Source organism: Python bivittatus, unplaced genomic scaffold (genome assembly GCF_059951505.1).
Source record: "Python bivittatus isolate LINGU-HERP-01145 unplaced genomic scaffold, Pbiv_v1 ctg000020_np1212, whole genome shotgun sequence".
Taxonomy (NCBI): Eukaryota; Metazoa; Chordata; class Lepidosauria; order Squamata; family Pythonidae; genus Python; species Python bivittatus.
The window spans coordinates 19,461,826-19,533,914 of record NW_028277030.1 but is presented as its reverse complement, the minus strand read 5'-3'; positions in this window follow the sequence as shown (position 1 = coordinate 19,533,914).

Below are 72,089 nucleotides of genomic sequence, written 5' to 3'. Positions count from 1 at the left end.
AGTAATGATTAGAAAAAAAGAAAAGAAATGTGTTCAGTACTGAAATCTGGAGAGCCCATTAATACAATCCAACCTTATTGTGAAGGTATAATGAAGGCAGGGCAAGATGACATAGTTTGAACAAAAAAGCCCCCAAAACCCTAAGCTTAATTATTCAGCTTTATTTAAACATTGGTGGAAATACATTGCTTATCCCAATGTAATTATAAAAACAATAACAGACACCGTTAAAAAAATGTAGTATAAGCAATGTTAAGATAATCTGGCCTATAAATATGGGAGGTTATGCCACCAGAAAACCAATGCAACACCCACCAGATGCTAAACATCAGGATTTAGGCATGATTCTTTCTCAACTGAGGTCACATTTTGCCTTTGAGTGGCATGCTGGTGACTACATTCCCAAAGTGGGTGGAGCTAGGGCAAAAAAATCATTGTGACTTAATATAAATTAAATTAATTACTAGTAATATGAATATCCCTCCTCCCCCCAGTTTAATAATTTCCTCCTTCTGTTAGATTAGCAACTACAAAGTGGAGGTCACTTTTTGAGGGTCTGTGGGAGCCAAATCCAAAGCTTTCAACTAGTGCAACCCTGCTGTGTATGCTCATACCAGAATGTGAGGAAGTACAATCAGAAAATGCAAAGTAGGGTACAGGAAGAATCAGGCATGGGCACCAGAGGTCCAAAAATGCTCCCTTTGCCCATGTTCTCATGACAACACCCACATATGATCACATGTGGAGATAAGCAGTCAACTCACAGCTGTGGGATGTATGGGGACATCCATACAGAACAAGGATGTCTGTAAACCAACATGGGCAACCATGTCCTCCCCATTAATTTATTCCTTCTGGCATAGAGTTGAGATGTTAGGAGTAGAGTTTCAATCCCCCTATGGAGGAAACAGAAAATCCCCCCACAATCTCATGGGGCTGTCAGAGGCAAAACGTTGGAGTTCTCTGGACTTACACTCATACTGCAAGACCCACAGAGTAGCTTTTTAAACACAGCAGCAAGCAGCAGACCACCAACTGGGCATTTGTTTTTCTCAACCCAATTGCAGATACCGTACCATGAAATCTAGCTGAGCCAATAACAAGAAATTCTACCTTGGCCAACCACATCTTTGTCTTAGACTTTTCCCTAAACCTGGCAACTCTACAAATGAAATTTAATATACACCCTGGCATCCATTGCATTAATTTCCCCTGAAAGGGTTACCCTTTGTGCTGGCCTTGAGCCCATTAAGTATCTAGCCACAGCTCATAATTTGTAGCTAGTGCATAAAAGCGGGGAAAGAGGGATCTTTCTCTATTACACTTTACAATTCCCCCCCTCAACACACACACACCCAAAGCCTGTGTATTTCTTAAAATCTAGAAGAGGAGGATTCATGTGAATTGTCACCAAAGCAGGGCTCTTGTGTTCTCCTGGAACCCTCTCCGTGGAAAAAAACGTGTTCATGTTTCTTGGAGAGTTTCAATGTTGAACAGGCACGAAAGCTGGCTGGGTGACTTTGGGCCAGTCACTCTCTCTCAGTCCAACTCACCTCACAGGGTTGTTGTTGTGGGGAAATAGGAGAAGAAAAGAGTATTAGGTATGTTCACTGCCTTGAGTTATTTATAAAAAAAATAATAAAGGTGTGATAAAAAAATCTAAGAAAAAAATGGAGTGTACAAGGCTACAGGAACTTCCTGGAACACATGAGTTATCAGTTCCTTTGAAGAATAGATAGAAACATCTTAGGTAATGCTTTTTGCCATGGCACAAGCCTGTCTTTTAGTCTTCACATAAAGCAATATGGGGTGGATCATGTGGGATAATGGCCTGTGGAAAAGATACTAGAATAAAAAAAGATAAATCAGTGGATGGATACAAGGAGGTGAGCAAACTGGGTATTCTTTTATTGCTTGAATTTTAAATCAATATGCATCCAGGGTCTGATAATGCCCACAGATTGAGTCTAGTGATGAACTTGTTGATATTTCTAAATAACAACAACAACAACTTGATAGGTGGATAAAAATGCCAAATCCAGTCTAAACATCTGGCTGACTGTGCGACCAACCATAATAATAATAATGCATTAAACTTGTATGCCACCCAACTTTCAATGACTCTGGGCATCTCATAACAATCAAACAAGAAATTAAAATCCAATCAACAGACAATAAAAGATAAAGATAAAAGTTGGCAAGTGTGATGGAGCAAGGGGTCTTCCTCTCTCTCAGCAAAGGCCTGGGTGAAGAGCCAGTTCTTCACAGCTCTTCTAAATAAGAGCAGTGGGGGGAGCTCTCTGGATCTTCGGGGACAGAGGGATCCTTAGGTGTTTTCAACCTAAGACAAATCTTCAAAGCACTTATTAGTATTGTTATCCATCAGGTTTCTCCTGGTTTATCTTTGCATTGTTTTATTCACATCAAATCTACCTTCGAATCCCAGGAACAACTTCTCTCTACCTTCATTTTCTTTTGCAAACAAATCTGAGCCACATAAAAATTTGATCATAAAATGGTATCCATTATTGTGTAGTTACCCAATGACCTAAATGGTAAATCTCATCTGTTGCCCAGGCATATTTATAGCTATCTCTTTGTGAGGATTGGCTTTAAGGCTGTTAATATAAGGTGAGCAGAGGCTACAAAGACAACCAGGGACCTTACTATATATCTTCCTTATGGTGACACCTGAATGTATGTAAGAGTCATAATATAAACTGCTCTCTCCTATCCAAGCCATTGTTGTATACAGCTGGGAAACAGGATGATAATGCTCTAAAGTCTACCATACCAATTATTCATGAGAACGACCTTGACCAAGGCATGTACTTGAAAAGCTCAATCTCATCAACAATAAAATTTATTTGACAATTTTACCTGTCTCAGAGGGATTATTTAATGTCTTTTCAAAGCTTTCAACTTTCAAAACAAATTCAAAATCCCAAATATAATTGCAAATACATACTAATAAAGGTGTTAAATAGGGAAGAGTTGTTTTTTACAATTAGCCATTAACTTATACAAGTGGGACATAAAACAGAAATATTGTCTCTGTGCATTACCAACACCTTATCAAAGAGACATAGATCTAACCATAAATAATCACTGGTGTAGAGTGCAAGATGACAAGACTATACTGCCTTTATTTACTTATCCCTAGACTTTTCCTTTTGTTCTCATCAAGCTGGCCTTCACATGACTTTTTCTGTAAAACAAGAAATTAAAAGGGGGAAATCAGGGGTTACCTTAGGAACAAAATAATATATTTTCTCAGTAAAGTTACCATAATATTGCAAGATACAAGTACCTTTGCAAGTCTTTCAGATTTTACAGTAAATTATTTTTGAGGCAGGCTGGAACATTGTCCTCCCTTCCTTCCTTCCTTCCTTCCTTCCTTCCTTCCTTCCTTCCTTCCTTCCTTCCTTCCTTCCTTCCTTCCTTCCTTCCTTCCTTCCTTCCTTCCTTCCTTCCTTCTCAATGCATTTTTTTTCTTCTTGGGCAATGCACTGAGTGGCCTCAGCATGACAACAGAAATCACCCTTCTTTGCCCAACATGTTGTGGGGAACACCCTAACTGTTACAATCCTGATATCTCCTCCTACCTATTTACCCCCCAACACAGGGTAAATACAACTAAATACACACACACAAACAACTATGACAGCATCATGCAATGAATTCTAGGCAAGGCTGAACTTGTAGACCTTTCCCAGTGGTGCTTATCAACGGAAGGGTCACAAAAGCACCCCTAAAGAAAAATTAAAAGGTACAATCCTTTCTCGCTATTGTTAATTGGTAGAAAGTGTTTATAATAAATTTAAACATGTGATTACAGGTATCTGTGTAAGGAGAAAGCTCTGACTTGAGGCAAGATCGAGGGACTTTCTCTCTCGTTGGACCCACATGTCCATGATTTTTTGACAACTTTTGTGTCACTCCCCTTTATGACAGGTGCCTGCCCTAAGCTGAACTCTGCTATATAGGCCTTTCTGCACCAAGAATATTGTGCTTGTCTATTTCATATATATATTCATGTCCAGACATTTGCCATTGGGACATGTATCTGTCAAATCACTAAGTAACTAATCTTTTTTTTCTCTTTTGCTTTGCTTCTCTGTTTCCTTTTCATAAAGAAGGCAAAACATAAAAACAAATCAGTTATACATTGATACCCTTCAGGATACTGAAGAGTATATGTGCCTCTGCAGTTCACACATGGACTGGTATAGTGCTGCTGTATTACAGGGAACAAAAATTATATAAATCTGGGTGGTAGTGAGGAGTTATTTTTGATGATTCCTATATAGCCAATTCATCTATGGGCATTCCACACCACTACCATTTTCTCTCCCCAAATCTTCCTAAATAGAAAGTTGAGCATTCCCTCCAGCTGACTAATAAAAGGCCACAAAAATAGCAATCAGCCAGTGTCTCACCACCCACAACCATGCTGTGTTCAGGGTGATTTATGAGACCGCTTAGCTGTTGCTTAGAGGGGTAGCTGAAAAGCCAGAGAGACACTTTCTAGCTGCCTGATTTTAAACAAAGTAAATCTTCTGGGCTCCCAAACTCAGATTATCATCTGGGATTGAGCAGGCATAGGTCTGATGCAGAAGTAGCACCAGAATCGCATACTGGACGGCTGAGGATAAATAGTATAAGAAAGACCAGCATGACTTGTGCCCACAGTTTCATTGCAATTGCCCTTCCATACAAAGAGATTTAGCTTAAGTCAGCCTCAGTTCCAGATAAGATGCACTATAGACAGAGAGTTCGTTAGAATATCCTAGCTGGGAATTGTTATTACACAGACCCACTGTCCTCAGGCAGGATTAAAGAGGTCATTCCCCTGCTCCCACAGACACACCTTCAGATTACATCTCTAGTGTCCTGACTAAACTCTGTTTGGATTAGTTATTATTTTGTCCTACATAAATTCGAGCTACCATTATAATTATGAAGAATATCAAATGTGAAAAACCAACCAAGTTCTGCCCACCAAAGAGACAAGTGTGTTGGCATTTTTTTTTTCCTGTGTATTTTCCCCAGCAATGTCTCCTACAGGCTTATTTTTTAAATTCCTACCAAGAATCAGAACTAGGTAGCATGATGGTAGAGCCATGATTTTTCATTGTTTAAAGAAATAGGAATTTGCATCATAGCAAAACAAAGCAATCCCCTCCCTTTTCTTGGAACAAGCCATGACTTGGGTGATTCCAAATCTTTGAAGCTCTTGTAACATTTTTTCAAGGTAGGACTATCCATTCCGGATAGTTCCATCATTCTTCAGCTTCAGCTTCCTTTGAATGTGAGAAACAGCTCAGGTGCCTTTGGGAAGAGAAAAAAGCAAGGACCGAGTGAGATGGGGATGGTTAACTTCTGACTTCCAGCCAGTTGTTCACTCAAATGTGCTCCCCCTCCTAGTCCCTGTTCTGTCTGAGAGGTTAACCTGATATATAGGTCTGATCTTTGATCTCCTGGGGAGAAATGCAGCAAAGAGAATTTATTTTGAACAGACAAACCAATCTGAATGGAAAGGATAAATAGTCCTATTTGTATTCCTGTCAGCCCTCATTCAGTTAATTCCTTCCACCAAGAAACTTGAGAGGAACCGGCACTTCTATTCCTTGGCTAATCTGAAGATTCCCCCCCCCCCCAGCATTTAAAAAGATATTGTATCTTATGTTTATATTTTATCTTATTTTTGTAAACTGCAGCCAAATTCGTAGCGCTATGAGAACTCACTATATACAGTGGTACCTCGGTTCACGAACTTAATTCGTTCTGCGACTCTGGTTGCGAACCGAATTGGTCGTGAACCGAATCAAATTTTCCCATAAGGTTCAATGTAAATACGGTTAATCCGTTCTGACCCCTCCGAATTTGGTCGCGACCCGATTTTTGATCGCGTCCCGAATCAAATTTCCCCATAAGGTTCAATGTAATTACGGTTAATCCGTTCTGAACCATATGTTTGTTTTTTTAAAAACCCGCAAAAATATGACACAAAGTACAGTACGAAGAGAGAGAACGCTAACCTTGCTTGACGCGACTTCTGGCGTGGAGGATAGGAAGGTGGGTGGGGAGGTGGTTATTGCTTGGAGGGAGAGTCCCCCTCCCTACAGGAAGCCGCGACCACGTGTCATGGGAGGGAAAATGGCCGCGGATCCTGTTCATCACCCGATCCGGCGTTCACGAATGGAGGCAAAATTTTGCGAACGGAGCTGTTCGTGAACCGAATTGTTCATGAACAGAAGCGTTCGTGAACTGAGGTACCACTGTAGTTTCTTCATATAGTTTAAGATGGTCCCTAGTGGGGTTGAAACAAGCATAACATGCATGAAGAACATGGTTTTTTTGAGTCTTAAGTCACTTGAATCTTCCTGGCCTACTGAGAATCCACTGATAACTCCTTGATTCAAATGATCAAACCTGTTTCAGTGGAGTAACTGTATAAATGTCTGTCTTCCTTATCTAGGTTAATAGATTGGAATGCAGCCCCTAAAATTATGATTATGCAGTTTCACTTTTCACCTGACAGCACCGTCCATAAATCACACTGATATCTCTAATTCACAATGATTAGCCCATTAATATTGTTAATCAAGCAAACAAAATGTACCAACCTTGTTTGCATATCCTTGATTTTGCCACTTAATATCATTCTTTTACACAGGTTTATTGCTGTGTGTTATTGTCATTTTATTTTATTTTTTATTTTATTTTATTGAAAAATAAAATTATGAGAACAGAAGCCAAGCCATTGCAAATGCAGACATGACAGAGCTATTTTTGTTAAATGTCCATGTGACCAGTTCCATCACAAAAGGGCCTTGACGGCATATACTTGGTACAATGAACAGCGTCCCTGAATTTAATTTTAAAGCTTGAACATCTTCCAAAAGTACTGCATTTTTTCTAATGCCCACCATATTTGGAAAACTCTCCAAATATGGTGTCCACAGGATCCAATGCTTTCATCAAAATTACAAAAGCAGAATCAAATCATCAGGATACAAATTCTACTCCTTTTGTATGCACATATGCCATCATAATGCAGATACAAAAGAATCAGAGTTTGCACTGCAACATGTAATATTGCTTTCATCACCATCACTACCCAAGTGAATGCCTCTAGGTCAGTGTTGTCCAAACTTGGCCACTTTAAGATGAGTGGACTTCAACTCCCAGAATTCCTCAGCCAGCACTGACCATGCTGGCTGGGGAATTCTGGGAGTTGAAGTCCACTCATCTTAAAGTGGCCAAGTTTGGGCAACACTGCTCTAGGTGTACTTCTAGTAGCAAAATTGCAGGTTGGAAAGGCACAATTCCTCACCTTGTGAGGTAATACTTTGTGAGAGAAACATGGCCCTCTGCTGGTGGGATACATTTTCCCAGCATAGGATTTAGCACTGCAATATATTCAAACTTTTTATTTTCCAGGATTTTTCCACTTGTTTGCCAAGAAAGGCATATTTTGGAGCCAAGCCACTGAAATGTCACTATATCAATCTGGGAACTGAGACATGTAATGAAGCTCCCAGTTTGAAGTGGAATTCCCTGTCCCCTTCAGTTAACACTGAGAGACCTTCACCAGTGAAGTCCCCAAACTGCACCATTTTAGGGTATAACAGGAGGCAAAGTTTTCATAACATGGGAGATATTGGAGGAGACATGGCATTTTTACAGGACAATGCTTACGAGGAATTGTCCTCCCCTTATCCCCCCCTCACCACTTGCAGATATGACCTTTTTCTCAGCTTTAATGCCAGTGCCATTTATAGGACAAAATTTCCATTTAGGGGAGATGGAACAACCAGGTAGACATCCTGTTGAAAGTGGACTGATTTGCAAATCTAATCACTACTGCTCACAGGGATAATCTGCAAGGGATCCCAAGCACATTTGTAAGACCATCAGAAGTAGGAAGCCTGTGGGTACTTGTCCCTGGGTGAGGGGGTGACTCAGCCAACCTTCTGAATAACTTATGCTGGGCAAAAGAGTATGTAAATCTCAACCTTTGGGCCTGCCAGGCAGAAGAAAAGAAGCTTCATTTTGAAAACAACTCTCCATCTCAATCTGAAGCAACTCAAGTGCAGCTAGCTCTGAACTTTCCCCATCCAGTCAAGTCCCCCCCCCCCCCCCCGAGAGAATTCTCATTCTGAGATCTTCCCTCCATTTCCAGCTGGAGTCTCTCAAAAGGGAGCTGGAGCAGCTGGGTGGCCTGCTCTGAGTTTTTCCCTTTCTGGAAGAGGAATTTGTTTCTTCAAGGAACCTCCTTCAGCCAGTAAGAATTAACAGACTGAACTTAACACTGACCTCTAAATGGCCAGAGGGCTGTTGGAGTCTTCCAGTGAGATGGACTTACTGTTACAGCTCCAACGAAAAGGTCACTGGGCCTTTTATGTTGCCTTTTTAGAGCTCAGATAAACAGCCTTTCTGAGTTTCTAGAGCAGCCTGAGCTGAGAACTAGCCAGCTTCACCCAGATCAGACACAGAAGCAATATTCCAAAGCTTACACTCAGAACTGATCTGGGTCCTCCGCTTCAGAAGGATTGTGGCTTCAGAAAGTCAAGGAACATGCTGAGTTTACCTTACCAAGCTGTTATTGAGAGAGACCCTCTTCCTTCTTTCCCTTCTTTCTCCAAATATCTGCAGGTACTGACTCCCATCAGCTGCCAGGAAATAGGAGTGTACGATGGAAAAGTACGATGCGTTTCTCCTCTCTCCCTCCCTTTTCTCTGAGGTGGATGTGATGGGCATTTTTGACATCCAAATTTGTGCCCAGACGCTCTCACTCTCTGCTGGATGATCCCTTTTTAACGAAGAAAGCACATTAAAATGTCCTCACTAGCATTTGTTACAATAGCATGTGGTAGATAAACTTTAGGACTGATGTGCAAGAGACCTTTCAAGAAAACATCTCTAGGTTACTTGTTTTCTGGTGTACAGTTGAAAACATTGGAATTAAGACTGCTGCAAGGTATGGAAGGAGAATTTGCATGATAGCTCAGCGTCCCACCCCCTCTGCATGTTTACATATAGCACAGTGATCCATCATCAGGCTGACAAGCTGACACAGCCAATAAACCTGACAGATCAGGCACATCCTAATGCTCATCAATTGAGCATTATTGGGACTGACCTTGAAGAACTGGGGTCAAGGCAAGAAGGGTTGACCTAAAAGAAATGTGCAATATGAAGGTAGGAGAGTTCCTTGTCTTTCTGCAACTGTGCCCCTTGCATGAGATTTATGTAAGCGTTAAAGCAAGATGGGACCCGTTTCAGCACTGCAGACAATAGTAGATGAAAAGTAATGCATAATTCAGCTCTTGTGAGAGAGCAAACAGTAAGAGACATTTACATTTTAGGTGTTCAGGCCCATTAGCTTGTCCCAGTATATAGGATTTTTGTGCTGAAAGGAAATTTTTTACCCTGCTTTCAAGCCAAGTAGCCAGAGATTGATTCAAGAGGAAACCCTACTGAGGGTCAATGCAGTGTCGAGCTACTGAATTATTATTCCTCCTTCTTCACACGCTGAGTTTCAGAGTGAGAGAGATTCCGCAGTGCCTGCTCCTGCAATATTAAGGAAGTTCTAGGGGTTTTTTAGGCTTAAAAAAAGGTTTTACTCATTCATTTTCCACAATCACAGAATAACTGACGTACTACTGGCTACTGATTTTAAAAAGCCAGAGTACAGAAAAATTAAATACAATGTTCTATGAAGTAGAAATGCAAAAAGCAGAATAAAGAAGGTTCAGGAATAGGAAAATGCCAATTCAAGGTGCAGATAAAAAAATCATGGCTTGATTGCTCCCCTATGTTGAGAATGTGAAACTAGCTTTCAATATGCAAGGAATTCTGATGAAAATATATGTTCCTTCTCTTGCGTCCTAAGAGATCTGTACTATATGCTTCCCCCCCCCCCCCCAAGCATTTGGGGGGAAAGCTCAGAAAATAGTGCCCACAGAGACTTATTATTTTAGTTTTCTGGCATAAAGGTGGGGAAAACACAGTGTAGGCTAAACTCACATGTGAATGTATTATATAAGCTGGATACACTAAATAAAAAATATGCTGTACTCATCTTACCCTTGAAGCCCCTGTCTGATTTTAACATAATAGATGTTGATTTTAATAAATATAATAAACCCTTGTTTTATCTAGATAATCCCTAAGCAATGAAGAACAAAAGATGCAGTGTTTGCAGATAGGTCTATAATTTTAATTTTTCAAATGAGATAGAGCCAGCATGCTGTAGTAGGTAAGAATAATAAATGTGGGTCAAAGAGATCTGGATAGTAATCTTTTCTCCTTTTAAATATGAATAAATCTATTTGTCAGCCTCCCATACTAACAGATTGTGCTGAACATGAAATGGGATAATTCCATGCATGACCACCTCAGATCTTTCAAAGATAGATGAGATATAAATATGACAAATATGACATAAACAATTTCAAATGTTCCTCACATCTAGTTGTTGAGAAAGAAATTATTACTGCCTTGTAGAATTGTTCTAAAATAACAAAGCTTTTTTATCCTCCTGCCTAAAAAAGATGAGGAAGGACAGTACAATACAAATATCAATCACATTCTTTGCACCTGCTTTGTTGCATTCCTGGGATTTCCAGTGAAAAAGATTTTAGTCCATGAGGACAGGAAAAATCCTGCTCAAGCATTTGGAGAACAACTGATAACAGCTGGAATAGAAGGTTGGAGGGATTACTGGCTTAATGCTGTAGAAAGCAACTGCATGTATTAATATGTCAATACGAATGGAAAAATAAGCATCTTTTATACATTGAGGTCTGCAAAGGCAGAAGTGCAACATATTTTTTAGGCCAATATGTTAAGCAAAATCTTTTAACCAGAGAAAGCAGTGTATACAGTTTTCATAGATTCTTTTTGACATAAGGCAGAGGTAGGCCTTTATTCCCCAAGGGCTATATTGTACAAATATATGCAGCATACTCTAGATGTTTCCATACTAAAAATAGTGATTGAGTAGCTTTTGCCTTTTAGGATCAAGTATCAATAGTAAAGGAACCAGCAGTCAAGAAATACATCACCGTCTTCATAGATACAGAAAGATCATGGAATCTGAATATCTTTTCGAGGGGCTTTATTGCTCCTCTACCACATGGTAATTCATGTGGTACAGTAGCAATAAAGCCCCTCGAAAAGATATTCAGATTCCATGATCTTTCTGTATCTATGAAGATTAGAATTGTGCAGAGGATGGTTTTCCCTGTGACATTCTAGGAATATGAAAATTGGACTTTGAAGAAGCAAGATAAAAAGAGTACTGATGCATCTGAACATTGGTGTTGGAAGAGAGTCTTGAGAATACCATGGATAGCCAGGAAAACAAACCAATGGGTCATAGAACAAAGCAGTTCAGAGTTCTCACTCAAGGTACAAATGACTAGGCCCAAACGATCATCCTTCAAACACATTATGAGAAGACCTCCTTTGAAAAGTTCATAATGCTGAGAAAAATGGAAGGAAGGAGAAGAACAGGACAATCAGCAGCAAGGTGGGTGGACCCAATTATAGCAGTGACGACTGTGCCACTGAGAGATCTAAAACACCAAGCTGAGGACAGATCATCCTAGAGAAAGTCTATGTGGTTGCTAAGAATTGACACTGACTTGTTGTTGTTTAGTCGTTAAGTCATGTCCGACTCTTCGTGACCCCATGAACCATATTGCGCCAGGCCTTCCTGTCTTTCACTGCCTCCCTGAGTTTGCTCAGTTTCATGCTCATTGCTTCAGTGATGCTATCTAACCATCTCATCCTCTGCCGTCCTCTTCTCCTTTTGCTTTCAATCTTTCCTAGCATCAGGGTCTTCTCCAAAGAGATCTCTCTTCGCATTAGGTGACCAAAGTATCTGAGCTTGAGCTTCATTATCGATCCTTCCAATGAGCAATCAGGGTTGATTTCCTTTAAGACTGACTGGTTTGACCTCCTAGCAGTCCAGGGGACTCTCAAGAGTCTTCTCCAGCACCACAGTTCAAAGGCATCAATTCTTCGGCGCTCAGCCTTCTTTATGGTCCAGCTCTCACAGTCATACATTACTACTGGAAAAACCATAGCTTTGACTATGCGGATCTTTGTTGGCAAGGTGACGTCTCTGCTTTTTAATATGCTATCTAGGCTTGCCATAGCTTTCCTCCCAAGGAGCAAGCGTCTTTTAATTTCATGGCTGCAGTCTCCGTCTGCGGTGATCTTGGAGCCCAAATAAATGAAGTCTGTTACTGCTTCCATTTCTACCCCTTCTATTTGCCAGGAATTGATGGGTCCAGATGCCATGATCTTAGTTTTTTTTAATGTTGAGTTTCAAGCCAGCTTTCGCACTCTCCTCTTTCACCCTCATCAAGAGGCTCTTTAGTTTTTCTTCACTTTCTGCCATTAGGGTGGTATCATCTGCATATCTGAGGTTGTTGATGATTCTCCCTGCAATCTTAATTCCGGCTTGTGATTCTTCCAGCCTGGCATTTCTCATGATGTACTCTGCATATAGGTTAAATAAGCAGGGTGACAGTATACAGCCTTGTCGTACACCTTTCCCTATTTTGAACCAATCGGTTGTTCCATGACCGGTTCTAACTGTTGCTTCTTGGCCCGCATACAGATTTCTCAGGAGACAGGTAAGGTGGTCCGGTACTCCCATCTCTTTAAGAATTTGCCACAGTTTGTTGTGATCCACACAATCAAAGGCTTTTGCATAGTCAATGAAGCAGAAGTAGATATTTTTCTGGAACTCTCGTGCTTTCTCCATGATCCAGCGAATGTTGGCGATTTGATCTCTAGTTCCTCTGCCTCTTTGAAACCCAGCTTGTACATCCGGTAGTTCTCGGTTCATGTATTGCTGAAGCACAGCTTGTAGGATTTTGAGCATAACCTTGCTAGCATGTGAATTGAGTGCAATTGTGTGGTAGTCTGAGCATTCTTTGGCATTGCCCTTCTTTGGAATTGGAATGTATACTGTTTCCAATCCCGTGGCCACTGTTGTGTTTTCCAAACTTGCTGGCATATTGAGTGCAGCACTTTAACACCATCGTCTTTTAGTATTTTAAATAACTCAGCTGGAATACTGTCATCTCCACTAGCTTTGTTGTTAGCAATGCTTCCTAAGGCTCACTTGACTTCACTCTCTAGGATGTCTGGCTCAAGGTCAGTGATCACACCAGCATGGACATCAGGGACATTAAGATCTTTCTTGTATAGTTCTTCTGTGTATTCTTGCCACCTCTTCTTAATCTCTTCTGCTTCTGTTAGGTCCCTGCCTTTTTTGTCCTTTATCATGCCCATCTTTGCACTAAACGTTCCTTTCATATCTCCAATTTTCTTGTAGAGATCTCTAGTCTTCCCCATTCTATTGTTTCCTCAATTTCTTTGCATTGTTCATTTAAGAAGGCCTTCTTATCTCTCCTTGCTATTCTCTGAAATCTGCATTCAGTTGCTTATATCTTTCCCTTTCACCCTTGCTTTTCGCATTCCTTCTTTCCACAGCTATTTGTAAAGCCTCATCAGACAGCCATTTTGCTTTCTTGCATTTCTTTTTCCTTGGGATGGTTTTAGTTGCTGCCTCCTGTACAATGTTACGGACCTCCGTCCATAGTTCTTCAGGCACTCTGTCTACCAAATCTAATCCTCTAAATCTATTCATCACCTTCACTGTGTACTCACAAGGAATATGATCTAAGTCATACCTGAGTGGTCTAGTGGTTTTCCCTACATTCTTCAATTTAAGCCTAAATTTTGCAGTAAGAAGCTCATGATCTGAGCCACAGTCAGCTCCTGGTCTTGTTTTTGCTGTCTGTATAGAGCTTCTCCATCTTTGGCTGCAAAGTATATAATCAATCTGGTTTCGGTATTGACCATCTGGTGATGTCCATGTGTAGAGTCGTCTCTTGTGTTGTTGGAAAAGAGTGTTTGCTATGACTAGCTTGTTCTCTTGACAGAACTCTATTAGCCTTTGCCCTGCTTCATTTTGTACTCCAAGGCCAAACTTGCCTGTTATTCCGATTACTCCTTGACTTCCTACTTTAGCATTCCAATCCCCTATGATGAAAAGGACATCTTTTTTTGGTGCTAGTTCTAGAAGGTGTTGTAGGTCTTCATAGAAGCGGTCACCTTCAGCTTCTTCGGCATCAGTAGTTGGGGCATAGACTTGGATGACTGTAATATTGAATGGTTTGCCTTGGATACGCACTGAGATCATTCTGTCGTTTTTGAGGTTGTACCCCATTACTGCCTTTCCCACTCTCTTATTCACTATGAGTGCAACTCCATTTCTTCTAAGGGTTTCTTGCCCACAGTAGTAGATATAATGGTCACCCGAATTAAATTCACCCATTCCCGTCCATTTCAGTTCGCTGATTCCCAAGATGTCGACGTTTAATCTTGTCATCTCATGTTTGACCACATCCAGCTTGCCTTGGTTCATAGATCTTACATTCCAGGTACCTATACAATATTGTTCTTTACAGCATCGGACCTTCTTTCACTTCCAGATACATCCTCAGCTGAACGTCCTTTCGGCTTTGGCCCAGCCGCTTCAGTCTTTCTGGAGCTACTTGGAATTGCCCTCCGCTCTTCCCCAGTAGCATATTGGACACCTTCCGACCTGAGGGGCTCATCTTCCGGCATCATATCTTTTAGCCTTTTAACATTGTCCATGGGGTTTTCTTGGCAAGGATGCTGGAGTGGGTTGCCATTTCCTTCTCCAGTGGACCACATTTTGTCAGAACTCTCTGTCATGACCTGTCCGTCTTGGGTGGCCCTGCACGGTATAGCTCATGGCTTCACTGAGTTACGCAAGCCCCTTCGCCACGACAAGGCAGTGATCCATGAAGGGGACACTGACTTAATGGCCCTTAATAATAAAATGCTATAATAATTTCTATCACTTTTAAATCTTATCCATTTATATTTCTTGTTCTTTTTCTGCTAACGTAATTCCTTTTAGTTAGACTTTAATTTTAACCTTTATCTTTAGAATGGCATATTCAGTCCTGCCTTGCTTAAGCTCTCAAAACAAAGATATATGAACGTTACATTATGTCATATCTTTACACACAAGGTTTTTCATGACTTGCATCTGCCTCTGGGGGCAAGGATAGGTTACCAGACGTCTGAGAAAAGGAGGACATGTCCTCTTTTTTGTCCTTATATCCTCTGTCTGGCAGGCATAGCCTTAAAATCAAATGTTGTCTGGCTTTTTGAGTGTCTTTTTTATTATTATGATTTTGGACTGTCTTCATAACAGAAGTCATTCAAAGTTTCGTGTATTGGGACATTGTAAAATGTCAGCTTCTTTGTTTCCCTTGTCTGTCGACTGACTCAACAGCCTAGATTTATGTTATTTAATTTATTTCCTGATTCCAGCAAATGGCTTCAGTCCAGCCTCTTCAAATCTATGATCACTCTAGTCTGTCAATCACATGACTCATCATATGTTTCTATGGTGAATTTTGAAAAGTGTGTCGGTATCAATTCTATATTATCACTAGCATATATTCTTGAAAATAAAGATTTGTTGAAAAATATTGCATTTGAAAAGTTAATCTTTCTGATACTGGAAAAGTAATTTCATATACATGCAGGCCTAAGTACATTTTTTTTTTTTTTTGGCAGTTTTTCACTGTAATTTTTGTCACAGATGCTTACTGTGCCCTCCTTTTCCTCTGTTAGTCCTCCTCTCCAATTGTTTGTGACCTCCTTTGCCTGTTCAGATATTTGGTAACCCTAGGTGGGGGAAATTTATCTATTTTTACACAGTGTATATTCTGTGCTTACTGTATATTGACTATCATGACCAGTTTTCTCCTATTGGGATTCTTCAGACATACATAGCCACAGATATTCCTGTGCGGTTCAAATCCTCTCCCAGGAATTGAACCCTTGGACCATTGCACTGTTTAGATGACTCTATACAGTGTATTAGCTTTAAGAGATCTCCAGGTCCTATCACTTGGTGGTAGGACTATATAGGGTCTATATTTAGAATGGTATATGTAGTCCATCTTCCCGTAAGCTCTCAGAACAGAGAGATACCAATGTTACATTATGTCATATCCTCATGTAGAAAGTTTTACATGACTTCTATCCCCCATCTTGAGGGGCGGGGGGATTTTTCTGTTTTTTTACAGTGTATATCCTGTGTGCTGTTTTTATTTGTAGAGTCCTTGGTGCTGTCTGAGCTTGGTTGTTTGCTTGCAGACATTTCATTACCCAACTAGGTAGCATCATGATGACAGGTAATGAAACGTCTGCAACCAATCAAGCTCAGAGAGCACCAAGGACTCCACAGTTCAACCCGGAGCAACATATATTCTCTTCTATTGGAATTTTAACCTTGAAACTTTCCCTGGGCTTAACATTTTTCTCTACCTGAACTCTAAGTTTTTCTCTTCATTTCTCCTATTCTCACTCCTCCTTGATTATCTAACTCTGGTTAACATTTCATGACTGTTTTATTGCTTCACAACTCAACTCAGACTTTTATTGCTTTTACTATCTCTCTCTCTCTGCCTCTTGCTCCTCCCTCACTCCTTCCCCAGAGTTACTTGTCTTGCTTCCTCCAACATCTTCCATCAAGCATGTGGATCTGAGGTTGATTGCTAAATACTGTAGGATAGCAGTCACTCTTGTGTTGACATGCCGTCCCTCTCTGTCTCTCTCTCTCTCTCTCTCTCTCCGCCTTCACCCTTGTCCTAGCAGCTTCTATGGGAAGTCTCCTCCATGTGAATGCAACAATCAGTCTTTTGCCACATTCTTGTCAAAGCTTCTTGTGGATTTCACACTACTACTTTCTGGCTCCTCCTGTCTCTGGGCCTGGCAATTGTCACACTCTTAGTGGACTCTGCAAAACGAAGGCTGAGGAACCTGAGCATGAGGTCATATTCTGTAAAGAAGAGCAGTGGAAGGAGTAAGGGAAAGGGGGGTTCTTAGAAGCACTGCCTTGTAATAATCCTGGATCTCTCTAATACCTCCTATGTTATGAGGGCATTTCTTCCTATATAAACCAGAAATAGTGCAATATTAGGACATCAGGGATTAAAGGTTATCAGACTCTAAAGGGGGCAGGGGTGTCTGATCAAATCTGGAACTTCATTACAGAAGGGTGTACTTGACCCTTCAGCAGAAAACCAGAAACTGAATTCTAAAGAGAGAGAGAGAGAGATAGGGAGGGAGGGAGAGAGAAAGAGAGAGATCAGGGCCTCAACAAATATTTCATTTAATTTCATTTACATGATTATTCTCTATCATATTTTTAATAGTCTCCTGACACATGAAAAATAACCTATTCGTAAGTCGTTGTCCCCCTTCATGGATCACTGCCTTGTCGTGGTGAAGGGGCTTGCGTAACTCAGTGAAGCCATGAGCTATACCGTGCAGGGCCACCCAAGACGGACAGGTCATGACAGAGAGTTCTGACAAAATGTGGTCCACTGGAGAAGGAAATGGCAACCCACTCCAGCATCCTTGCCAAGAAAACCCCATGGACAATGTTAAAAGGCTAAAAGATATGATGCCGGAAGATGAGCCCCTCAGGTCGGAAGGTGTCCAATATGCTACTGGGGAAGAGCGGAGGGCATTTCCAAGTAGCTCCAGAAAGAGTGAAGCGGCTGGGCCAAAGCCGAAAGGACGTTCAGCTGTGGATGTATCTGGAAGCGAAAAGAAGGTCCGATGCTGTAAAGAACAATATTGTATAGGTACCTGGAATGTAAGATCTATGAACCAAGGCAAGCTGGATGTGGTCAAACATGAGATGACAAGATTGAACGTCGACATCTTGGGAATCAGCGAACTGAAATGGACGGGAATGGGTGAATTTAATTCGGGTGACCATTATATCTACTACTGTGGGCAAGAAACCCTTAGAAGAAATGGAGTTGCACTCATAGTGAATAAGAGAGTGGGAAAGGCAGTAATGGGGTACAACCTCAAAAACGACAGAATGATCTCAGTGCGTATCCAAGGCAAACCATTCAATATTACAGTCATCCAAGTCTATGCCCCAACCACTGATGCTGAAGAAGCTGAAGGTGACCGCTTCTATGAAGACCTACAACACCTTCTAGAACTAGCACCAAAAAGATGTCCTTTTCATCATAGGGGATTGGAATGCTAAAGTAGGAAGTCAAGGAGTAATCGGAATAACAGGCAAATTTGGCCTTGGAGTACAAAATGAAGCAGGGCAAAGGCTAATAGAGTTCTGTCAAGAGAACAAGCTAGTCATAGCAAACACTCTTTTCCAACAACACAAGAGACGACTCTACACATGGACATCACCAGATGGTCAATACCGAAACCAGATTGATTATATACTTTGCAGCCAAAGATGGAGAAGCTCTATACAGACAGCAAAAACAAGACCAGGAGCTGACTGTGGCTCAGATCATGAGCTTCTTACTGCAAAATTTAGGCTTAAATTGAAGAATGTAGGGAAAACCACTAGACCACTCAGGTATGACTTAGATCATATTCCTTCTGAGTACACAGTGAAGGTGATGAATAGATTTAGAGGATTAGATTTGGTAGACAGAGTGCCTGAAGAACTATGGACGGAGGTCCGTAACATTGTACAGGAGGTAGCAACTAAAACCATCCCAAAGAAAAAGAAATGCAAGAAAGCAAAATGGCTGTCTGATGAGGCTTTACAAATAGCTGTGGAAAGAAGGAATGCGAAAAGCAAGGGTGAAAGGGAAAGATATAAGCAATTGAATGCAGATTTCCAGAGAATAGCCAGGAGAGATAAGAAGGCCTTCTTAAATGAACAATGCAAAGAAATTGAGGAAAACAATAGAATGGGGAAGACTAGAGATCTCTACAAGAAAATTGGAGATATGAAAGGAACGTTTAGTGCAAAGATGGGCATGATAAAGGACAGAAAAGGCAGGGACCTAACAGAAGCAGAAGAGATTAAGAAGAGGTGGCAAGAATACACAGAAGAACTATACAAGAAAGATCTTAATGTCCCTGATGTCCACGCTGGTGTGATCACTGACCTTGAGCCAGACATCCTAGAGAGTGAAGTCAAGTGGGCCTTAGGAAGCATTGCTAACAACAAAGCTAGTGGAGATGACAGTATTCCAGCTGAGTTATTTAAAATACTAAAAGATGATGGTGTTAAAGTGCTGCACTCAATATGCCAGCAAGTTTGGAAAACGCAACAGTGGCCACGGGATTGGAAAAGGTCAGTTTACGTTCCAATTCCAAAGAAGGGCAACGCCAAAGAATGCTCAAACTATCGCACAATTGCACTCATTTCACATGCTAGCAAGGTTATGCTCAAAATCCTACAAGCTAGGCTTCAGCAATACATGAACCGAGAACTACCGGATGTACAAGCTGGGTTTCAAAGAGGCAGAGGAACTAGAGATCAAATCGCCAACATTCACTGGATCATGGAGAAAGCACGAGAGTTCCAGAAAAATATCTACTTCTGCTTCATTGACTATGCAAAAGCCTTTGATTGTGTGGATCACAACAAACTGTGGCAAATTCTTAAAGAGATGGGAATACCAGACCACCTTACCTGTCTCCTGAGAAATCTGTATGCGGGCCAAGAAGCAACAGTTAGAACCAGTCATGGAACAACCGATTGGTTCAAAATAGGGAAAGGTGTACGACAAGGCTGTATACTGTCACCCTGCTTATTTAACCTATATGCAGAGTACATCATGAGAAATGCCAGGCTGGAAGAATCACAAGCCGGAATTAAGATTGCAGGGAGAATCATCAACAACCTCAGATATGCGGACGATACCACCCTAATGGCAGAAAGTTGAGAAGAACTAAAGAGCCTCTTGATGAGGGTGAAAGAGGAGAGTGCGAAAGCTGGCTTGAAACTCAACATTAAAAAAACTAAGATCATGGCATCTGGACCCATCAATTCCTGGCAAATAGAAGGGGTAGAAATGGAAGCAGTAACAGACTTCATTTATTTGGGCTCCAAGATCACCGCAGACGGAGACTGCAGCCATGAAATTAAAAGACGCTTGCTCCTTGGGAGGAAAGCTATGGCAAGCCTAGATAGCATATTAAAAAGCAGAGACGTCACCTTGCCGACAAAGATCCGCATAGTCAAAGCTATGGTTTTTCCAGTAGTAATGTATGGCTGTGAGAGCTGGACCATAAAAAAGGCCGAGCGCCGAAGAATTGATGCCTTTGAACTGTGGTGCTGGAGAAGACTCTTGAGAGTCCCCTGGACTGCTAGGAGGTCAAACCAGTCAATCTTAAAGGAAATCAACCCTGATTGCTCATTGGAAGGATCAATAATGAAGCTCAAGCTCAGATATTTTGGCCACCTAATGCGAAGAGAGATCTCTTTGGAGAAGACCCTGATGCTGGGAAAGATTGAAGGCAAAAGGAGAAGAGGACGGCAGAGGATGAGATGGTTAGATAGCATCACTGAAGCAATGAGCATGAAACTGAGCAAACTCAGGGAGGCAGTGAAGGACAGGAAGGCCTGGCGCAATATGGTTCATGGGGTCACGAAGAGTCGGACACGACTTAACGACTAAACAACAACAACAAAAGTCGTTGTCATCATTATCATCAGGATGATGCAGGTAATTTTAAGGCCTCTGATTCTGTATCTATGGTGTAAAGGTAAAAGACTGCTCTGTGTCCTCACTATCCATCTGCTCCACTCTGCTCCCTCATTCCTAGGTGTTGTTGCATCAAGCAAGAGAAAGTCCTTAGTGAATAGATCTCTCTTGATAATCTTAAAATTCCCCCCCAGGAAGCTTTTGGGAGAAGAGAGAGTAGTACAAATTATAATTGGTTAAAATATAAGGAATTACTAAAATATGAAGAAAACAAATTTACCTTGAAAACAAGGGAAGAATTAGAGAAAAATGGATATCAGTGTCAGTGATTTCAATATATACAATTAAAAGAACAATTTAAAATAGACCAAAAAAACTTTAGATTTGCAAAGGAGCAATCCTGGTGGGATATCCAAATAGAGGGTACCAACGAACATCTAATTACAAAATTATATACATTTTTATTACAAATTAAAATGGAAGATATCAAATTTAATAATTGTATGGCAAAATGGGAAGAAAATTTTGGATATAATATTCCATATGAAAATTGGACTAAAATGTGGACAAAAAGTTTAAAGTTTACACTAAGTTACAATTTGAAGGAAAACTTTTTTAAAATGATGTATCGCTGGAATATCACTCCAGATATTCTTTCTAAAATGTATAAAAATGTCTCAAACCATTGTTGGAAATGCGGGGAAAAAAAGGATACTCTTTATCATATCTGGTGGACTTGGGTAAAAGCTGAAAAGTATTGGTCAGAAATACACAATATTATTCAAAAAATTTTGGGAGTAAACATAGTAAAAACACCAGAAATGTATTTACTGGGACTTATAGATGAAGAATTGGGAAGGACCCACGGAAAGCTTCTATTATATTGGATTACGGCAGCTCGCATAATTTATGCTACACATTGGAAAGAAGAGATCATCCCAACAATTGAAGAATGGTTATTGAAGGTTTTGGACTTAGCGCAAATGGCAAAGTTAACGGACCAATTAAAAGATAAAGATGTGGATAAATTTATGGAAGAATGGTTCCCTTTCTTGAGTTACACAGAAGAATCACAAAAGATAAAAATAACTGATACTTAAAGCAATAGTAATATAGAAGTGGAATAAGTGTATAAATTAGTATAATGAGACAAGAAAATAGTAAATTAATAGTAATAGATTCACTGTGAAGAGATTTGGAAATCACTGTATGTATTGTTTTATGTGTAATTTTGTAATTAATGTTAGTATATGTTATGTGTTTTATGTATATAAGTTTATTTATAATTATATGTTTATTTGTTTGTTTTCTTTTTAATAATAAAGTTTGGGGGAAAAAAAACTAAAAAAAGATCATCTTAAAACTCATGAAGCTGCCTCTACTCACATTCAAAGCTACTGTTCTTTAGGAATTACTACCTAGCCACAATAAGGTGGAGAAATCAGTGTGTGGGAAAGTCAAGCCAGATGTTGTTAGGGAATGGACTTCAACCTGAAGACCTATTGCTGTACACCAGGGAAGGGGTGGGCATCCTTTCCACAGCCAGGGGCTCCACTTTTAATTTTTTTATATATAATTTTTAATTAAAATTTTACATAGGTAAAAGCTAATTAATAGAGAACTAAAATATATACAAAAAGAAAGAAAGAAAGAAAGAAAGAAAGAAAGAAAGAAAGAAAGAAAGAAAGAAAGAAAGAAAGAAAGAAAGAAAGAGAAAAGAAAAAGGAAAAGGAAAAGGAAAATATATAAAAGGTGACTTCCTCCCCCCCCAAACAAGTATAAACTTTTACAGTAACTTAAGACCTCTATTATTACAAAAAAACCCCTCTTCTTCCCATATATCATCCCTTAATAATAGACTCTCTCTATATATATAATCATCAATCTTACACAGCAACAATAAGAGTACCAGTAATAATAATCCATATATTTTAAACTTAAACAAATAAATCCATTATGCATTTTAAGTATAACTTTTTCTAATAAGTAAAACATAAAAGATTTATCCCCATAGGCATAAAAATACCAACAATAGAAACATATATAACTTAGACTAAATCAAATAGGTCTCTTTTACCTTCAAACCTGTAACTTTCTCTAACAAATAGAACATAGAAAGTTTATCCTCATATGAAAAAATCTTTAAATCCTCATCATACAAACCTGGTCATAATAAAATATTCCAATAATAACAACCCAGAATCACAACTTATACAATTTAACCCTGATCAAATAAGGCCACTTTCTTTTTTTTTAATATAATTTTATTAGAAGTTTTAAAAACAAGAGTAAAAATTAATACAAACTAGAGTAAGAAGGGGAAAAAAGAAAAAGGAAGAAATAAAAGAGAAGGCTGAAGTGCAAAAAAAGAAAAGAAAAAATGTAGAAGAAATATGTAAAAGAAAAAAGGTATAACATGACTTCTGATCTTCTTTGTAGCAGTTATAAGTACAATTGTAGATTTACTTCTTTCTCTAAAGTTACATTATGACTCTCTTCTTTCTATAAACTATCCTATCATCAAAACCATAGAACATACGTTCATTTTTTTTCTGTTTTGCACAAAAAGTCCATAAGGGGTTTCCAGGCAGCAATAAACATAGATATTGTCTTTTCACTAATCAAACAGGTCAATTTGTTCATCTCCGCAAGTTCTATCATCTTCACCAACCATTCTTCCATTGTAGGTATTGCCAAATCTTTCTGTCTTTGTGCATACAATAATCTCACTGTGGTTATCATATATAAAAACAAAGTTCCATGACTTTTTTTCAAACTGTTTATCCATCAGTCCCAAGAGGAAAAGTTCTGGTTTCAGTTGTATATTAATCTTTAAAATCCTCTGAATCAGTTTATGCTTTTGAACCCAAAATCTTCTAACTTTTTTGCACATCCACCAAGCATGATAAAATAACCGTTCTTGTTGTTCACATTTCCAACACAGATTTGAAGTACCTTTATACATTCTAGAAGATTTTTCTGATGTCATATACCAACGGTACATCGTTTTATAAAAGTTGTCTTTAAGATTATAACATAACGTAAATTTCAGTCCTTTCAACCACATAGTTTCCCATTGTTTCACCTGTATGTTCTAACAAAAATGTTTAGCTCACTCTATCATACATTCTTTCACTTGTTCTTTTGTTTCAAATTTCAATAAAAGTTTATACTTTTTAGCAATCACATGTTGATCATTTTTTTTTTAATATTTTTTTATTTTTACAACAAACACAAAACATACATGGACAAACAAAACCATAAAAAGGCATAAAAAAAAGAGCATCTTCCATTTTATAGCGTGTGTCAACCAGTTACCAACTCGTTGGTGCCCCTTTCATAATCTTAAATTCTCATATCATCTATTCAAAATATACTTGTATACTTATCAATTAACAATTATTAATCATTCATGGCTAATCTATAAAATCATTTATTACAAGAAATTTTAACTTTCAATAGGATTAGTAATACATTTTCAATCTATCGATTATATGTGTATATATATAATAATTAATATCAAATTTCTATTATAAAGTTTCCTAATCCATTACATTACTATATTTTCTCATCCAATCATTAATAAAAACAAGTTACTTATCTTCTTACTCTAATTTCAAATCTCAGTTTAACTCATCTCTGCACATTTCATAATTTTCAATAACTTCCTCCTGCATAAGTAATTTTTAATTTTTCCAATTCTTAAAAGTTACAGTTCTAACCAGTATCAGTTACAATATCAGTTACAGTTCTAACCAGGTTACAGTTCTAACCAGATTCTTCACTACATATTTCAACAAAAAAATCTCTAGTTTAAAATCTATATGTTACTATATTCAACCATATGTAAATGTCTAATCTCTTAAAACATTTAGAATCAAATACAATTTTTAACTATATATCTCAGATTTATACTTTATTCCAGCGCTTGCATAATTTTGAGTTCACCCTTTTCATTCAATATCCCAAAATATCTAGCTGTTTGTTCCTTTTTCTATATTATTGGATAAGAGAAAGCAATAATAAATATCCTTTCAAACATTCTGCTTTTTGAAGCTTCTGTCGGTTCCATCATTGTTGTATTCCCCTCGTTTTTTCTTTAAACATCTGAAGTAGTTTCTTTCAATATTGTTTTACTTCTTCTTTTTGTGCATTCTTTTAGTACGATTTTCCATTATAATCTTGTATAATCTTTTTCTCACCCTCAGTGCCAAGAACAAGTCTGTCCCTCTTCATTTATCAGTTGATTAACCCTTTTAATTCTCAGTTTATAAGCCTCACAATAATTCTGTTTAATGTTTCTGATTTCTTGTACTATTTCTTCCTTTTCCATTGATCCCGTTTTATGTTTAATTAAGTCCATTTTAGCTTTAGTATCTTTTTTTCTTTTTTTTTTTTTTGCGGGAATTTCTGCAGCTCTTCTTCCAGTTTTTTATAGTCATCCTCAATAGTTTAAAGATCTTTTTATGCATTGTGTTTCTCGTATAGTTTATTGTCTTGATAAACCTTCGTTGAGTCAAAGGATTCTTTATCTTTGTTCTTGCCAAAAATAAAAAAAAAATAAAAACAAGAGGAGAAAAAAAAAGAAGAGGAGGTAAAAGACTAAGTCTCTTTAAAAAAAATCCAACTGAGGGGGGAATGGAAAGCAAAGCAGAGCTTCTAGCAGAAAGAAGAGCTACTGCCACTAATCAGGGCTCTTGTGACTAGCTCAAACTTTCCATCTTGATATTTTCAAAATCGCTTTCAACTCCACTTTCTTATTTATAGTTACGGATGGCACCTGTATAAACATGCACATCCCACTATCTTTTTAGAAAGCACAGGGTCCTTGAGCATGCGTCACAATAGAAGAAAAAAAGCACTATGTTGAGCCTCTAGATGGTAGTGTAACTTTCTTTCATTTACTTTCTCTTAACTCCACTTTCCCCATTTCAAAATCAAAAAGTATAAATTTCTTACAACAATAAAGAAATCTTAGTCAAAAAAAAAGGCTTAAGATAAAGAGTTATTGAGTATTAAAAAGAAAAAGCCAATCCAGTTAAAAATATATATTTTTTTAAGAAAAAAACATCTTGCCAATTCCACTAAAAAGGGAAAGTTGAAAAGAAAAAAAATTTTCCCCCCTTTTTTTATAAGGCTCGATCTCGCCGCTTAATCCACTTTTCTTCACTTTTAAAAATCTCTTTAAGTTACTTAAGGTGTTCTCTAAGAATAGTTAAATAGTAAAAGTCCATCTCACCCAGTTGACACCCTTCTCTTCCTTCTTCCTTTGGAGCTGCCCCGGCTTTCGCAGCCATTTTGGCTGGCTCTCCTCCGCCGGCTTCAAGAGCTTCTCCCCGGATCAATCTGGGACTTGCGGCGTCCCTGAGATCCGCGGGACGTGCCCTTTGCGATCGCCATCTCTACGGGACGGCTTAGGTCCATCGGGACCGTCCGGGGGAGGAGATATCGGCTGCCATCCTGGGAGCCCAGGATCGCCCGCCGTATCGCCGCGACGCCAGCTCCGCCCTCTCACATGTTGATCATTTGTATACAGTTCCATTTCAAAGTCAGTCTTACAATATTCAACACCATAAATTATTTTGTCTACTTTAAATCTTTCTGATAACTGTAAATAGAAAACCACTGATAATTATGTCCCTCTGCCATTAGTTGTTCTCTTGATTTTATTTTGTATTCCCCTTGACAGATTTCTAGTATCTTACAGTATGTTAATCATTTGTGTTTGACTATTATTTCTCATTTATAAAGTGCTTCTTGTGCTGAGAGCCACAAAGGTGTTTTCAGGCACAACCTTGATTTTATCTATTCCATAGTCTCAATATGGCATGTCTAACATAGTGATTTTTAAAATCTACATTAACATTGACTTTATCGTACCACAAATATCCATGCCACCCAAATCTCCCGTCATGTTCTTCTAACTCTAAAAGTCTTCTATTTTTCAGCAACACCCACTCTTTCATCTAAACCAAACAGCAAACTGCAAAATACAATTTCAAATCAGGTAAACCCAATCCTCCTCTTTCCTTTGCATCTTATAACACCTTACATTTAACTCATGTTTTTTTCCCCTGCCACACAAATGTAGATATATCCTTCTGCCACTGTTTAAATGGTACATCAGTTGTCAAAACAGGTATTGTCTGAAACAAAAACAACATTCTAGCCTAAACATTAATTTTTATCACAGAAATTCTCCCCAACAATGACAGTTGTAATTTCTCCCATCTTAACATGTCTTTTTTAACTTAATTCCAAAGTAACATAATTATTTTGAAATAACATACAATTCATATTTGTCATGATGATACCCAGATATCTTACTTTTTTCTCAAACTTAAAACCCATTTTCTTCATCAATTCTGTTTGATCCTCTGTTTTCATGTTTTTGTTAACATTGTCTTCTGTTTATTAATCTTAAAACCTGGTAATGTGCCAAATTATTTTAATTTTCCCATTAATGTTTCAATTCCCTTTAAAGGATCTTCCAAAACCAACACCAAGTCATCTGCAATTACTCTTAACCTATATGTTTCTTTTTAATCTTTACTCCCACAATTTTCTCATCTTGTCTTATATCTCTATTCAGTATTTCAAGAACTAAAATAAACAAGAGAGGAGACAGTAGGCATCCTTTCGGTATTTAACAAGGTTTTCTTAGATCTCCATTAACAATTATTTGGGCTTTTTGTGACGTATAAATCAATCTTACCCATGCATGACCACTTTCTAATGAAAGGATCAGATTTTCTGAATCTGGTGCAAGTTTTAACTGATGGGGTATGTGATATGTATCTGTGGGAATTTATGGAAGTGGGCAGCTATAATGAATTTAAAATAATAATAATAATAGCAGTAGTAGTAATATGGCAAGATTGATCGTGCTTAGTTATCTTTAAATAGAACAGCATTAACTAGGCTTTGTCTCTCTTTTTGTATCAAAAGAATTCATAATGAAAACCAAATCACATGCATACACACATACACATGCGCACACACAAAGACCTTTCAAGACCGCTCTGCTGCTCTGCTTAACAATGAGGATGAATCTCGTATGTCACTGAAAACCAACTGCTGTTTCTGCCAAGGTATTTGGGAGAGATTTCCTTGTGTTCTGAAGAATGCCAGGGCTTTGTCTAACTTAGCACAAAATGATACATGAAATAGGATGGCTTCCCTGTCAGTTACCGGAACATGGCCATAATTTATAAGGAGCCTGTATTTTTGATACCAAAGTTCGACTTGGTGCATATCAAAAATAATATTGATGTTCTGACGTCTCATTCCCGTAAAAGACCTGTGGGGTTGACAATTTTCAGCATGAATATTTCAAAAGCTGTGCTTATTAACGTCATTCAGTGGGGAAAGACTGGAGGATATCAGAGCTCTCAGCTGGGGTGAGAAGGAAGATGGAGACTTCAAAGCAGACTATTTCTTTTCCCCTCCGTTTTTATAATGATATAATATTAGCAAATAAACTCTCTCTCCTTTCAAAATTTGGAATATGGAGATGACAAAGTATAGCTGAACAGACATATAATTCAGACTGAATTCTTAAGAATAACTCAGAGAGCCCTTATACCATAAATACCTGTTAGTTAGGGCCAACTAGTAGCCTTGGACGAGGATGTTTTGCTCCCACTACTTTGGAAGTGTCACTCAACCATTTCCATGGATCATGGCTAAATATGTAATTCTGCATTTAACTGAGTATATGTCATTTCAATCACAATATAAGCCAACCAGTTAGTTAGGGCCAACTAGTAGCCTTGGACGAGGATGTTTTGCTTCCACTACTTTGGAAGTGTCACTCAGCCATTTCCATGGATCATGGCTAAATATGTAATTCTGCATTTAACTGAGTATATGTCATTTCAGTCACAATATAAGCCATCTTGTACATTTTTAGATCATAATTGCTTTATGGTTTAGATCTAAGATAACATTTTTCTGTTGTGTGCCATCATTTTTTCTTTTTTCTTTTAAATAATTTTTATTAAGAGTTTTTACTTAGATAAAAGACAAATACAGAAATGTATAAAGAAGAGAGAAAAAAGAAAAGAAAAAACAAATGCAGATACAATTAAAGAAAGAAAAAAAGAAAAAGATAATTAAAGAAATGTCTTCCTCCCTTCTTTACAGCAGTTACAAATTCACCCTTCTTTCTTCCTTAACATTACAATAATCCCTTCAGCCCCTTATTCAATCTTCTTCAATCATCAAATTCAGAAATCACCATTTCACTTTTTTCCATTTTCAGCAAAAAGTCTATAAAAGGTTTCCAGTCTTTTATAAAAGTACTTATTGTTTTGTCCATGACCAACTGATCAGTTTTGACATCTCTGCCAATTCTGCCATTTTCACAATCCATTCCTCCATTGTGGGTATTTCAATATATCTCCATCTTTGTGCATATAATAATCTTGCTGCAGTTATCAAATCAGATCCACCTCATTTTCAAACATAATCTTTCTTTTACCAGCTTCTCCGCAGAAGAAATCTGGTGCCCTTCTACCCAGTTTTCAGAGAGTTACCCTGCTGACAGACAGGTACAGTTTATACAGTTTATTATTATTGATTAGCCATTAGGCCATATCAGAATACAGAATATAAAACTGTAGACTTTAATAAGACCATTTATTAAAAATAGGACAAGAGAAACAAATTAAAATAAAAAAAGAAAGAAAAAAGATGCAAATCATATTTCTGTATCACCCCTACAATTTACCCCAATCAGATCCACATATGCAGATCTCAACTGTACTGTTTTGTTCAGATAAAGGGCCATGTTGTATGTAATTTCTGAATTCTGACCACACATAAAATATGTTGTTTTAATATAAGGATCCCAATCTGTCACTTGTCTAATGTGTGGTCCAAAATACTGATCCCTGTCTTTTTTATACAATTGACATTCACATAATACAGTATATGTGTTATATCTTCTAGCTCTGGAGCTCTGCAGTTGTGCCATCATTTTTTTCCAAAAAAATTATTATCTTTAAAAGAATAAATAACATCAACAATATAAAATCAGGAAGTTGGGTGAGAAATGTCTCCATGGCATACAACTTTTTCATTCCATTATATGTATTATTTCAAAACTTTATGCAATTGATAAATGAAGTGTTACATGAATATTAGTACAAGGGTGTTTTGGTGTATTTGGATGATATTCTGATATATACTGAAAATTGAGATGAGTATGTAAAGTTGGTGAGTGCTTAAGAAACTTTTGGATCCACAATTGTATGCCAAACTTTCAAAATGTGAGTTTCACCAGGAACAAACTGATTTCCTAGGATACTGAATTTCAGTCAAGGGGTGGAGATAAACCCAAGCAAAGTTCATGATGGAGTGGGCTGGGAAGCACCAAAAACAAGGCGCCAATTGCAAAGTTTCTTGGGGTTTGCTAACTTTTACCACCAATTCATTCCTAATTTTGCTCAAGTTGCTCTGCCTCTCACTGACTTGTTAAAAACTAAAGGAAAAGATAAAATCAAAGCTCAAAAGCCAGGGGCACCCTTGGATTGGGCAGAAGAATGCCATGAGGTATTTGAGCACTTAAAAAGACTGTTCACTACGGAACCCACCCTAAAACATCCGGACCCAGATAAACCATTTGTAATCCAAGCAGACACATCTGATGTGGCAATTGGGGCAGTGCTGTTACAAAAAACTGACAATGGGGTGTTACATCCTTGTGCCTATATCTCCCGGAACTTTACTGAAATGGAGAGAAGATGGTTAGTGTGGGAGAAGGAAGCCTTCGCTGTAATGAAGCATGGGCATTCATGAACTGGAGACACCTCTTAGAGGGAGCTGAGTCGCCTTTTGAAGTTTGGACTGATCATAAAAATCTAGAGGCAAACTCATTTCATAGCGTGCGCGGCAATCCCATCAGCGACCCAATTAGTGAAAATGTTTATTCAACATATATACCGCCTGCACAGTGTCCCCAATTGAATAATCAGTGACTGCGGAATTCAGTTTACCTCAAAATTCTGGTGAAATTTCATGAAACTCATCAGAGCCAAAGAGGGTCTAAGTTTGAGTTATCATACCCAGACAGATGGGGCAGCTAAATGGCAGAATGCTGGTTTAGAACAATATTTAAGATGTTTTGTGAATCATCAACAAGATAATTGGTTGATCTGTTGCCTTTTGCTGAAGTAGCCTACAATAATGCTGTGCACGATAGTACTGGATTTACCCCTTTTAAAATAGCCATGGGTCAAGACTTCGTACCAATTTCTGAACTTCCATGTGAAAAGACTGGCGTCTTGTCGGCAGACAAATGGGTTAAGCAGATGAAAGACTTGTGAACTTATTACAAGTTTCAAGAGATTTTTCTTTGTTGGGATTTGAACATCATAGTTCTGACACTACACTTCAGTGCATCCTATGAATGTTACAATAATTAAGTTTAAAAAAAACTTTAAAAGGAGCCAAATTATATTTCCAGATTTTTAAAAAAATATTCCTTGTGGGATATCAGTTATTTCTTCTTTTATTAAGAAGTTAAAATTTGTTTCATTAAGAAATTAAGTTTTTCCATTTACTGTATGTGCCTGTGTATAAGCCCATCCGCAAATAAGCCGACCCGCATTTTTCATGATATTTGGCTTAAAATTTCAAGGATCTGCTATCTGCAGATGGGCTTATACACAAGTATATACAGGATATATGGTACTTTTTAAAAGTATTACTATATAGACTCACGGATAAGCCTATCCACAGATATGCCAAACCCAATTTTTGGGGTTAATTTTGGCATCTAAAATTCTTGGCTTATCTGTGAGAATATACGCTACACAAATCCATTAATCCATATCAGTTCCAATCAGATCCAGCAACTATCTGAAAAGCTGTACCCATAAAATATTCCATTAAAAGGCTTGCATTTTACATTTTAATTTAATGGTCATTGAATAATAACAGTTGAGGTGCCCTATTCATTTCTGGTATAATGTGTTTTACTTCCTTAAAGACTAGTTCCCTCAAAATTCTACCACAGGCCTGCTATATATGCTACTATCCTCCCCTTAATCCATATATCTCCTCCATAGCTGGAAGTTATTATGTTTATGCATGAGATCCAGACTGGTATAGCACTTATGGGTCATCTTTAAGAAAATCTTTTCAATATGTGCTGAAATAAATTTATAACACAACTTTTGCTATATTTATTCCTGTTCTGTATATCTACTTCAGTCCCCAAATCATTCTCCCATTTTTTTCAAAGCATTTTTATTTCCCATGTTTATTTCCAGTAGGAGTTTATATATTTGGGAGAGATGTCCTTTTTACTGCTTCGTATTTTCAAATTGGAGTAAACCTTCAAATTATGTGTAAGTTCAGTATTTTCTTTTTTCTTCTACCCACAATATTTGGATATTCTACTCATCAAACTGAGAAAACAAAACAGCTGGTAGCAGAGCCTTTAGGCTTTCTTTTGTAAGTAGTAATTTGTTGATATAAACATCTTCTGGATGAAATAATCCTACTGTCTTCCATTTCTCTTGTACATCTGAACCTATATGAACCCCAAATGTGAGTGAGAAACAAGTGGTAAGAGATGGAAGGTTTAAGAGATTAAATATTGTCTTTTCTTGTTTCATATTTTGAACATAGTGCTAGTAAAATAATTGTTTTAAAATCACCTCCAATATCTAGGATAACATTTTCAAAAAAGGCAGTGTGCAATCTGATTCATTTTAATATTTGCACTTAAATTGTATGTATTTATTTTTACTTAATAAGTGTATTCATTCATTCATTCAATTTGTATGGATGCCCATTTCAACAAGTGACCCTGGGTGGTGAACACAATTAAAATAAAGTAAAAACAAGTGCAACAATACAAAAACTAAAATACCTAGCAGCTGAGAAAAGATCATATCCCATAATCACTAATACAACCAAGACAAGGGTCCCTGCACACACTCGGGGCCCTGGGTGTAGAGCCAGGTCTTTAGGGCCTTACAAAAGGCCATCATGGTTGGGGCCATCCTGATCTCGGGGCGGAGAAAGTTCCATAGGGCAGCTGCTATGGCAGTAAAGGCAAGTTCAAGTCTCGTAGATGATATGCTTCATAGTACTGCTCCAAGTTTGATATCTCCCACTCCTCCTCTTGCAGTATGGGTAGAAGGAGAGAGTTTTTTATTTGTTAGTGTTTTTCGGATCCTCAGCATGGTAGTACATGAAAAATATGAGTAACATCATATTTATCATACCTGTTCTAAAAAAAGGCAAGATATTGAGGTAGTAAAATAAACAAATAAATACTTAAATAAATAAAGTCTAAGTTTATCCATCAAGCTATCTTTTTAAGGATTTGCAGAACCTTAAAACAATTAATTAATAATCAATCTGAAACAGACTTTTAAGAATCTTTGTAATCTGAATGTTCAAATGTTAAGATTGCTTATGAAAAAAAAAGAACATTCCTAGTAATTTTAAAGATTTCCTGACTATGAATGGGAAATTGAAAACACGTACATTCAGATTTGACAAAATGTATTTTAAACCTGCTACTTTTTCAGTTCAAATTCCAATAATTTGTCTTTTAAAGATTGTGCTTTAAAAAAGATTGTGTTTCAGTGAATTAGGTAGCAGAAGCATCATATCATCAGCATACAATTTCTGTAGCATCTTTTACCCTTGAAAGCATATCCCTTCAATTAACTCATTCAATCTGAGAGACCGCACTGAAGGCACTAAAGCTGGAACTAATAAAAATGATAAAAGGCAACCCTGCCTGATATCTCTTCAGAAGGGGATGGGATCTAGATTCAACTTAATGATCTAATCATAGTTGAAAGGAAGAATATATATCATCAACGATGTGCATACATTTTGGGGTAATTTGACATTCCTTTAACTTTTTTTTCCAGATAAATCCAATAAGGAATCAAAATCCTTATAAATACCTAGAGTACACATAACTGACAGAGTTCCAGTTTCTTTATTAGGGAGAATCCTTAATCAGTTGGATCTGAAATGTACCTTCCTGGTATAAGCCAGTTTAATCAATATGCAAAATTTCTACAATTACTTGCTTTATTTTAAGAACTAAAATTCAGCTAAAAAGTATAAAGTCAACATTTAATAAAGAAATCATGTGATATGAATCTACTAATTCATGTTTTATATGGTTGAGGAATAGTGAATCATAAAGATTCTCTCCAAGTCTTGGGACACTTGTTTCTTACCATTACGGCACTATGTAGTCTGAAGCAAAGATGGAAACAAAAATTATTTACATTGTTTGTACAATTTTGCTGAACTTGTTCCTGGAAATGTTATTTCTTTTTAAGTTTTTAAGAGCCTCATCCAGTTCTTCCAGATTGATAGGCCTATCAAGCATTGGTCTAGCCTCTTTTTTAAGTGAGATAAGATGAGCTTTGGCGAGGTAGTAATTTGTTTTGGGAGTGTCTAGGTGTCTACCAAGGAACAATTTAATACCGTATTGAACTTTGCAAATATTTTATTACCATCACAGGTCTCTGATTTAATTGCCAGGACCACATTTTTTAGTTTTTTGATCTTTAGTTTATATGCCAATAATCCAGAGGTTTTCTTATTAAACTCATAATACTTTTGTTAGCATGTGGCATAAAGGTACTAATGTATCTATTTCCATCAATTCAAATTCTTCTTTTTTTTTTAATTCCTACTTTCTAAAGAGAGTTTTTGGCACTCACAGTTTTCAATGTATTATGTAAGTAATTGATTTCACCTTCTATATTTGAAAGCTTTCCCTTTTCTGTATCTAATTACTGTATAGTTAATTGTTTAATGCATACCCTGTGCTATCGTGTATGCTAAAAGTAGTGAAAAGAGGCCTCTTAACAAGATATTTTTTGCAAGGAACCCAGAAAACTCTGACAAACACAGAAAGGTTCTTAGGAGTTATGGGAGGGGAGGGGAGGGGAGGGGAGGGGAGGGGAGGGGAGGGGAGGAAGGAAGGAAGGAAGGAAGGAAGGAAGGAAGGAAGGAAGGAAGGAAGGAAGGAAGGAAGGAAGGAAGGAAGGAACTGTTGCAGCCTGCCTCAAAAATCATTTACTGTAAAATCAGAAGGACATGCAAAGGTACTGGTATCTTGCAATATTTGCAACTTTACTGAGAAAATATATTATTTTGATCCTAAGATAATCCCTTAGGAATATTCTTGGGGCAGAAAGGCCTATGTAGCAGAGTTCAGGCCAGGCCAGGCACCTGTCATAAAGGGGAGTCACCACTGACACAAAAGTTGTCAAAAATCATGGACATCTTGGGTCCAGCGAGAAAGAAAGTGCCTCGATCTTGCCTCAAGTCAGAGCTTTCTCCTTACACAGATACCTGTAATCACATGTTTAAATTTATAATATAAACACTTTCCACCAATTAATGATAGCAAGAAAGGATTGTACCTTTTTAATTTTTTTTAGGGGTGCTTTTGTGACGCTTCCGTTGATAAGCACTGCTGGGAAAGGTCTACAAGTTCAGCCTTGCCTGGAATTCATTGCATGATGCTATCATAGTTCTTTGTGTTTGTGTATTTAGTTGTATTTACCCTATGTTGGGGGGTAAATAGGTAGGAGGAGATATCAGGATTGCAGCAGTTAGGGTGTTCCCCACAACATGTTGGGCAAAAAAGGGTGGTTTCTGTTGTCATGCTGAGGCCACTCAATGCATTGCCCAAGAAGAGAAAAAATATCTTGAGAAGGAAGGAAGGAAGGAAGGAAGGAAGGAAGGAAGGAAGGAAGGAAGGAAGGAAGGAAGGGAGGGAGGGAGGGAGGGAGGGAGGGAAGGAAAGAGAGAGAGAGAGAGAGAGAAAGAAAGAAAGAAAGAAAGAAAGAAAGAAAGAAAGAAAGAAAGAAAGAAAGAAAGAAAGAAAGAAAGAAAGAAAGAAAGAAAGAAAGAAAGAGCATTTTCTGGGAGAAACATGTACTATTCTCAAGATATCCACACAACAAATCTGGAGGTGGGGGGACATGACATACTCAATTCTAATTAAAATAGTGAAGTTTTCTCTTGTGTATCAGATGCAAAAGTGTAGTTTAAAACAAGGGAAATTGGTGACCCTGTTATTTAAGTACATGTTTCTGGAGTATACATACTTTCAAGCAAACCAGCTGTAGCCAATGATTTATTTTTCAACCTCTGAAACAACAATTCTGGCCAAATTGGCTAGCCATACTTTAAACATTCAGCTAATTTTCCTCACAATGAAAAACACATGATGTTTGTTTTTCTAATGCCGAACATACAACAAAAGAAATACAACATGTGCCATTGTCTGTTATTTCTAAGAAACGTTTCCTACAATGTGCAGAATAATTATTTCACTGGTTCTTCACTATGACTGTTGCTCTGTCACCAAAATTCCCTGGGCTTGAGATATAAATGCCTACTTCTTTGTCTGCACATCACCGAATAAGAGGACCCAATTATACGCATGTATATAAATTCCAGAAGATGTATCTCAAGAACCTTTTCTTGCATCCAAATGAGGATGCCTGTCATCTGAACATGAATACTCAGTCTAGGCTACTCCTGTAAAGCCAGACTCATCCATTAAATTAATGCCATTTTCTGGGTTTCTCAGATATAGTACCTGATCTTCATTTACATAATGTATTTAAATAACAATGGAGATAATACATCTACTGTATACTTTTATCCTGCCACTTTGTCAAAAAGGATCAGAAAGTATCTGTAATAAAAATAATCTGCCTGTCTATCTGTCAGGAAGCAAGCAAACTAACACTCCCAACTCTTAAATCTATATTCTTAAAAACTCTTAGAAGTACTAGGAGGGACATGTCATTGGACTTAAAGGTATTTAATAAATAATCCCCTCTCATCCCTATGGGTGGTCTGTGTCTTCCTCAATCCTGGGTCCTCTACCAGAGGCCTGGGAGTCTGAGGGTTCTGTGCAGTATCTTGGCTGTTCCTGGCACTGCCCTCTTCTGGACAGAGAGCTCTGAGGTTGTTCCTGGGATCTGTTGGAACCCCTCTCCCAGCTTAGGAGTCATGGCCCCGAGTGCTTCTACCACCACTGGGACCACTTTGGCCTTGATTTTCCACATCCTCTCTAGTTCCTCTTCAAGCCCTGGTACTTCTCCAGCTTCTTATAAATATAAATTTTATTAGGACTTTTTACACAGATAAAAGACAAATATAAAAATATGGAAAGGGAAGGGAAGGGAAGGGAAGGGAAGGGAAGGGAAGGGAAGGGAAGGGAAGGAAGGAAGGAAGGAAGGAAGGAAGGAAGGAAGGAAGGAAGGAAGGAAGGAAGGAAGGAAGGAAGGAAGGAAGGAAAAGAAGCAATACAGTGAAGAAAGAAAAAGATAATTAATGAAACAAGAACCAGAAAAAATTAGCGACTTATTAAAGGTATTAATTTCTGACTAAGCATACTTAGGATCACATTTTGATTATGCAACTCAAGATGCATCAAATTTATACTCTAAGTCCCAAGACAACCAGGATTGGGGTTCCCCAGGAAGCAAATTTCTTCCATGTAAGCCTCCATTCTGTGAGGGTCCTTTGCTTGTTATCCATGGCTCATTCTTGTTCTACATGAATTACTGCAGTTGGCACCCACTCTGTTGAATGATCATCACATCAAGATCAGGCAGGTCTCTAACCATGGAATCTTTCTACTAACTCCTGAAGCTCCAAGATTTTTCTCTGAACATTTCCTTGATTTTCCCTGACACCCATCTCCCTCTAATATTTTTAATAATGACAATTTATGACATTAACTTGAATTGATGATGGAATATTTGTGTCACATTTTATTGGTTTATTTTGGGGGAGGGGGAGTTTATTTTATTTTAAACTAGGGGTGTGTTTTTTTTTTTAGAAAACTTTAAATTAATAAGTAAATAGACCAGTAACTGAATAAATATATGTAGCATTGCACTAGTATTTAGTCAGTTGCAGTATAGAATTTTAATGGCTTTCGATGTTGCAAAGGGAGTATATTGCCTTTACGTGACCCAGCTGGAACATCAAAAAGGGCAAGGGTAACAGAACACCATAATTGCAGAGCACTTCCCAGATGCCCCATCATCACCCTGCCCAAAGGCAAACCAGACCTCCCATGACATGCATCTCTTTCATCTGAGGGGTCTCCTATATTATCTTCTGGGCTATTTGCTGTCCACTGTTTTTTAAGTCGTTTAATGAGATCAGGCTCCATAGCAGTAAGAGAGATGGTGAAAGATAATTGTTAAAAACATTTTTTTTCCAAAGCAAAAGATCATGATCCACCAAAATAGAATCTGTTATGGTCCCATAATTTACAGAGTCAACCAGCATATATCTTGAAGCAGATCTTGGTTCAAAAACTGTATACATAAAACCACTTATTAGTCATAGTGGCATACAAAACTCCAAATATTGGGGAAAGGGTTATATAAAATCAGGGCTACCAGATTTGAGCTGCAAAAACCCAGATGCAAAGAGATACAGAAAACTATATCTCCTTCCAGTGGACATCCAGAGCTTTGCACTTCAAATCTTGCAGCCCTACAAAATATAGATTAGGTAATTTTATGTACGACAGTTGCAGGTTGTTATTTGTTTGCTTCTTTATGTGCACTTTTTACAAAATGTGGAATTGAATAATAATCAAAAGTTAGAGGCAAGAGAGAAGAATAAGACCCACTCAAGGCTTATCCAGATCATGAAGATATTTAACTAGTTTTAGAGAACATATGTTAGGAACTCACCTTCACCTTACCCGTAGCCCTTTGCAGATGCGATTTAAAGGCATAATTGCCTACAGCATTTTCCCTCTTTATGAGAAATAAGTCTTGCCATACTTTGATTGCATCTCCGATTTGTCGTCATGTCTTTGGTGCGTCACTAATGATGTTGGCAGTGATTCAGTCAGGGCTGGTATCTGCCCAGCTCCTATAGCTGCTTTAAGTCACTGTAAAAACCTCCCCTTCTCCCAGTTGTTTGGTTCTGCCCTCCAGTGTCATTCTGGCTTGGGTTGCTGCAGAGATTGAACATCTGACTCCCACAGATGAGTGGGAAAAGCACAAACCCTGTACAGTATTTAATCACATCTTTAGTGATCATTTGAAGAAGCACAAGACCAGTGTTTTTCAAACTTGGCCACTTTAAGATATGCCTGCATGGCTGAAGAATTCTGGGAGTTGAAGACCACACATATCTTAAAGTGGCCAAGTTTGAAAAACACTGCACTAGACTATTATTTAAAAGAAAGGGCTCTTGTTCTGGCCAATTGGGACACGGTGGTGCAGGGCTTAATGACACTGGAGTTTGCCAGTCAGAAATGGTTAGCACTCCAGTGGTTCGGGCCCGGCTCCACGTGACCGGGTGAGCTCCCGTCACTCATCCCAGCTTCTGCCAACCTAGCAGTTCGAAAGCAATTCCATCTGTGAGTAAGTAAATAGGTACTCCCATTTCAGTGGGAGGAACTGGTGATGCTGCGCGGGGAGCGGAAACCGGTGCAAGACCTGACCTAATGCTGGACACGACTGACGCAATTGGAGGGAAAAAGACCTACAAAGAAGGAAAAAGCCCAGATGTGCTGTGACTCACTAGCGACCACTGCTGGCTGGATAGTATAACCGTTAAATTGTTAGATAGAATTAAAATTGCTTAATTGTATATGTTGTACTTTGTGAGCTGCCCAGAGTTCCCCATTGGGGGGAGATGGGCGGAGGATAAATCCAATGTATGAGTGTGTATGCATGTATGTATGTATGTATGTGTGTGTGTGTGTGTGTGTGTGTATGTATATATATATATATGATTGAAACTGGGAAAGCAAGTTGGATTCTACCTGTTGTTGGTTCCTTGTTTTGTCCCAAAATAGCACATCACAGGTTTCCTGCTGATTCTAACAAAGACTTTCACATGGCTGTAGTTTTATTTACCTGTGAGGGGTTGGCCCCATTTTGCCTCCTCCAACTCCATTCTTTATACTCGATAGGCTACTTAGAGGCTTTGCCAGTCAGAGCCACTTACTGCCAGTTGCCAGCCCATTATAGCACTTACCAACTTGGGATAAATGAATGATGGGTAAAATTGACAAGAGTTCGGCCTCTTTTCTGACATAGCCTAGGCTATGACTGGCTGCAGAGGCAGCCAAGGGCCACACCTGAATGGGGTCCTGCCAACTATAGTTGCCAAAGCCAACCTTCCCTTGTGGCACTGACTGATCACTCCCTTCTGCTTTCCCAAGCTTGACTGATAGGCTGTATGTATGTATGTATGTATGTATGTATGTATGTATGTATATACACGTCAGGAGGCATGAACTGAAGCAAGAGTCCCGGACTGAAGCAACCCTTCTCTCATGCCTGTGACCTCTCATTTGGACTCTTTGTGTTCATGTGTTCACATGACATTCTTCTACAAGAGTGCTAGACACATATTTAAACAAACAGGCCCAGTGTCTTTCAGACCCGTACTATAAATCTAATATATAAATACATACATCCCAAGCCACAGGCTGCCAGCCAGAAGTTCTCCACACTTCAACCTGTTACCTGTGCCAAGTCATCCAGCCCCCATTGCCCAAGCCCATGCCTTACATTTTAAGAACCACTGCTGGTGGTTTTTCTTGTCAGAAGGAGATCCAGAGCTGGAGGGGAAATAGAACCAGAAGAATCCAGCAAAGAGAGCCAGTTGGTGTCGTGGTGAAGGTGCTGGCCTGGAAACCAGGAGATGGTGAATTCTAGGCCTGCCTTAGGCATGGAAGCCGGCTGGGTGACTTTGGGCCAGTCACTCTCTCTCAGCCCAACTCACCTGACAGGGCTGTTGTGGGGAAAATAGGAGGCAGGAGTAAAAGATATGTTTGTCACCTTGAGTTGACCAAAATATATATAAAAGATGGGATGATGATGATGATGATGATGATGATGATGATGATGATGATGATAACAACCACCACCACCACTCTTGGAATGTCCTGCACTAAAACAGCACAAGTCCTTTTCCTTCAAGCCCCCTCCTCTTCCTGACAATCATGCCTCCATTGACAGTCTCACATCATGTTATGCATTTCTATGTTATTTAAAAAAATACTAAAAATTGAGTAATATTACAATTTAGATATCTGGATAGCAGTTTCCTCCCACTTTCTGTCTCACACACACACAGACAAGATATGATCAATCAACAGGATTCATTCCAGTTAACAAACAGAGCAGCAACTAGAGATTGGTAACAAAAATAACTACAACCATATCCCCGAATCCAAAACTTCTTACCACTAGTCAAAGTGTAGGCTGCTAATGGAAGTATTTGTGATTTGGCTGTATTCACAGTTAATTCAGGGATGCTGTAAGTGAATAAGGAGGCAGTACATGCTAGAGCATTGCAATATATCCTGATCCAAATTAGCAGGAAAGGAACAAATTAGGTTCTGTTTCAGCAGCAATAAATTGGATGAGTCGCAATATTGACTCAACCCAGCAAAAGGCAACAGAGAATTCCTGCGATAGCGCTTTTTGAATCTCTGTAGCTCCAAGCCAACTGGAATTGTTAAAACAGATCAGTCAGGAAGCATGAGCAACAGGTTTGTGACTACACCCTGTAGGAATTACTGCAGTTGCAAGGATGGGGAACCTGTGTGGCATTCACACATTGCTGAACTGCAGCTCCTAGCAACCTCAGCCGGTGTGGCCAAGGGTGAGGAACTGAAGTCAAACATAATTGCCATTCCACGTCAGAAGGAAAAGAAAGAGGTTCTTCCCAGGGATGAACTCTGAACTTTTCTCTCACAATGCCTTTAGAAGCTTGTATTCTTCTTTTCCTTCTGCAGCTTTGCCTGTACATATTCAATTGGCGTTGTTCATCCCAAGATGACTCCATATTCTGGCTCTTTGTGCTTTGGGCACTGAGATTATTTAAAAGTGGGGAGAAAAACAGTTTGGCTGACTGAAGGCCCAGCCTATTAAGAAGATTCAGGTCACACAGTGGTACCATCTTGCAATGTTCTTGCTGCAGAGCTTTCCAGAGGACTCCCACCATCTGCAGATTAAGTTTGCTAAAAAAGACCCCAGCCTGCTACCTGCTGCCAAACGAGCCGAGTCACCAGGATGGGTGTGCTTAGAATGATGGCCCCCAATTAAAACTTGGCTAGAGGAAAGGGGGGAAGGCTTGCTCTATTTTTTTTTTTAAAAAAACAACAGTCAGATTTTTCACTCAGCTTTGCAGGAAAGGAAGCACAGGACAAAACACTTGTGCTCACGTGAGACACAGCAAATGTAAAATCAATAGCGGGACAGAAAAAATAATGAAATCCAGAGGGACAAACTACTTCTATACCTTACGAATGAAGGTAATTCTTTTCCCTGAAGCACATTAATATTTATGCGACTGAAAAGTAAACGGCCAGCTTTCTTACAAGCTCTGCTTTATGGGCTATGCTGGATCCAGAAGAAGAAACCCCAAACGTTAATGTGCTTGTTTGGAGGCTGCCTGCAAAGCACACCAGTAGCAGGACACTCTGTACGTGTGTGCAATTATAATTGGTAATTATGGATTGGCTCCATAACCAGAATTCTGCTGATGGGACACTTCTGCTGGAAGATGGGTAAGGAAATGTTCACTCATTTCTCATTTCCTTCGGCAATTCCCTGTATCTTGTGAAACCATGATCTCTAGGCTTAGGGAACCCTAAGAATAGTATGTGATGTCTTTTTTCCCTAGGAAATAATGACAACCATGAGGATGATAAATCTGTAAATAACTTAAGGACATTTCCATTTTTCTTGCCCCATTTTGGGACATATAATTATTAAATTATTAAAAGAGAGAGAAAAGGGGGGTGTAATTGGTCACGATACAATACTTCCCAAATAATCTAAACGTGTTTGATCTGGAATTATTCAGTATATTTGATCAGGGCTTTTTCAACCCAACGGGCAGACATTTGCTAGTTAGTTTAGATTTGGATGCCTCCTGACTCCAAGATGACTCTGGGTGGCTCACAATTTAAAACAAAGCAACAACATACAGAGTATAAAATACAGTATGAAACATACAACATCAGCCTCTTTCTGGACAGTGCACTTTGTACAGCAAAACACATCTAACAAGAGAACCACATCCACCTTACAGCACGGTTTTCAAGGCCTCCCAGAATGGCCTTCCATCAGGGTGGAAGCCATCCAGACATCTGAGTGGATGGCCAGAACTTAAGAAAAGTAAAGCTATTCTGAAAAGCAATCATTAAACATTGAAATTTCCCCCAAAGCTTGGAATAACAAATTCTGAGATGTATTCTACCCCCATGATTTCCCCAAATGTACCAGTTCATATCTTACAGGTATACCGAGGAAAGTTGCCCAATTTCCACCATGCCCACATTCATAAAACTACAACTTGAAGCCTTATCTGTGGTGATGTTCAGATGATGACTACAAAGGTCAGGCTAGTGGAAACAATTGTTTTGTTTTGATGCCAAGTGAAAACATGGCTATTTGCCCAAACTTTGGAGTCTTTGTGATCATGGCTCCATCTTTTTATGTGCTGATGTTGAATGTTCATATATGAATATTTTTGTTGTTTATGCTTTAAGAATCATAAATATGGTACCCAAGTTATGAATAAATTAGTTATATTTAACATGAAGGTCAGACTAGTCTAGATTTGATATAGGATCACCTGGGTGACACATTCACAATATAGTGTACAAGTAGACAACCCTTAGCAGTGAATACTCAGGGTTATATTACTGGCCACCATTCAAGAACAGAAGATGCACTGGGAATATTGACTCCAATGATGACAACTGCATTTCACTTTGATTGCATTAAATGGTGTGAGAGCAACGCATAGGAATGTCATTGTTACCACTGTCAAATGTTATCTTGATGAATGAAAAAAATGACAAGGGCTTATTTGCCTCTTTCTCAAATTGACCTAGTGTTCAGTAGTGCATTCAGTTTGTTATTGGCATATTTGTGAACTGCTGTGTTGGCAGAATGATAATAGTCTGGCATAAGAAACCAGACAAATATGGTGAATGTAACATTAAGGGATAGTCTGACTCTGAAGGCAAAACCATTTTCTTTCATTTTGGCTTGAAAAACTTCTGGGTTTTTTTTCCTTCTAAGTCTGCCTCTGAAATTTTATGACATTTTTTTCAAGCGATGTTAATAGTTCCTTTTAACTGGAACGTTCCTTGTGAATGTTTGTTTCTTTGGGGGGAAAAAAAAGCTAAGAACGGCTTGACAAGTACACATTTTTACCAATGAATGAATGAGCCAACTGAATTACACATGCAGGAAATGCAAAAACTTGTTCCAGCACCTCTTGTGAACATTGTATTCAGCTTAAGATAAAAAAAGAAGAGTGTCTGGGAAAAGAGTACAAAAGCTGGGTTTTTGACGTTCTACCTATCCAGCAGTCACCAGGGAAATTAGATGAATTGGCATTTATCCAGTAGTCAGACATCTGCCAGCGTCCCCAAAACAGTAGAGGGCCAACCATTAAACAGTGCTGTCACTTCGTCGTTCCACATAGTTTTTAGGAAGCTGAATTGCAGCTTAAAATAATGCTGAATTTCTGTAGCCCACCTCCTGCAGAGGGATTGGAGGGGGTGCCATACGCTAAGGCCCCAAATTTCCTTTATCTTGCATTCTTGAATGCAAGCATCGTTTACATGGGAGGGCACTCTTCTCCAACTGCCGAAACCAGCTTGGTCCTAGGACTCCAGGAGGTCCCCCAAGTCCCTCTCATGGGTCCAGGAAATCAAAATGATTTGCCAGCCTAGGTGAAAAAAGAATACAATTATAAAATCCTATCAAACCATTGTGAGAAGCAGTAGTGGCAGCAAATGCATCAATTGAATTCTTTAATATGATAAATATTGATAAATATAACCCATAGAAACAAAAGCTCTTTTGGGGTCCTCCGTAGTTTTTGAAAATAGGAAAGGGTCCTGAGAGGAAAACGTTTAAGAAAGACTGGCCTAAGCCAACCTCTGCGATAAATCTCTGTGTTAAATCTTTCTAGCAGTAAGGAGTTTGGAACCTTGGGACACATTTTGTGAAGATACTTAACTTTGGATTCCAGGTTTATTGGTCTTATGTGTACACATTCTTTAGATGGTACTGTGTATTTCTTTACTTATTTGAAAAGCCAGCTCTGATTACTTTGGAGGCATCCCAGCTCATTTTAAAATGTATTTATTGTTGAATTTATATTCCATCTTTTGGTTTATTGCAACACACAAGATAGCTTACAGCAATAAAAATACAAAGTATAAAACAAATACATAGAATTAAAATCAGTCCTTAAAATAATTAACAATTAAACACGTGGAAAAAGAGAGATGTTTCTTACCATCTTTCTAAATCCTGGGAGAATAAAAGGCAAATGCTCCTTCTTAGGGAGTTATATTCATAGCCTGGGAGTCACGTAAGTTCTTTCCTATGTATCCAGCAGTTGACCTAGCAGAAAAGGCATCTTCAGAAGGGCCTCTTCTGCTAATCTGTCATTGGGCAGGTGGATAGTGGGAGAAGCAGTCAAGCAGACAATCAGATCTAAGCCATGAAATGGCTTTAAAGGTCAACACTGGCATCTTAAATTATGTTCCGCTGGGCCATTGGTAGCCAGGGCAGATTTTTCAGGACAGGCAGCTGGAGTTCTCTGTGGTTCATCGCTTGACCACATTTTGTACCAAATGCAATTTCCAGACACTTTTCAAGGGTAGCTCCCTATAAAGCACATTGCAATACCTGATACAGGTTATAACCCAGGCATAGATAACTGTCACTAAGTCCAAGAGGCTCAGGAAAGATCACAGTTGATCCACAAGCTATAATGGGGCAATGTCTTCCTCACCACAGCTGCCACCTGCAAATCCAGTGACAGCTGAGGCTCAAGGAACACTCCCAAATTCTGACTCTACTGTTTCTGAGAAGTCCACAAGCTTTAGTTCAATGCCAGATTCCAGGTAAGAAGCCTAGATTTAATTTCAGCTTGCTCTCTCTCATCCAGCCCAATATCAAGTTTAGGCAATGTTCAGGGGTCATTGGAGTTTATTTATTTATTCATTAAATTTATATGCCGCCCATCTTCCCTAGAGTTAGAAAGCAGGGAACAATAGAGCTGGATGTCAGCAGCATACTCACAGCACCCCACTCCAGTGTTACAAATGACCTTCCCTTGCAATTAAAGAGCAGAGGAGCCCAGCTACAACCCTGTGGCATGCCTTCTGGGCACACCCCAATTGGAAACCCTGCAAAACTGCCCCCAAGGCCCAGCTGTCAGGCCCAGCCCAAGAAGAACAGGGAACCAGTCCAACTGAGTTCAGTTCTTTTATTGCTTACACCAAGACAAAATCTTGCCAGACTAAATCTGTACCACTTTAACCTAATAGATATATCCTGGGAGATTCTAGGGAGTGGCTATCTTAAGTTTTTTCTTCCCACGCTTCTGCTCTGGACTGTGTTGTCTCTTGTCCCGCCCTCCTTCCTGGGAACCTAGATCTCCACTGCATTCCATCAGCCCTGCTGGATGGTCCAGAGGGTACCATGGTTGAAACTATGGAAAGACACTGAAAGACCTAGCAGGCTGCATTTCCTCCATCTAGTTTCAAGCACAGCTCATTTGTCAAGATGGCCAAAGGAGTCTCAGAGTCATATCTGGATGAAATTCCAGGTGAAATGGACCCAGAAAATCAGTTTCATTTAACTGAGTGAGACATTTTTGCCCCCAAAGCCTCCTTTCTGAAAACAGTGTTAGGATACCACTTGCAAACCCCAAAGATGATCTTACAGTAAACTTGCAGTTATTTCTATTACTTTTCCTTAAGGGAACCAAATTATATAGATGTGTACCAAAAGCTTATTAAATCCAAGATTTTCACCTCATTTAAAAATGCTGACTAGCTCTGCTAGGAGTTATGCTTTGGTGAGATCTAGAGGGCCACAGGATGCACACTAGTGCTGCAAAAATTCCACTTGCAATGGATGAAACTCTCAGGCTCAGCTTTTCAAAGTAATGTTGTAGCCTGTGAACCAACCACCCTTCACTGTCAATAAGCCATTGAGAATGAGATAGTGTTACACCTCCAATTTACTGTAAGCAGCTTAGGTTATACAATCATCATCACAGATGATTGCCCTGAATGGTAAACACATTTTTCTTGCTTACATCTGTCAGGTCCCTGATAACAAATATTTATGGGCTCTCATACAACAAAATATTTGTTGTAACACCCACTGCTTTCTGTAGCTGATTTCAACAGGGAACAGTTAACAGCAGGACTACTGGATTGGTAGTGAAAAGGTATGTTGCCTTCCTATACCAATTTATGCACACGGCCCTTTCCTCTGAATGTCATATAAGTTTGCATTACTGATGCAAAATGCCAGCCTACGTATTTATTCTCGTGATTGGTAGCACTGAATGAAATCAGTTTTGCATGCTCTGATTATCCTTGTTTAAAAGTCTGAATCTAATAAGCCTAAAGACCAGTTCTCTTCTCTCTATTATAATTTCTAAGATCATAGTGTTGTTGCATAATGCTACCAACTATGAGTAAAATCAAAAGATCAAGTAGACAGAGAAAGCCATGCAGTTGTTTTTCTAAAAAGGCTGCCCAACTATGAAGGAAATCCAACTGTATGGAAAGATAATTTTTTCCATTCTACCGGCTATGGTGAAAATAGTCCTGTTTTTATAATATTTGGGAAATATGCAGGAGTTAAATTCTAATTCCCAACATTCATCTGTCTAGTTGTCATACTTTTTCATAGATATCAATTTGGGATCTGCAATATCGATGATGTGTATTTCTCTACTCCTGGATATATTTAAAATTGTGGCAATGTAATGTATAAAATAGTCCTAATGAGAAACAAAGGCATATACTGTATTGCTACACACATGATTTTCCAGTGGTATGGCTGTGAAAGCTGGATCATGAGAAAGGCTGAATAAAATAAAATGGATGCCTCTGTATTGCGGTACTGAAGAACATTGTTGGGAATAGCTTGGACACAAGAAAATCAGACAATTCACTATTAGAGTAAAACCTGACAGTAAACATTAAACATGAAGCTCAAGATTAAACATTTGGACACATAATGCAAAGGCAAGAGTCACTGGAGAAGACATTGATATTTGGAAAAATTTAAGCAGTTGCAAAAGAGGCTGACAGAAGATAAAGTGGCTAGATACTATCACTGATGACACAAGCATGAGCTTACTAAAACTTAACGAAACAGTTATTAATACACATAATCCTGGTGAAATCCAATGGGTCAGAAAGAGTTGAAAGCAACTGAATGACTGAACAATATCAACAGTACTTTTATAGTATCATTTAGTGAGCCCTTAATCTTCTTCATCATCCCTAGAAATGGCATGTTTCTCCCAGAGGATTTCTCTAAAGAAGAAGTTCTGGCATTTGCAGAAATATAGTATACTGAGTTGGATCTGAACAATGGAAATCCTGCTCAATACAAGGGAGAAATACCATCTCAGGGATACTGAGAGCCTCTTTGAGACTTTGAAAAAGAAGTAGAGTCTTCATCCAGTCTTTGGAAACCCCAGTGGGAAAGGATGCATGCTCAGAAGTAGCATCCATAAGAAGCCACAATGATATCACAATGATGATATATAAGCCATGATACCACCACACAAATAATGTGATTGTGTATGTCATGAGGTCTGATGCAAATATGTAAGTTGTGTCATTTGCATTATGTCATCATGTGCTGTTTTTATTTCCTCTGCAGATACCTGCAAGGCTCAGTCAGTTGCCTGATTAAGGAACAAAAAATAGAATACCTCATGAGTAAACTTATATTCCTAAGTATGTTTATAAGGAGAAACTTTGGAAGGATATCTCTTATGGCCTGCAACTAACCTTGGTGATGCTCTGAAAGCCTGATGTTAAGCATCTTCAGTTGTAGGACGCTGACTATTCCAAAAACATTGTTTCATTATCCATTCTGACGTTGCTGTATTACCGGCTTGTTTCAAGAATCAATACTGGCTTGTTCTTGATTCTTGAACTGGCTCTGGATTTTACTTTTGGAATCAGATGCCTTCTGTCTCACTCTTTGAGTGAGATGGGTGGTGACTAAATTTTATGGATGGATGGATGGATGGATGGATAGATAGATAGATAGATAGATAGATAGATAGATAGATAGATAGATAGATAGATAGATGGATGGATGGATGGATGGATGGATGGATGGATGGATGGATGGATGGATGGATGGATGGATAGATGATAGATAGATAGATAGATAGATAGATAGATAGATAGATAGATAGATAGTAAGCATTGAGCCTGGGATAGTTACTGGCTCATTTGTTAAAGCTTCTCCGCATTACTGAGACCAGAAAAAGCCTATCTTGTCTTAGGGAGTCAAATCAAAGCACTGAAGATGTTACCTAGCTGGGTAACGAAATGTCTGCAAGAAAACAACCAAGCTCAAAGAACCCCAAGTTCTTCACTATTCAACCCTGAGCTACATATATACTTTTCTATTGGAGTCAAATCAAAGCTGGAAGAGTTTGATCAAATTATGGGAAGTGAAATCAAGATAAGATCAAAACATGAAGATCAGGCAAAGTAAGTAAGGTGAAAATGCAGCAAGAAGGGTAGGGCCAGAGCCCACTTACATGGAGAGAAAAATGGAAAACAGTAGTTTGGGTAGCTCCACTAGAATAACTAAGAAAGATGTTGTCTTAGAAGGGAGACAACTTAAGTGTTATGTAGGTTGACTAGCCCTATGGGGTAGTTAATGCCACCCTCAAACAGTTCACAGGACTGTTAAAGGATCCTCACATTGTTTGCAGCATTTGACTGCTACTGTATGAGGCTGGGGAAACCAAGATGGAGATCCAGCCTATCAGCATCCATGGTGGGCAAGAGGGACAAATGACAAAACATACATGCTGACATCTTCCTAGCAATGCAATTACTTGCCCATCTGTGTCAGTCATCAAGACAAAAGAAGGTAAGGATAGCATTTGCACAATGATGTGACCGTAGGCATGTTCTTTGGGAGTCATTGCAGTTTCCACCACTGATTCTATCAGGAAGTTATTTTCTAGATCAAATATGGTAGTAGAGCTGTGTTCTCCTACAGAGGGCCCTGAACAAAGTAGCAATGAGATTCATCCTCATCAAGTACCAGCTTGAGCTTCATTTCAGTTCCTGAAAGCTCCAGATTTGAACAAGCCTCAAGGAATGCCTATATGAACTACTTTAAAAAACACAATCGCAAGCAATGCCCATTCATTTTCCTAATGAAGGGATTCAAAAGCTGGTTAATCTATCAATGAAAGACAATTGAAGCCAAGGCTGAGGATAAAGTTGCAGGACAGAGAGACCTACCAGAGAGCAAGGCTCTCTGAAAATGCTACCTGGTACCAGAGGCATACACTGGTACTGGTACGCTGAAGATAGGTGAAATTGTCAAAGGTAAGAAATGGCTTAGTTTGTCTGTTGCTACCTGGTACCAGAGGCATACACTGGTACTGGTACTCTGGTACCAGAGGCATACACATCTGCCGAATATAGAGTAAATTGCCCCTAAGTGTGCACTTTAACCAAGTTATCTGGAGGAAGAGTTAGGAGCCACACTTTACAATTTGGCAGGATGTAATTATAGCATAGCTGTGAAGCAACGCGAAACTCTGAACATTTTCACTTGGGGGGAAAAAAAGCAGCAGCTGTATTTCCTCTACAAAATGTTTCCTTAATACAACTTTATAGCATATGCATTAGGTCTCATAGTCTTCCTTGATAATAATTTTTGCCAACCAGGGAAACATTATTGACTTCAGAATGATTTATTAAAGATATTTTACCAAGGGGGAGAAAAATCAATGGATCTACTGATCTAAATACTCAAATAATAGAGAGAGACAATTTCACCTATCTACCACCGTACCAGTACCAGTGTATGCCTCTGGTACCAGGTAGCAACAGACAAACTAAGCCATTTCTTACCTTTGACAATTTCACCTATCTTCAGAAATCCTTTAGCCTATGATTAAAAAAAAAACCGTGAAAATGGTATTTAAACATTTAACTAATTGCACATTTTAAATGGAAACTGTGGATAAAAATCCAGTAAAATAATTATGAATAATAATTCCAGTATTAGAGCCTAGAAAAACTATATTTTAACTGAGTCTGTCTTGCTCCCTTCCAAGTAGCTTGGGAGGTTGAGAGATCATTTTGGACATTTTTGTGACTCCTCCCATGATGCATTAAGGCTTGGTTCATACTGTACAAAGCGCAGTGAATACCTGATGCCACTTGCCTGTGTAGCGGCTCCCTGCCTCCCCTCATCCGCTGCTCTCCCTTACTGCTTTGAGAGTGGGAGAAGCAGTTCTGTCTCCAACTCCCTTGGCCAGATCCCAAGTACTACTGCCTGCCAGACTCAAGTAGTTCTGGGGAAAGTAGTTGCCCAGAGAAAGATAGGAGGCAAGGACAAGGAAGAGCTTAAGTGGACCTGCTTTCCTAACCAGAATGAGTTGTTACTGAAATAAGCACCTAAATTCCTGTTCTGAGCAGGGCTGTAATGATGATGCTCCCCTAATCAGATTAGTGATTAGTCTGATTAGTGTCCAGCCTGCACATCTCCTTCAATCACAACCTCCTTCTACCATTTTTTATGAAATAATAAAAATTGGAATACTTAGATACACTATTTTTTAATCACTGTCTCAGATGGTACACCAACCTTAAAAAGATGACAAGAAAGAAAGAAAGAAAGAAAGAAAGAAAGAAAGAAAGAAAGAAAGAAAGAAAGGAAGGAAGGAAGGAAGGAAGGAAGGAAGGAAGGAAGGAAGGAAGAAAGAAAGAAAGAAAGAAAGAAAGAAAGAAAGAAAGAAAGAAAGAAAGAAAGAAAGAAAGAAAGAAAGAAAGAAAGAAAGAAAGAACCTCATCTTATGGGCTAACTGCTGTAAAGGACAGACATTTAACAGTCATTTCAAGAGAAGGAAATATATCTCTCACGATGCATATACCTACACTAACTTGCATATTAGTGCTGTTAAAGACCTTGAGGAGTCATTGAAATCTGCTCAGAGGATTTGATAGTGACAGAGAATCTCTTAAGGGATACTCCACCTCATAACACCATACATGAAAAACTTTAGAAACAATTTAATAAATAGTTAATTGTGGCTTCCCAATTAAAGTGGTGTGAAATGAAAAAAAAGTTGCAGTGATTTAAATATCAGGAGGGCATTAGAGACTGTTAACTGCATTAACTGCAAGGATTTGACTGTAGCCAGCATCCTGCGGTGTTTATCTCTTTCCGAGCCTTTCTTTGTCCTTCCCCCCATAGAGAAGGAGCTCTACAGAAAGCTCCTGAGAATTCAGCCTATTGACTAGAGCAGGTCGCTGATGAAGCACCTCAAGACGGGAGCCCTGTTATCACTCAGCACACATTGTAAGAAACCACTTATGAAATCTCTCTCTATTATTTGAGTATTTAGATCAGTAGATCCATTGATTTTTCTCCCCCTTGGTAAAATATCTTTAATAAATCATTCTGAAGTCAATAATGTTTCCCTGGTTGGCAAAAATTATTATCAAGGAAGACTATGAGACCTAATGCATATGCTATAAAGTTGTATTAAGGAAACATTTTGTAGAGGAAATACAGCTGCTGCTTTTTTTCCCCCCAAGTGAAAATGTTCAGAGTTTCGCGTTGCTTCACAGCTATGCTATAATTACATCCTGCCAAATTGTAAAGTGTGGCTCCTAACTCTTCCTCCAGATAACTTGGTTAAAGTGCACACTTAGGGGCAATTTACTCTATATTCGGCAGATGTGTATGCCTCTGGTACCAGCATTTGCTGTTATAATTACCATAAGTTGGGAAGGGGCAAGGCATGTATCTGTAACCATATGGTGGTCATGTTCCAGAGTCACAGCTAATCTATTTTATATTCCTGTATCATTAGAGATATATGTCTCCCCAAATCATTCCACTGCGTTCATCAGGAGACATCCATTTATACATGACAGGCCCATAAGCTACATAAAGCGGGGTCATTTATCAGGCCACCATCAGCTCAGTGGTACTGTTACAGCCAGACATCAGGACACAAATAGAGGGTGCAACCAAGGAGCTACTCCACTCCCACCCCAAGCGGCTATGTAAAGTATGGCTGGTGATGGAGGCATTGACAAATACCTAACAGCAGCAGCCAAGTCAACATCAACAAACTAGAAGCCACCAGATGTGATGCTAGTCAACACAGAATAGATGTGATGCTAGTCAACATAGACTCTTCTCTTTCTTCCTTTTTAAAAACATGTTATAATCAGGGGCTGGCTGGCCTAGCTTTAGATGCTCTAGATGTTCATTTTACTGCTTGTTCTTTTAAAATCTGTTCTCCTTTCCTACAAATAAAATGGATCACATTCAAAAGTAAATATAGCCATGGTAATTCTCACTGTAGCTGGACAGTTTTGATGGTGCTATGATTTAAGATAATTCCAAATAGAAACATATATGTGCTGAGAATTTTTTTTTTCCTCACCTTTTTTAGTCAGAATCCACATACTTTTTTTTTTTTTCTCTTCAGATATAAGGATTAGAAGCATGGGACAGAGACGTGAAGAAAGAAATGTTAACGAACTATTGTATAAAGGTAGCCCCTCTAAGATTATTATTTCATGTACTGGCACCACTAGTCCAATTCTCTACATTTGTTCTAACAGAAAGTGCAATCAAGCAATGAAAATACAGCACTGAAAGTATACTTTTTTTCCAGATCTCTCAAACCTACATTAGCTTAAGATATATATTCCCACTCTTACACTTTTAGAGGATAAGAAGAATGTTATGAGTCTTCCTTGAAAGGGCAAGGAATTCTCAACATCTGTTTTCTAAAGTTTCATTTGAAACAATATGTTTCTTCATGAGCTTTGGTGGATATGTGAGGATTTATTATAGTCAGAGTGGAGGTCTGGCTGCTAGCCCTACCATTAAAGCTTCCCATGAACCCCCTATCTAGTTAAATGTATGGTGAGAATTCCTATTGCTCCTGGCATTATGCTAATGAAATACAAGAAGCAGACTCTCTGGAGGAGGGCATCTGGCAGCATGAGTACTTTGCAGCCCAGCAGCAGTTTGGCTTCTGTGCAGATCCACAAAACCATCCAGATTCCACCCTTGATTCCGTCTTCCAAAGGAGACAGTGCAAGGTTGTCCCTTGGGTCCTATGGGCTAGGTGTTGATGGTCAATCAAATCCAGCTGGAGTCAAGATAGCATCATTTAACTATTTGCCCATTCCCCTATATTTTTGGACTTCCACATTGAACAGCCCCTGAATACTTTCACATGTGGCTATACACAATAGGAATAGAGAGTTGAACACCCTCTATAGGTTCTGGTATTCACTTCCCATGGCATGGTCAAAAGCAATGGACAAGGGGAGTTTTGGGTTATACTTTAAAAAGAGAGATGGGTAGAGGATGGGGGGACAGAGGATGATACAATTATAACATTTTCCCTGGAAAATGGGGCAGAACTAGGACGCTTCCTGACAATTCCTGATTTGCTTTGACTTGAATGTTGCTTTCAGCGGCTGGAGACTTGTTTAATCTCCCTGACCTTAAACCACTTGTGGGCACTGGGACTAATCTACTGGGTTTGCCGACCCTGACAAGAGGCCATTTTGTCAGTGCCTTTATTGCAAATAGAGTATTCATACGATGCTAATTTATTCTGCAGAGGGTCTCTATGGCTTTCTCCAACTTACTGCTCACATATTTATTAATTATAGTTGCATAAAGCATTTACAACACAATACTGAATATATTTCACGGGCAGCTGATAGGAACAAGCCATACTGTTGAAGTAGAAAGTAGTGGGGGCTCTTTCACTTTTGAACATACATTTCTCTTTGCCCCAAAGGACCTAGCTGGGCAATAATGATGAAAATAGATGGATGTACCACTGGAATATTCTTCAAAATTGGAAGGCTTGGGAATGTATTTTTTAAATGCACACACACACACACACACACACACACTGTATATATATTTATGAAAATAAGTCCCCAGTTATTTTATTTATTTATTTATTTTTTAGGAAAGAAATACCTGAGGCTCACAAATGCGAGCGCATTCCAAAATATTTACAAGCACTGACACAGTTTGTTGGCATATTTTGAACGACAGCAGCTTGAGATTCACCTGGCCATCTGGCAAAGGTTTAAAAAGCCAGAAGCAGAACCCAAAGAACAATCAGTGTTCCAAAAAGCCAAGCTAAGCCAGAGGGAGAGAGGAATCAAGTGGCAATACAGAGGGGGGGGATCAAAAGTCAGGTCCCAAAGACGATTTGTTACATCCATTGCATTAAATATTTGAATCGGCTGCCATTTTCCTGGGGCCCGAATTTTGGTACAACCTATATACATAGTGGTGTGCTGGTAAATGTTTGACACATGACTCAACCAGCACCAGTGCCACCACTGTGTCATGCCACTAGCCACTGAACAGCTCACTGGTGCGCTAGCTGTAGTGGTTCCATTCTGCTCTCAGCTCACTCACAAAATTCAAGAAGATTTAACAATCAGCTCTCACGAGCCAGTATGAGCCAGCTCCAGCACACCACCATGTGCATGTATGTATGTACGTGTGTATGTATGCACACACACACACATGTGTATGGATATATATGTGTGTGTATACAGTATGTGTATGATACAGTATATATATGTACACACACATATGTGTATGGATGGATACACACACATGTATGTGAATGGAGATACACACCCACACACATGCACACAAGGTTTTTTTAAAAACAAAATACTTTATGATTCATATTAGTCTTTTGTAGAATTTTAAAAAAATATTAATTTGTTTACTCTCAATAGGATAACAGCCATCTAGCCCCCCACCCCCACCCCATGGATATTCCTTGTAGACATGGCTGTTTGCAAGTTTCTCATGGAGCTGACATTTGTATCCTAAAGGTTTTTTCTCCAAAACTGAATCCTACTACTTTTTTGGGAGTTCATTTTAAGTACATTATTTTTAGTTATTATTAAATTTGGGGGGGGGATATTATTCAATTTGCACCCCCACTTTCTGCTTATATCAGCACTCAAGGCAGCTTACAGCAATTAGAATAAAATAGAAAGGATGACAGTAGAATCAATACCATTAAAATTAAATAGCAATTAAAAGCTTGGGGAAAGAGATTTCTTTTAGCCATTTACTTACTATTTATTTACTTTATTAATTTACAGTCAGAGACCAAAAACTTCTGTCCAGTATGCAAGAAGAAAAAAAAAGTATGGAGAAGAATTAATAACAATATTCTAAAACCTCAGCCAAAAAAAAAAGAAAAGAAAATCTACCCATCCCCACCCAGCATAGAAATCAGACCCAAAACTTTCTAATACCAACTGCAATCAAGCAGAACTTCTCCACGTTCCTGGAGACTCCAGGTGAAAAGCCAGCATCTAAAAAGCAAATAGTTTGCTTCAGCCCACAATAAGTAAGAAATAGAATATGAGTTTTTGACTTTGTTTTTCTTAATACAGGCAGAATAGAGGCCAAACACACCTCCTTAAGGTGTGCATTGCAAAGCATGGGAGCTACAGGGAGAAGGACCTCTCCCGCGTACAAAAAGCTGAGCTTCTGCCAGCAGGATCTCTCCACTGATCTAAATAACCAGGCTGGTTCATAGGAGGGGAAGTCTCTCAGATTGTCAGGCTCTTATGGCTTTAAGGGCCCATGCCAATACAATAAATTGTGCCCAGAAGGCAACTGGCGCAGATCTTTCAATAGAGGTACTGTACGTATCACTGTCCTTTACATTGTTCAGCAGCTTGGCTGCTACATTTCACACCAATTGCAATTTCCAGACACTTTTCAAAGGTAGCATAACATAAAAGATAGGTTGTAACCAAGGCAAGGATAACCAACTGGATCTGGAAAATCTGCAATCAGTGCATTTGCCAGAACCATCCCATGAACATTCAGGGACAGCTGGGGATGAAGGAGCATGGCAAAACAGTCAACCTCCTCTTGCAACTCCATCCAAAATGCATTTCACTTCAATGACAAGCCCAGCATTCTCCTCCTTGTCTGAATTTAATTTCAGCTTAATGCCCCTCATTAACCCCTTCTCAAGATTAGGCAATGTTCAAAGGTACTTATGGCTTCCTTGGAGTTAGAAAGTAGGGAGCAGTAAAGATGGATGTCAGCTCCCTTCTCCAAAGCTCCAAATGACTTCCCATGTGGCTTCATGTAGATGTTGAAGAGCACAGGAGACAAGACAGAACACTGTGAAACACCTTCTAGGCACTTCTAGACATGAAGGACTGGAACCATTGCAAAGCCAGTTGGTCCAGAAGGTTATTATGGTATCAGAACTGCTAAGAGGTCTATGAGAACTATCAGGATTGCTCTGCACTGGGACTATGAGATCAGTTGGAGGACTTAATCAGCCAAGAAGGGTCACAGTCAAGCAAACAATGATGGCTGTCATCTCTCTATATATCCCTGCCCCACATCCTGAAGATTTACTTAAAACTGCAGTAAAGTCCCGGATTGAAGTTGAACCCAAGTTGAAGTCTACCTTCAACCATGGAATTGGTGACTTCAGTGGCAACTTCACTATAACTGATTTTTATTGATTTATACAGATGATGATGACGACTACAATAATGATGACAACAGTGGTACAGATTCTTAAAGAAAGTGAAGCATTGACTGGAAATATTCTGTTTTGAATATTAACTCAAGAAACTGCCACCTTTCTCTAAGATGCTGTTATCACTGAAGTGCTAGAGTGGTCTGCTACAGAGATCTCCTGTTAATCATGCAGCTGATTGCATGACTTTGTGGAAAATCCCAGTGCTTGTCTATATGAATCAGCCCAGAGAAAGAGAATTGCTACAAAGGTGCTGAGATTTCATAGAGAAAGCTCCATCAGATGCATTAGAGTTCTCCTGACTTGAGGAATTTGATATTTGTCAATTCTGAGGCAAATTGACTTTAATCCTCATCTCCTGGATCCATGCACAGTTTAGAGGACCAGCAGTCTACTGGTTTTTGTTTCTCAAATGTAGTGGCAGAATTAATTTATAAGCACATCTGAAGATAAGATGGAGCAGGTTCGCCTATCCCTAGTTCAGAATGTATGTCTTTCAGAGCAGCAAAATTTGATTTTCACTAAAATAGAATTGACCATATGGCATCTGGCTCTACCAGCTGTATAGGCAGTCAGGTTTCTATATATCTTGACACATCCTCCATGTCTAGATTGAAGATTTATATAATTTGCAAAAAGTATTATTCTTTTTGATATTGTATTTGATACCATTGCATGGTTTTCTCAATGGTGATGTCAGTTGTTTTGGGCTTCCTTTTGGACAGAGAAGTGTGTACAAATCAAAGGGGACACAAAGAAACAGAAACAAGGAAATGCTTGATTAGCCAGATGAATGTGGGATTGTCTGCACTCACTAAGTGAAGAGCAGGCACACGTGAGCTAGCAGTTAAGCCTCTAATACAGTTGATAGGTTTTTTTGTAAAAGGAAGAGAGATACAGAAGATGCTGCCATATCCTCCATTCCTCCAACTTAGAATAGCTTTGGGTGATTGCATTTACCATCCCATAGATGAAGAAAAGTTAAGTGACAAATGTCTTTTAAGTCTTAGTTTTAAAAGAAACCATCAAAGTGAGCTCATAACAGCATGACCACTGCTACACAATCTTGTATGTGTCAATAGCAATGAGTGATTTTCAATATTTCTGATCAGCAGCTTTTGTTATCATTTGCAATGCCTGTGCCAAGTCTGATGGGAGATTCACAATTAAATCATTACAGTGAATTGAAAACCTACCAGCTCAGGAGCATTAGTAACACTTCATTAATTATATTGAACTTGGAGCCCAGAATTCTCTTTACCTATATTCATTACCCACAGGCCAATTTGTCTTGGTGGTGTCCAAGTCAATTTTATTTTAAGCCAAAGAAGAATAGGATCCTACATTATGGATCTTAATTTAGCAATAAAAATCAATATGTTGCTAAAGCAAAATAAATACACCTTCCAGAATACACCTTGCTATTTGAAACTGTATTCCAAATGGAAGATTTGCCCAGTTCTAAGCCTACACCAGCACATGATTTTCTTAAAAGTCCTCCTCTAACCCTTAGCTAGAACAATAGCAAGAAATAAGTCAGTTACAATTGAGTACACCATCTATTACTTGCCTGGTGATATCTATGTGCATGAATGTATATACAACCTTGTATGTACATGTTATATTTTTATCCTGCATTTCTTCAAAGGCTTCCAGGTACTGTATCTGTTTTTACCCCTCCCTCCCCTTTTGCTTTCACAATAATCCTCAGAAATAGATTAGGCACAATTCAATTCTTGATATTCGGTAAATTTAATTCAGATTTGAGCTTATCAGTCCATGCCTGAAGTTTGCTTTCTAAATCATTCCTGTTTAAATCTATATTTACCAGCTTTTTCACTACCTGTATAGTGAAAAGTTCAGAGAATTCATCCGTAACCCAGTTTTCTTCAAATGGAGTGTATGAAACCTGGGATTCTGAGAATCAGCAGAATTCCTAACACAGTGTGCCTGCAGGGAAAGCACAATGAAGATCTATGGTAAAAGATTAGATAACACCTAGTCACAACTTCAGTTTCTGGGGCAGTCATTCCATGTAAGGATGAAGGCTCTCCCTTGAAGATAAGCTACCTGTGATGTTGCCCTCATGGGACAGTTCGGAACATCACAATTTGAGTACTTTATGGCAGTCTTCCCCAATATGGAGTCCTCCAGATATGTCAGAATCATTCCCAGAGTCCACCCTGCCAGCAGGTTGATAAAACATACCTTATAATAAGGAAACCAATACTCACAAACTTTTCCCTTTAATATTAAGAAAACCCACTGAGTCCATCTAGCTTGGTATTATCTGGCAGTGGGTCCTGAGAGTTTCACTCAATAGCTGTGATCAAACTTAGGACCTTCACCATATAAAGCATGGGATCTAGCCCTGACTACAGCCCTTCCTCCAATAGCAGACGTAATAGGCTTCCTGGAAAGAGGAGGGCAGTTTGTTAACTATTATAAGCCCAGAACATCTGCACATTCTTCCTTTATCAGGAAAATGGGTACCTACCTCTCCACCACATCAACAAGCAAGAGGACCAAGGAAGTTCTCCTTAATAAACCTAGAGAGAAACTGGTTAAGAGCTGAGATGTAACTGAGAATTGGCCACTTTTCTTAGCTGCTCCCAAGCCCTTAGTAACTGCTTACACCCAAAAAACAAGATACACACCATTAATGCCAATAATTGCCAAGATTTCCATAGCCCAATCCCTTTTCCCTTTCAATAAATCATGCTGAAAAAATCTCTGTGAGCATCTTGCTTTTTGGCTGTAAGCAGTTACTAAGGACTTGGGAGCTGCTAAGAACAGTGGCCAATTCTCAATGATGTCTTGCCTCTTTAATCAATGGAGGCTCCTGAACATGCTTACAATACGCATGGCATTGTCTGCTTTTGTCTTTGTAGATGATGAAGGGATGACTGCTTCAAAAAAAAAAAGGCTTCCTTGAGTTCACATGTACAATTCAGGTTCAGCGTTCATTTCCATCACTACCACCTGAAGTTTGGAAAACCTGGATGAACTAGCATTGAACTAGAATCCAGCTTCAGTTTCTAACAGCTCCGAGACTTCTGACTTTCTTCTAGCCCACCCACATTTCACAAACCCATTTCCATAATTTAATCTAAGGCAGTTTGTCACAGCAACTAGACGCTGCTTTGGGCCATTTTGTTTCATTAAGGTTTCCCCGACAGCAGAGTATAAATATGGTATGAATATTAATAATGGAGTTGATACCTTTCAATTTGCACCACAACCAGAAAGCTCTCTGGCATTAGAGATCACCCTATGGTTTCACATACAATAGGATGACTGAAATTTCCACTTTTCTGCTTATGAGCCTTTTGGCAGAATAAAATTTGGCTGAAGTGATGAAATAACAGGGAAGTAAATGCACATACAGCCAGACACTCTTGGGCTTATTTGCAATAGTTTTACAATCAAACCTCCATTATCTAAAACCAATTTAGGGAAATGGTGATCTCTGGGCCTCCTGTGGGTAGAGCATTCAAATTGCTTCTCTTCAGAACATCATTTTTCTCCCTTCCTTCTTAAATTTCCCTCATTGTAAGCCAAACTTGCTTCTGTTTTGCTGAGCCTTACTTGATACATTATCCTTTGCCCTCATGCATACATTAGCTGTGCCCTTAAATATATAGCTTTAAATTCAACTCTTTTGTCCTTGTAATGAAGGCAAGAACTAATTTCCAAGTATCTCCAATAAGGTCATCTCAGATAATAAGAATCAAATTAGTTCAGACAGTTGAAGTCTCATTTAGTCTCCCAGGTGGTACCCCTCATCAGTATCTACAGTACTTACTAAAAGCCCAGGCATTCTGCAACTTACATAAGGGGGAGGGGAGAATATTAGGCCCATTAAAAGGAGGAGGGAAGAGCAAGCTACCTTTTGCAATAGGTCAAGGACAAGCTGTTGGTATCTCAAAGATATAAGTCAAAGATACAGTTGAATTACTACATGTGCCTGAAAGCCAATTTCACCAAGATTCACATATTCATTTTGGGCACAGGAAACATTTCTACAAAAACAGTTCCTCCCAAATTCTCTTTATTTGTTTATTTGTTAATTCTGAATGTGCCCATCCTAGTATTTTGCTCTCCAAAAGAACTCCATTACAAATGTTCTCAGGGGAAGCTATTCCTCTGGCTTTTACAGATGTCACTTCTCACTTACATGGGAGAAATGGAGTTTCTACCTAGAGGTAGTGAGATGCACCTTATATCTGGAGAGCTTGGAGCCTAAATAAGCCCACGTAGCTCACCATAAAACTGGAAGAAGTGTGGGAATAGCTGGTCCTTGATGATGTTAATTTTCCATTCTTGAATGGACCTACTCTGAGCTATGAAAGAGATGTTGGGCTAATTATTTTCTTGGCACACAGTTTGGACACTTGAACAATAAAGGGATTACCTGGTGAGCATCAGGCATGAATAAATTGAAGATAGTTGGGAACAGCTCCGGGGAACTCAACACTAACCACTCAAAAGGCCTTAGAGTGATAAGCTCACATGCAGAAGTAGATTCTGTAATTTATAGCCAGGTTAGAAACAGGGGTTGAAATTTAAGACCCTGGGGAAAAGACACCACACATCCACTCTGTTAAAGATCCTCCATTAGAAACAAAGTTTGCCAAATTCCATTTTTCACTTCTTCATTCCAGTGGAGGGTAACAAGATATAATTTAATGGCAACTGTCAATCAGAAATGAACATTTCAGGCTCATTTCAGACAACCAGATGTTTCCCATTACCAGTGGCAGAATTCCTGTAATTGTCTTAAGGGAGATACTTCCCCAATCATGCAATCCAGTTTTAGTAGTATGATTCTGTGCCGTTCTTCAGTAGTAGTAGTAGTAGTAGTAGTAGTAGGAGGAGGAGGAGGAGGAGATGATCTGATGGAAAACAAGGTTTTTATTTTCTGAGAACAAAAACAATGTTTGAGCTTCACCGAGCAAAATAACCAAACCATCTCTCAAATCCCCCAGAGAGGAGAAAAGAGAAAGCAACTTCACATACATTATCAAGTCTCTGCCCCACAAGCTAGGCTCTCAGCCACCTTGTCAAAGAAAAGGACAGCCCCTTGATGCCAACAGTTGGCTTGACCCTATCTGATGAGAAGAGGACCATCTTGTTTTGAACTATATTAATACTGCTTACTAAAAAGATGAGGCCCGTGCACTCATAATGTAATTCAAGTCATCAAGCAACAAACAGTCTATGAATATATCTTGTTCAGACCTGAGTCCCAAACTCACTGCCTTACAAAGAAATGAGGTCCTGGAATTTTTTTTCAGATAGTTAGGTTGTCATCTATACAATAACAGCTGAATGGGGGGGCGGGGGGAAGAGAGAGAACAGATTTTTTAAAACAACTATTTAAGATACATATGGCTTTTCCTTGCTTATAGAGATCTAGATAAAGTACGTTAGTTTACAGAATTAGATTTCCCACTTTCAGTGACCTCATAGGAGGTGCTAAACTCCTCTGCAATCCAAACATTGGAAATTGTAAGTTGACCAGTAAAGAAAAGGTCAAAATCACCAATATGCAAACATATACTGTCTGCGCAGAAAAGTAGGATATAAATTGAATTAATCATTACCGTTTTTACCAAATATCATTTTTCACCTGTCATTGCAACTTCATTGTATCAGGTGTTTCATTTGCTGCAGATATTGAAGCTAGGGAGATATGGGGGGAAATCTTGAGTAAGTATATCAAAAAGTTACAGGGAAAAAGAGAAGAAAGCTCCAACCAGACCATTGTGCCTGTTATAGTGAATTCTCTGCTTTAGACCTCAGTCTGGTTTGCTCTAGTGATGCACGACAACAGTCGAAGCGAGTGTCCTGCACCGCAGCAGCCTTCGGGCTTCTTTGCCTAGCTACTAACAATATCTCTTCTCTTTAAAAAGTTGTTTCCTATAAAGATTTTGGAGTTCAGAGGCGAAGACTAACAAATTTCATTCACATATTGGCTTATTTTCTCAGAGGTGTTGGCATACTTTTGGTCAAGCTTGTCAGGATCCAAAAGGACAGCTAATACAAGATTGTTCAAACACGTGTGAATGTTCAAGCTATATTGGATTTTCTGAGTTTCTTGAGTTTAGCCTGTGGGCGGGGGTGGGTGGGGAGGGAACCTCAAGAAATGTGGCTTCTCTTGAACCAAATGAAACAAAACTTGAGCTTCCTAAAGTAAATCTGGGACAAAAAGGCCAATTCAATTAAAAAAAAAATTTTTTTAGGAATGTTGTAAAAGTAGAGGAGTTGGGACAGTGGGATTAAAACTGCCTATTTAAAGGAGATATTATGATGTGACCCAAAAAACTGTATAGCAAACAATTAAGAGAATGTAGGGAAAATGAGACTGCAAACAAAAATGTAAATTGCATCTCTCCTACTTGGTGGGTTTTATGTAAGAAGTTATAGCCCTCTGATTATTATAAATGAAAATAGTCTCAATAGGTTTTGATACATGGATTTTTCCCTTTGATTATTGATTTATTCATTAAATATATATCCCAACTTTCCATTAGGACAGGGCCCATAACTCATGGCTGGCAAGTCAAGGATTCTTGGTACTCCATTTACAGCCCTCTCATATCTTGAGATCTTGCCACCAAATTCCAGCAGCAAAATGCTCCCTTTTTAAGTGGAACAAACATGTCTCCTTTTAATTCCCCCACCTCTAATGGCCAACTGCATCACAAAAATGTGGCAGCAACATTTAGCAGGAATCTAACATGAGCAACAACCAGTGAATCAATTCTTTGCAATTCTTTGATTTACAGGAAATAAATGGGAAGAGGATGGGAATGGGAAAAGCCCAGCTCCAAGCTAGCAACATCCTATCAGACCAAAAGTCAAAGGGCAGGAGGAAGGGCATTAGGATAAGCAGCAACAGGCAAAACAGCAGGCAGAATAAGAGCTAAAGAGGGAATGCAGAGGAAATCTCTAACACCTAATCCTGCCCCTTGTGGTCAGTAGGTCATGAGGTGCTAAAGAGTCAGTGCAACTGGAATCACACGTCCAACAATTATAAGTACAATCCCATCAGAATGGGCTGAGGTCTGGTGTCCTGGAATGAAATCCCCCCATGAGTTCCTGTAGGTAACAGCACCTGTTGGGAACCCCTTAAAGCAGCTGTATCTTTTTCTGGGATCAAGTGGCTGTCCATCTGAACTATTACCTAATCACAGAAATGGATTTCTTTGTGCTGCAGATCACATCTTGCCCTTCGAATCTCAGTCTCTGCCCAGCCCTATAAAATAAACCTCGATTTGAAAGAAATGCCAATATCTTAAAAATAATGTTAATAAAGCTCCCCAAAAATAGCAAAAATATAATCTATTAGTATTCTAAATTTAAAAGCGGCAGCAATAAAAAAGTAATAAATAAAATTGTTCTCACTAAGACCTGAAAACTCATAACAGAGTATGGATATATTTTGCCCTTCTATCAGTATTTGGATAGCCCTGAAATGAAATATTTTCAACATGTTGGTTCAGATGTCACGTTCCTGATCTCCTTCAAGTGCTTACATTCAACTAGTTATATACTCTTTAACATAATCCATAGTTTGCCTTAACTGGTTTTAATTTGCCATCCAAATCAGAATTGCAAAGGAGAATCAAATTACAGGAATGGAGGGCAAACATAAGCAAATTATAGTTGGTCACTTCAAAAGTAATGGCAAATTGTGGTTTGTGAGAAAGGTTAGCTATCCATTACAGATGATGATGATGATGATGATGATGATGATGATGATGATGATGATTGCCTTCAGATCAGACCAGTCCCTGCAGTTTTCTTGGCAAGGTTTTTCAGCAGTGTTTTGCTATTGCCTCCTTCCTAGGGCTGAGAGAGAGGGACTGGCCTTCACCCAGCTGGCTTTGTGCCTCAGATGGGACTAGAACTCCCAGTCTCCTGGTTTCTAGTCTAGTGCCATAACCGCTACACCAAACTGGCTTTCCTTAGTGTTATATATGAACCAGGAAATGAATCATTATGTATGTTTAAGATGGAGGTGAGACAGCAAGGAAGGAAAGGAATCAGAGTTTCAAAGCCATCTTAGTCATTCAAGAAATGTGAAACCAATGGAGTTATATTTTCTGGAACAACTTAAACCAGGGCTATTCCAGCTTTATCAAGGACTTTGACAACCCCTTTGAATCCTTCTCCTCTCCCCAGGGGCTGAGGGAGAACCCAAGCATCCCCAGGCATCAGCAAAAGAGCTGAGAGGCTGGAGCAGGAAGAGTTAGTAACCTACCCCCGCCAGCTCTCCCTTGGAGACGACAAAGCAGCAAATCACTTTCTGTGGTGTACATGTAGGAAGAAGTGTCAAGGCCCCCTCAGCAGCAGCAGTTCTATTCATTCCTGGAGCAAGGAGACATCTGGAGATAGTTGGAGGGCAATTAAATTAGCAAGCACCTTTGCAAGCACTAAATCAGCTTTTAACCTGCTGTTAGGCTAGAACAGTGATTCTCAACCTTTTTGAAGCTGCCGCCCCCCTAAGGAGCGGAAAAATTTTCAATACCCCCCTTTGTGAAAATCCTGTAATTTAGGGTATGGGGGGGGGGAGTTACTGAATTATAAAAGGCAAAAATTTTAAGTAATTTTTTTCAGTAGACTTACACACCAAATTTGTTCGATTTAACTCGATACTTTTGCCCTGGAAGGTAATTGCATTCCTTTTATTAAAATTAAAATGACTAATGCAAAAAAAATGCTTAAATGCTCTTTTATGTAAATACGTTTATTTCAAAATGCTGTAAATTCGTTTATTTTTTTGATGCTCGTTTTTTTAATTTTTTAATTTTTAATTTTATTAATTTTATTTTTTTTGCAAATGCTTTTTTAATGTTTAAAAATTCTTTATTCTTAATTAGATAATTAAAAAAACAGCAAAAAAATATGCTAAATTTTTTTTTGATGATAGTGCACAGTCCTGGGTAGAGGTGACAGATGTTACTTTGAAGCCAAAATTCTGTGAGACGATCACCATTCTGGAAGCTGGCTTTCAAAGTTTCATTAGTTTCTCAAAATTAATAATTCACGACCACGATAAAGAACTAATAAGCGCACTTACCTAGCCAACTGGCCAAATAAACAATGAAAGTAAATCGAAACTGAAGGGAAAAAACAGAAATGAAGCGAACGAAAAGCAACTCAAGAAACACGGGTCAAATCAAACATTCATATTGAAAGGACGCTCAATGCATGCACTGCGATTAATCGCGCGGGAAGACAGCTGACGCATGCGTTGTGCTGGTTGGGATCATAGAAGAATCGTAGTGTCGAGTTCTTCAAGGTCATCCTACCTAGAATACAAATTCGTCTCACCATTCTTAGAAGTGCGTGAGGGCAGCCGTCGCGTAAGTTCGTTTTATTGCTGGTACAAATGGTGTAAACCGGATAATCGATTTAATACATTTTTTGGGGAGTTTTAAAATTAAGTTCGAATGCCAAAACATGCTCATCGCCCCTCTACCGCCCAAAAAATGCCCACCGCCCCCCTACCACCCAAAACAAGTTCACCGCCCCTCAGCATCCTCCCACCACCACCACCCCCGGGGGGTGGTACCACCCCCGTTGAGAACCAATGGGCTAGAAGCAGGATGGTGTGATCCTGGGAGAGTGGACAACTTGCTAGGGAACTAGGGAACTTGCTAGGCTCTGGGGACATAAGAGCTCAGGATGGATTATTGGTAAAAGTCTTTCTTTCCTGCCCTATAAAGCAATTGTTGCTGGGTAAATTCACAGTATCTTAATGCATGGAGTTATTTGGACAGAAATGTTCCATTGGAGAGAAGTGAAAGAACTAGGGATTTTTTTATGTTCAAAAGACAAACAGGCCTTTGTGTTGCTGAAGCTGACTAAAGTACCTGACAAAGGTAGATTAGATATGCCACAAAAACAACACATGAAGGCAATGGAACTAATGGAGAATCAGAGCATCTTTGCTTGTTATACAGCCTTCTGCTCACTCAAGCGTTTTGTACATTATTATTCTATTTATTCTATTATTTCCCCCAAAGTAGGGAAGCTGGGGCATTCCAGCTGCTGCTCAGCTTCAGATCCCAGCATCTCTCACCACTGGCCATAATGGCAGGGGCTGTAGGAAGTGAGAGTTCAACAGCATCTGGAGTGAGACGGTCGTTTGCTTCCGTTCAATAAAATCCCATTTTAGAAGGTCCAAGGGCAACAAGTATCTGGCCTGTGTGGAACATAAGAACTAAAGCCCCAACATCTATGCAGTACAATTGAAAAGGAAATAACCTTTTCCAGCTTTATAGTTCTATGGCTACATGGGGCTTATGATCATCCAATTTTTAATATAGGAGTGAGGAATAGAAGACAAGCATGGAAATGTTTGCATTCAAGCAGTAATGGCAGACAAAATAGCTAACAAAATGCCTGCGGGGTGGAGATGTTTGGACAATCTTCCATTATGTATGAATAGGTACAAAAAAAGAACAGATAATGACTTCCCCTATAGTGCAGGGGACACCAAAACTGAAATTGGGGAGTAGATAATGAAGAACAATGCAATCTAGCGCTAATGACTTTGTAAGATTATGCCAGTAGAAGGCAGATTTAACTCTGAAGTTTATTGCTGAATAATAATTTTGGAACCAAACCAAGGCAAAAATCCAACTTTTGGTCTTTAGGGCATAACATGAAAAGACTGTTCAATTATAGTAAAAAGCATTTGGAACATGCCTGCTATATGTATTCGAGTTAAAGAAGAAGAAGAGCAAATTGTCAAATTAGATGCTATAATCTGGGAATAGTGCAAGAAATATCTGAAAAGGCAGTAACTGTACTATTTTCGAAAAAATGTATATGGTTCTCACCTTCTGCCCTTTCCCAGAAGCTCATTGGATAATTTCTGACCTGGGGGTTCATCTTCCAGTATCACACTGATATGCTACTATTACCTTTTTTTTTTTCAGTTTAGAGTTGTTGTATCTAGATATTACTTTTATTTAATTAGATACCTGTATGCAAAGTTTCTGAGAGTTTTGGGAAGGGAAGGGAAGGGAAGGGAAGGGAAGGGAAGGGAAGGGAAGGGAAGGGAAGGGAAGGGAAGGGAAGGGAAGGGAAGGGAATAGTATTGGGAGATTAGCTATCACCTTGAATTTTGAGAAGTACCAGTGGAAGATTGATTGACTATGTGCCATCAGGTTGATGTCAGCTCTGTGACCACATAGATAAATCTTCTCCATGCCAATCTGTCCCTAAACTGGTCTTTCAGGTCTTCCAACTCATGGTGATGTTCACTCATCACCACTGTAATCAAGTCCATCTACCTTGCTGCTGTCCAGTTTCAAACACTCTCTCTCTCTCTCTTTCTCTCTCTCTCTCTCACACACACACACACACAAGGTGAGAACAGCAAGTTACTCAAGGCTAAGTAGATAATAGAAGACAAGGGAAGGAATGTAAATCAAACAAAGTCTCTTGGAGAGAAAGCTTACCTGGGTAGTTTTGCTTTCAACAGGAGCACACAGAAGAGAACTCAAAATCCAGTCCAAACTTCAGAGAGCCAAGTCAGGTATGTCAGACAGTCCAAGGTCAGAGTTTCACAAGCAGGATTCACAGGAATGACACATTGGAACAGGAGATCAGATCATTGTTTCCAATGGAAAAACATGGGTCAGGGCTGCCTCTTAAATCAGGCTGCAGCCAGCTATCTTCAATTTATAGGTTCTCCCTTGCTTGACAAGGAGCCTCATTGAGCATCTTTGTTCTGCTCTCCTTGCCAAGTCCAAGGACTTGGGGTCATGCCTCATTATCTGACTGTTCCAGCTGTTCTCATGATGCCTGTGTTTGATCAGGTGACTCCTGGCTTGGTATCTCCTGAGGCAGACACTCCACAGGTTCAGCTGGAGCAACTTCTTTAGAGTCACAGTATGAGTCCTGGGCCATGACAGCTGCTGGTCATCCTCTTCTCTTTCCTTCCACCTTTCCCAGCAGTAGAGACTTCTCCAGAGAGTAGAGCATAATAAGTCTGAAATAGGATAATTAAGCCTGGTCATTTGTATCTTTTGTGAGAACTCTGGATTAATTTGTTTGATGATCCATTTGTTTGTATCCTTGGCTATCCACAGTATTCTCAGGAGTCTTCTCTGACACCAAAGTTCAGAGCATCAATACTCTTCCTATCCTGCTTCTTCAAAGTCCAACTTTCACTTCCATAGAGTGTCACAGGGAATAACATTGCTTGCACTAGTCTGATTTTTGTAGGTACAAACACATCACAGCATCTGAATATCTCTTCCAAGGCCTTCATGGCTACTCTACCAAGTGCTAGCCTATGGCATATTTTTCAACTGCTGTTTCCTTTGCTGTTGAGAGCTGATCCTAAAAGGCAGAAGCTATCTACTACTCTAATATCTTCATTTTCAGTTCTAAGGTGGTTGTTGTACCAATGGTCATTAGTTTGGTCTTCTTTGTATTTAATTTTAGTCCCATTTTTTTCACTATGGTCCTTTACCTTTATTACTAGAGCTTGTAGACTCTTTTCATTTTCATCTATCAGTCTTCTTTGCATTTAATTTTAGTCCCATTTTTTCACTATGCTCCTTTATTTTTATTACTAGAGCTTGTAGATCCTTTTCATTTTCAGCTGTCGGAATAGTGTCAAGAGCGTAGTGTGGGTTATTGATATTTCTTCCTCCAATTTTAAAACCACATGCATCTTCTTCCAATCCAGCTTCCATTTATATATACTCAGCCTTGTCCCTCACTCCTTTGTCAACCTGGAGCTAGTCTGTTTCGCCATGTTCTGTTCATACCGTAGCTTCCTGACCCATATATAGGTTCCTCATGAGGACAATGAGATATTCTGGAATTCCCATTTTTCTAAGCACATTCTACAACTTGATGTGATCAACATAATCAAAGGCTTTTCTATAATCAATGACGCACATAGTGACTTCTTTTGATATTCTTTGGCTTTCTCAATTATCCAGCGTGCATCAGAAATAATGGCTTGTGTTCCTCAGCCTTTTCTAAAGCCAGCTTGAACAGCTTAAAAGGGTAGTTATAAATGATGTCAAATCTACCTGGAGAGACATCTCAAGTGGGGTTCCACAGGGCTCTGTCCTGGGCCCTATGCTCTGTGTTTTTATAAATGATATGGGTGAGGGAGTTGAGCAAATGCTTACCAAATTTGCAGATAATACAAAGCTAGGAGGGATAGCTAATAATTGGGAGGAGAGGGGGAAAATTCAAAAAGACTTTGACAGACTAGAACACTGGGGAGAGACAAATAGAATAAAATTTAACAGGGAGAAGAGTAAAGTCACGCATCTAGGTAAGAAAAACATAAAAGAAACATGTACAGAATGGGGGAAATCAGGCTCAAGAGCAGCACATGTGAGAATGCTAGCGAATCACAAGCTCAACATGTCCCAACAGTGTAATGCAGATGCTAAGAAGGTCAATGACACCCTGAGGAGCATCAAGAGGAGCATTGAGTCCAGATCACGAGAAATAATTATCCCTCTCTATTCTACCTTGGACAGGCCTCACTTGGAGTATTGTGTTCAGTTCTGCACACCCCAGTTTAAAAAACAAATTGATAAACTGGAGCAAGTCCAGAGCAGGCTACCAAGATGGTGAAAGGACTGAAAACCAAGTCATGTGAGAAATGGTTAAAAGACCTAGATATGCTTAGCTTGCAGAACAGAAGGCTGAGAGGGAACATAATAGCTGTCTTCAAATATCTGAAGGGCAGACACATTGTAGAGGGTTTGGACTTATTCTCACTTGCTCCAGAAGGTAAGACTAGAACTAATGGGATGAAACTTCAAAGATGTAGATACAAATTAGACATTAGGAAGAACTTCTTGACAGTAAGAGCTGCCAATCAGTGGAACAGGTTACTGCATGGAGTGGTTCCTTCCCCTTCACTGCAGGTTTTCAAGCAGAGGTTTTCAAGCACAGGCTGGATAGTTATCTAGTGGGGATGGGGTAGTAAATCCTGCAGGGTGCAGGAGGTTGGACTTGATGACCTCTTAGGTACCTTCCAACTTTATGATTCTAACTGGCATCTTTTTTCCATAGAGGGCTCTAATCTGTGTTGGATGATCCTAAGGGTTATTTTGCCAGCATGTGAAATTAAGGATATCCTGTGATAGTTTGTACAGTCTATTAAGTCTCCTTTTTTGGGGTTTTAGAATGTAGATAAATCTCTTCTAATCTCTTGACCACTGTGTCATTCTCTAAATTTGCTGGTATAGCTTGGCTAGAATCTTTACAGATTCTTCTTCTGTTGCTTGCCAGATTTGTGTAGATGTTTCATCAATTCCTATAGCCTTCTGACTTGGTAATGAGCATAGTGCTGATCTAACTTGATCTTCTAGTGCTAGAGGTTCTTACAAGCGGGGAATAACTTCTAAGGCATCTTGGATGTTGATATCTCTGTTGTATAGAACTTCAGTATATTCCTTCCATCTTTGTTTGATCTTCTTGGAATCAGTTACTATCTGTCCATTGGCATCCTTTGACCAAGCTATGCCAACAACAAGAACACTGAACTCTTCAAAGGAGCCTGCATTCAGTTCTTCCCTTTAAAAGCAGCATAAACAAAGAAGTTATACCTGCTGTCAAAATAAGGTGAAACTCACTACCTACAAAATGCAATATTCAGGTTTTGGAGTTATTACTTGTCTTCATTATTTGGAAATTTAAAATCATGGCTGTAATTACACACTGTTTCTGATACTAATGATCATAGATCACCAATATAACTAGAAGCTGTGGATATCTTCACTCTTTAAGAATGTATCTACTATGCTGGAAAAGTTTTCCAAGTTAGTGGCTAGAGCAGCAAACTCCATGGTTTAACTAGAA